General features: G+C 45.9%; 1 protein-coding gene across 3 annotated transcripts; it reads left to right on the top strand.

Moving 5' to 3' along the window:
* The first annotated feature begins 32090 nt into the window (after positions 1-32090).
* Positions 32091-59139, top strand: LOC120043430 (mRNA-decapping enzyme 1B-like). Of its 3 annotated transcripts, none has more exons than XM_038988013.1 (9): positions 32091-32478; positions 34699-34739; positions 36091-36218; positions 51929-51992; positions 52247-52403; positions 54137-54268; positions 54506-55714; positions 55850-56068; positions 57711-59139. In XM_038988013.1, the coding sequence occupies exons 1-9, from the start codon at positions 32320-32322 to the stop codon at positions 57789-57791; spliced, it is 2190 nt and encodes a 729-aa protein (XP_038843941.1). In that variant the 5' UTR covers positions 32091-32319; the 3' UTR covers positions 57792-59139. The 3 variants fall into 3 exon arrangements, with proteins under 3 accessions (XP_038843941.1, XP_038843940.1, XP_038843942.1); XM_038988012.1 differs by having other exon boundaries at positions 51926-51992; XM_038988014.1 differs by lacking the exon at positions 32091-32478 and adding an exon at positions 33074-33374 and having other exon boundaries at positions 51926-51992.
* The last annotated feature ends 8361 nt before the right edge of the window (positions 59140-67500 follow it).

The raw sequence follows: 67500 nt of genomic DNA, 5'->3' as shown, positions 1-67500 counted from the left end.
ACAGAGACACACACACACACACTGACACTCAGACACACACACACACCTGCTTTACATGCAGGGAGAATAGACCAGACCAGACAAGAACTGAGAACAAAGAACACAGGATAAACCACAAAACTATATTGACCCAGAGATGGAGACAGGCAGTTGCCTGTGGTGTGTGTGTGTGTGTGTGTGTGTGTGTGTGTGTGTGTGTGTGTGTGTGTGTGTGTGTGTGTGTGTGTGTGTGTGTGTGTGTGTGTGTGTGTGTGTGTGTGTGTGTGTGTGTGTGTGTGTGTGTGTGTGTGTGTGCGTGTGTGTGTGTGTATATGACAGCCTGTTGCAATCACAGCAGCCTCTTGTTGTTTAAACTAAGATCTGAAACAGATCTGATCTGAAGAGTTTGGGCTGCACTCCAAGAATGTGTGTTCTAGAATACCTCCAGTATTCACAGTAAGAGTGTTTTCCTCCTGTAACCAAATATTACAACATTCTAGAATACCTCCAGTATTCACAGTAAGAGTGTTTTCCTCTGTAACCAAATATTACAACATTCTAGAATACCTCCAGTATTCACAGTAAGAGTGTTTTCCTCCTGTAACCAAATATTACAACATTCTAGAATACCTCCAGTATACACAGTAAGAGTGTTTTCCTCCTGTAACCAAATATTACAACATTCTAGAATACCTCCAGTATTCACAGTAAGAGTGTTTTCCTCTGTAACCAAATATTACAGCATTCTAGAATACCTCCAGTATACACAGTATGAGTGTTTTCCTCCTGTAACCAAATATTACAACATTCTAGAATACCTCCAGTATACACAGTATGAGTGTTTTCCTCCTGTAACCAAATATTACAACATTCTAGCATACCTCCAGTATACACAGTATGAGTGTTTTCCTCTGTAACCAAATATTACAACATTCTAGAATACCTCCAGTATACACAGTATGAGTGTTTTCCTCCTGTAACCAAATATTACAACATTCTAGCATACCTCCAGTATACACAGTATGAGTGTTTTCCTCTGTAACCAAATATTACAACATTCTAGAATACCTCCAGTATTCACAGTATGAGTGTTTTCCTCTGTAACCAAATATTACAACATTCTAGAATACCTCCAGTATTCACAGTATGAGTGTTTTCCTCTGTAACCAAATATTACAACATTCTAGAATACCTCCAGTATACACAGTAAGAGTGTTTTCCCCTGTAACCAAATATTACAACATTCTAGAATACCTCCAGTATTCACAGTAAGAGTGTTTACCCCTGTAACCAAATATTACAACATTCTAGAATACCTCCAGTATACACAGTAAGAGTGTTTTCCTCCTGTAACCAAATATTACAACATTCTAGAATACCTCCAGTATACACAGTAAGAGTGTTTTCCTCCTGTAACCAAATATTACAACATTCTAGAATACCTCCAGTATACACAGTAAGAGTGTTTTCCTCCTGTAACCAAATATTACAACATTCTAGAATACCTCCAGTATACACAGTAAGAGTGTTTTCCTCCTGTAACCAAATATTACAACATTCTAGCATACCTCCAGTATACACAGTAAGAGTGTTTTCCTCCTGTAACCAAATATTACAACATTCTAGCATACCTCCAGTATACACAGTAAGAGTGTTTTCCTCCTGTAACCAAATATTACAACATTCTAGAATACCTCCAGTATACACAGTAAGAGTGTTTTCCTCCTGTAACCAAATATTACAACATTCTAGCATACCTCCAGTATACACAGTAAGAGTGTTTTCCTCCTGTAACCAAATATTACAACATTCTAGAATACCTCCAGTATACACAGTAAGAGTGTTTTCCTCCTGTAACCAAATATTACAACATTCTAGAATACCTCCAGTATTCACAGTATGAGTGTTTTCCTCCTGTAACCAAATATTACAACATTCTAGAATACCTCCAGTATTCACAGTAAGAGTGTTTTCCTCCTGTAACCAAATATTACAACATTCTAGAATACCTCCAGTATTCACAGTAAGAGTGTTTTCCTCCTGTAACCAAATATTACAGCATTCTAGAATACCTCCAGTATTCACAGTAAGAGTGTTTTTCCTCCTGTAACCAAATATTACAACATTCTAGAACACCTCCAGTATACACAGTAAGAGTGTTTTCCCCCTGTAACCAAATATTACAACATTCTAGAACACCTCCAGTATACACAGTAAGAGTGTTTACCCCTGTAACCAAATATTACAGCATTCTAGAACACCTCCAGTATACACAGTAAGAGTGTTTTCCCCTGTAACCAAATATTACAACATTCTAGAATACCTCCAGTATTCACAGTATGAGTGTTTTCCTCCTGTAACCAAATATTACAGCATTCTAGAATACCTCCAGTATTCACAGTAAGAGTGTTTTCCTCCTGTAACCAAATATTACAACATTCTAGAACACCTCCAGTATACACAGTAAGAGTGTTTTCCCCCTGTAACCAAATATTACAACATTCTAGAACACCTCCAGTATTCACAGTAAGAGTGTTTTCCTCCTGTAACCAAATATTACAACATTCTAGAACACCTCCAGTATACACAGTAAGAGTGTTTACCCCTGTAACCAAATATTACAGCATTCTAGAATACCTCCAGTATACACAGTAAGAGTGTTTTCCCCCTGTAACCAAATATTACAACATTCTAGAACACCTCCAGTATACACAGTAAGAGTGTTTTCCCCTGTAACCAAATATTACAACATTCTAGAACACCTCCAGTATTCACAGTAAGAGTGTTTTCCTCCTGTAACCAAATATCACAACATTCTAGAATACCTCCAGTATACACAGTAAGAGTGTTTCCCCCCTGTAACTAAATATTACAACATTCTAGCATACCTCCAGTATACACAGTAAGAGTGTTTTCCTCCTGTAACCAAATATTACAACATTCTAGAATACCTCCAGTATACACAGTAAGAGTGTTTTCCCCTGTAACCAAATATTACAACATTCTAGCATACCTCCAGTATACACAGTAAGAGTGTTTTCCTCCTGTAACCAAATATTACAACATTCTAGCATACCTCCAGTATACACAGTAAGAGTGTTATCCTCCTGTAACCAAATATTACAACATTCTAGAATACCTCCAGTATTCACAGTATGAGTGTTTTCCTCCTGTAACCAAATATTACAACATTCTAGAATACCTCCAGTATTCACAGTAAGAGTGTTTTCCTCCTGTAACCAAATATTACAACATTCTAGAATACCTCCAGTATTCACAGTAAGAGTGTTTTCCTCCTGTAACCAAATATTACAGCATTCTAGAATACCTCCAGTATTCACAGTAAGAGTGTTTTCCTCCTGTAACCAAATATTACAACATTCTAGAACACCTCCAGTATACACAGTAAGAGTGTTTTCCCCCTGTAACCAAATATTAAAACATTCTAGAACACCTCCAGTATACACAGTAAGAGTGTTTACCCCTGTAACCAAATATTACAGCATTCTAGAACACCTCCAGTATACACAGTAAGAGTGTTTTCCCCCTGTAACCAAATATTACAACATTCTAGAATACCTCCAGTATTCACAGTATGAGTGTTTTCCTCCTGTAACCAAATATTACAGCATTCTAGAATACCTCCAGTATTCACAGTAAGAGTGTTTTCCTCCTGTAACCAAATATTACAACATTCTAGAACACCTCCAGTATACACAGTAAGAGTGTTTTCCCCCTGTAACCAAATATTACAACATTCTAGAACACCTCCAGTATTCACAGTAAGAGTGTTTTCCTCCTGTAACCAAATATTACAACATTCTAGAACACCTCCAGTATACACAGTAAGAGTGTTTACCCCTGTAACCAAATATTACAGCATTCTAGAATACCTCCAGTATACACAGTAAGAGTGTTTTCCCCCTGTAACCAAATATTACAACATTCTAGAACACCTCCAGTATACACAGTAAGAGTGTTTTCCCCTGTAACCAAATATTACAACATTCTAGAACACCTCCAGTATACACAGTAAGAGTGTTTTCCCCTGTAACCAAATATTACAACATTCTAGAACACCTCCAGTATTCACAGTAAGAGTGTTTTCCTCCTGTAACCAAATATCACAACATTCTAGAATACCTCCAGTATACACAGTAAGAGTGTTTCCCCCCTGTAACCAAATATTACAACATTCTAGAACACCTCCAGTATACACAGTAAGAGTGTTTACCCCTGTAACCAAATATTACAGCATTCTAGAATACCTCCAGTATACACAGTATGAGTGTTTTCCTCCTGTAACCAAATATTACAACATTCTAGAATACCTCCAGTATACACAGTAAGAGTGTTTTCCTCCTGTAACCAAATATTACAACATTCTAGAATACCTCCAGTATACACAGTAAGAGTGTTTTCCTCCTGTAACCAAATATTACAACATTCTAGAATACCTCCAGTATTCACAGTAAGAGTGTTTTCCCCTGTAACCAAATATTACAACATTCTAGAACACCTCCAGTATACACAGTAAGAGTGTTTTCCTCCTGTAACCAAATATTACAACATTCTAGAATACCTCCAGTATTCACAGTAAGAGTGTTTTCCTCCTGTAACCAAATATTACAACATTCTAGAATACCTCCAGTATACACAGTAAGAGTGTTTTCCTCCTGTAACCAAATATTACAACATTCTAGAATACCTCCAGTATACACAGTAAGAGTGTTTTCCTCCTGTAACCAAATATTACAACATTCTAGAATACCTCCAGTATACACAGTAAGAGTGTTTTCCCCCTGTAACCAAATATTACAACATTCTAGAATACCTCCAGTATACACAGTAAGAGTGTTTTCCTCCTGTAACCAAATATTACAACATTCTAGAATACCTCCAGTATACACAGTAAGAGTGTTTTCCTCCTGTAACCAAATATTACAACATTCTAGAATACCTCCAGTATTCACAGTATGAGTGTTTTCCTCCTGTAACCAAATATTACAACATTCTAGAATACCTCCAGTATTCACAGTAAGAGTGTTTTCCTCCTGTAACCAAATATTACAACATTCTAGAATACCTCCAGTATTCACAGTAAGAGTGTTTTCCTCCTGTAACCAAATATTACAGCATTCTAGAATACCTCCAGTATTCACAGTAAGAGTGTTTTCCTCCTGTAACCAAATATTACAACATTCTAGAACACCTCCAGTATACACAGTAAGAGTGTTTTCCCCCTGTAACCAAATATTACAACATTCTAGAACACCTCCAGTATACACAGTAAGAGTGTTTACCCCTGTAACCAAATATTACAGCATTCTAGAACACCTCCAGTATACACAGTAAGAGTGTTTTCCCCCTGTAACCAAATATTACAACATTCTAGAATACCTCCAGTATTCACAGTATGAGTGTTTTCCTCCTGTAACCAAATATTACAGCATTCTAGAATACCTCCAGTATTCACAGTAAGAGTGTTTTCCTCCTGTAACCAAATATTACAACATTCTAGAACACCTCCAGTATACACAGTAAGAGTGTTTTCCCCCTGTAACCAAATATTACAACATTCTAGAACACCTCCAGTATTCACAGTAAGAGTGTTTTCCTCCTGTAACCAAATATTACAACATTCTAGAACACCTCCAGTATACACAGTAAGAGTGTTTACCCCTGTAACCAAATATTACAGCATTCTAGAATACCTCCAGTATACACAGTATGAGTGTTTTCCTCCTGTAACCAAATATTACAACATTCTAGAATACCTCCAGTATACACAGTAAGAGTGTTTTCCCCTGTAACCAAATATTACAACATTCTAGAATACCTCCAGTATACACAGTAAGAGTGTTTTCCTCCTGTAACCAAATATTACAACATTCTAGCATACCTCCAGTATACACAGTAAGAGTGTTTTCCTCCTGTAACCAAATATTACAACATTCTAGAATACCTCCAGTATTCACAGTATGAGTGTTTTCCTCCTGTAACCAAATATTACAACATTCTAGAATACCTCCAGTATTCACAGTAAGAGTGTTTTCCTCCTGTAACCAAATATTACAACATTCTAGAATACCTCCAGTATTCACAGTAAGAGTGTTTTCCTCTGTAACCAAATATTACAGCATTCTAGAATACCTCCAGTATTCACAGTAAGAGTGTTTTCCTCCTGTAACCAAATATTACAACATTCTAGAATACCTCCAGTATACACAGTAAGAGTGTTTTCCCCCTGTAACCAAATATTACAACATTCTAGAACACCTCCAGTATACACAGTAAGAGTGTTTACCCCTGTAACCAAATATTACAGCATTCTAGAACACCTCCAGTATACACAGTAAGAGTGTTTTCCCCCTGTAACCAAATATTACAACATTCTAGAATACCTCCAGTATTCACAGTATGAGTGTTTTCCTCCTGTAACCAAATATTACAGCATTCTAGAATACCTCCAGTATTCACAGTAAGAGTGTTTTCCTCCTGTAACCAAATATTACAACATTCTAGAACACCTCCAGTATACACAGTAAGAGTGTTTTCCCCCTGTAACCAAATATTACAACATTCTAGAACACCTCCAGTATTCACAGTAAGAGTGTTTTCCTCCTGTAACCAAATATTACAACATTCTAGAACACCTCCAGTATACACAGTAAGAGTGTTTACCCCTGTAACCAAATATTACAGCATTCTAGAATACCTCCAGTATACACAGTAAGAGTGTTTTCCCCCTGTAACCAAATATTACAACATTCTAGAACACCTCCAGTATACACAGTAAGAGTGTTTTCCCCTGTAACCAAATATTACAACATTCTAGAACACCTCCAGTATACACAGTAAGAGTGTTTTCCCCTGTAACCAAATATTACAACATTCTAGAACACCTCCAGTATTCACAGTAAGAGTGTTTTCCTCCTGTAACCAAATATCACAACATTCTAGAATACCTCCAGTATACACAGTAAGAGTGTTTTCCCCCCTGTAACCAAATATTACAACATTCTAGAACACCTCCAGTATACACAGTAAGAGTGTTTCCTCCTGTAACCAAATATTACAGCATTCTAGAATACCTCCAGTATACACAGTAAGAGTGTTTTCCTCCTGTAACCAAATATTACAACATTCTAGCATACCTCCAGTATACACAGTAAGAGTGTTTTCCTCCTGTAACCAAATATTACAACATTCTAGCATACCTCCAGTATACACAGTAAGAGTGTTTTCCTCCTGTAACCAAATATTACAACATTCTAGAATACCTCCAGTATACACAGTAAGAGTGTTTTCCCCTGTAACCAAATATTACAACATTCTAGAACACCTCCAGTATACACAGTAAGAGTGTTTTCCTCCTGTAACCAAATATTACAACATTCTAGAATACCTCCAGTATTCACAGTAAGAGTGTTTTCCTCCTGTAACCAAATATTACAACATTCTAGAATACCTCCAGTATTCACAGTAAGAGTGTTTTCCTCCTGTAACCAAATATTACAACATTCTAGAATACCTCCAGTATACACAGTAAGAGTGTTTTCCTCCTGTAACCAAATATTACAACATTCTAGAATACCTCCAGTATACACAGTAAGAGTGTTTTCCTCCTGTAACCAAATATTACAACATTCTAGAATACCTCCAGTATACACAGTAAGAGTGTTTTCCTCCTGTAACCAAATATTACAACATTCTAGCATACCTCCAGTATTCACAGTATGAGTGTTTTCCTCCTGTAACCAAATATTACAACATTCTAGAATACCTCCAGTATTCACAGTAAGAGTGTTTTCCTCCTGTAACCAAATATTACAACATTCTAGAATACCTCCAGTATACACAGTAAGAGTGTTTTCCTCCTGTAACCAAATATTACAACATTCTAGAACACCTCCAGTATACACAGTATGAGTGTTTTCCTCCTGTAACCAAATATTACAACATTCTAGAATACCTCCAGTATACACAGTAAGAGTGTTTTCCTCCTGTAACCAAATATTACAACATTCTAGAATACCTCCAGTATTCACAGTAAGAGTGTTTTCCCCTGTAACCAAATATTACAACATTCTAGAACACCTCCAGTATACACAGTAAGAGTGTTTACCCCTGTAACCAAATATTACAGCATTCTAGAATACCTCCAGTATACACAGTAAGAGTGTTTTCCTCCTGTAACCAAATATTACAACATTCTAGAATACCTCCAGTATACACAGTAAGAGTGTTTTCCTCCTGTAACCAAATATTACAACATTCTAGAATACCTCCAGTATACACAGTAAGAGTGTTTTCCTCCTGTAACCAAATATTACAACATTCTAGAATACCTCCAGTATTCACAGTAAGAGTGTTTTCCCCTGTAACCAAATATTACAACATTCTAGAACACCTCCAGTATACACAGTAAGAGTGTTTTCCTCCTGTAACCAAATATTACAACATTCTAGAATACCTCCAGTATACACAGTAAGAGTGTTTTCCTCCTGTAACCAAATATTACAACATTCTAGAACACCTCCAGTATACACAGTATGAGTGTTTTCCTCCTGTAACCAAATATTACAACATTCTAGAATACCTCCAGTATACACAGTAAGAGTGTTTTCCTCCTGTAACCAAATATTACAACATTCTAGAATACCTCCAGTATACACAGTAAGAGTGTTTTCCTCCTGTAACCAAATATTACAACATTCTAGAATACAGCACTCTGGTGTAAAATAGAGAATATGAAGTCTTATCTAATGTAAACTGGAACAACTATCATCACTAACGGTTGCTATAAATCCAACCATTTAGAGGTTGGATTAGTTTAGAAACATTTATGTTTCTTATCTTTGTGTAACATAATATCAAAAACAAATGTACATGGAAAAACACAGATATTAAAACAAACAATTTTTAAAAATGTACCTGTACCAGAGCATGCTGGGAAATATGACAATGAAGCCCCTCCCATATCTGTGGATAACTCCGCAGATTTAACTCCCTGTCTCTGGTTACTCCAAACGGAGTTAAAAGTACTCCGTCCCAATCAACTCCCGTTATCAACGCCAACTCCAGGGAACGTATCTCTCTCGAGGGTTAAGATAACTCCCAATAGAGTCAATTTAACCCCCAAAAATATAACACTGATTTCAACTGTCCTTAAATTACTATGTAGAAAGACCAAGGGTATTTTAACCCTATAATCATCCGACTCAGACCAGTGGCGGTCCCCGGACCAGAGGTTGAATCCTCCTCCTTAAACACTTTCACTCCAGCTGCAAGTGAAAAGGTGACAAACTACAAACACTGTAGGACACCTTTTTACACTCCTCCTCTCCTGCCGTTTCCCCCTCTCATCTCCTCCCAGAGAACCAACTGAGAGTCAAGGGGAGTCAAAAGGTTGAGGGGTGTGTGTGTGTGTGTGTGCGCGTGCGCGTGCGCGTGCGTGCGTGTGTGTGTGTGTGCGTGTGCGCGTGTGTGTGTGTGTACAGATTCAAACGGTTGAGGTTCAATCAGAAGTCCAGTATTGATAGTGAACGTTGTGGTCAGGTACGTACGGAGCACAGCATCATGTCCATGTACGATGCAGCAGCAGAGACCTGGCCTTCAGAGGGCTGTGTTAATCACCGCTCTGTAAGGCCCAGCTCTGTTACCAGCCTCCATCCTCGTCCCACTGACACACAACCTACCAAGGCTGCGATGACACACTATTCCATTAAGTACACTATAGTACTACAGGGCTCTGGTGAAAAATAGTGCACTATAAAGGGTTTGGCTCACCCTCCTCCTGGAGAGTTAGAGTTCTAACTTGATTTTCCTCCTGGATAGTTATGAGTCTAATCTGATTTTCCTCCTGGAGAGATATGGATCTAACCTGATTTCCCTCCTGGAGAGATATGGATCTAACCTGATTTTCCTCCTGGAGAGTTATGGGTCGAACCTGATTTTCCTCCTGGAGAGTTATGGTTCTAACCTGATTTTCCTCCTGGAGAGTCATGGGTCTAATCTGAATTTCCTCCTGGAGAGATATGGATCTAACCTGATTTTCCTCCTGGAGAGTTATGGTTCTAACCTGAAATTCCTCCTGGAGAGTTATGGTTCTAACCTGATTTTACTCCTGGAGAGTCATGGGTCTAACCTGATTTTCCTCGTGGAGAGTTATGGGTCTAACCTGCTACTCCTCTTGGAGAGTTATGGTTTTAACCTGATTCTCCTCCTAGATAGTTATGGGTCTAACCTGATTTTTCTCCTGGAGAGTTATGGATCTAACCTGATTTTCCTCCTGGAGAGTTATGGGTCTAACCTATTTTTCTCCTGGATAGTTATGGGTCTAACCTGATGTTTCTCCTGGATAGTTATGGGTCTAACCTGATTTTCCTCCTGGAGAGTTATGGGTCTAACCTGATTTTCATCCTGGAGAGTTATGGGTCTAACCTGATTTTTCTCCTGGATAGTTATGGGTCTAACCTGATTTTTCTCCTGGAGAGTTATGGTTCTAACCTGATTTTCCTCGTGGAGAGTTATGGGTCTAACCTGCTACTCCTCTTGGAGAGTTATGGTTCTAACCTGATACTCCTCCTGGATAGTTATGGTTTTAACCTGATTCTCCTCCTAGATAGTTATGGGTCTAACCTGATTTTTCTCCTGGAGAGTTATGGATCTAACCTGATTTTCCTCCTGGAGAGTTATGGGTCTAACCTATTTTTCTCCTGGATAGTTATGGGTCTAACCTGATTTTTCTCCTGGATAGTTATGGGTCTAACCTGATTTTCCTCCTGGAGAGTTATGGGTCTAACCTGATTTTCATCCTGGAGAGTTATGGGTCTAACCTGATTTTTCTCCTGGATAGTTATGGGTCTAACCTGATTTTTCTCCTGGAGAGTTATGGTTCTAATCTGATTTTCCTCCTGGAGAGTTATGGGTCTAACCTGCTACTCCTCTTGGAGAGTTATGGTTCTAACCTGATACTCCTCCTGGATAGTTATGGTTTTAACCTGATTCTCCTCCTAGATAGTTATGGGTCTAACCTGATTTTTCTCCTGGAGAGTTATGGATCTAACCTGATTTTCCTCCTGGAGAGTTATGGGTCTAACCTATTTTTCTCCTGGATAGTTATGGGTCTAACCTGATTTTTCTCCTGGGTAGTTATGGGTCTAATCTGATTTTCCTCCTGGAGAGTTATGGGTCTAACCTGATTTTTCTCCTGGATAGTTATGGGTCTAACCTGATTTTTCTCCTGGAGAGTTATGGTTCTAACCTGATTTTCCTCCTGGAGAGTTATGGGTCTAACCTGATTTTCCTCCTGGAGAGTTATGGGTCTAACCTGATTTTCCTCCTGGAGAGTTATGGGTATGCATGCATTGGCTCTAACCGGATTCTACTAATGAATCTCCAGAGGATCCGCTGAGGGTTAGCCTGGACATCCCTATCCCCCCTGGTCCACACCCATCTCCCTAACCTGAGCACCCATCTCCACCCCTCTCTTCCCACCTATCTTGCCCTGCAACCCCTAACCGCCCATCTCCGCACCCCTCACCGCCCCTCTCCTCTCCACCCCGCTCTTCACCACAAAGGGCATCAATTACCCCTGATTTAATCCCGAAAAGGACAAACAATAAATTACTAATGCATTACCAATGCTAAATTAAAATCCAAGACAGTTCACGGCCCATTAATTATGGAAATTGTGAGAGCCGTTAATTCCTCCCATGTTAACAGGATGGCTGACTGGTGCCACAGAGGTGGTCGTGCAGGGACCTAGAATGTGTGTATGTGTGTGATTGGCTGGGTAGTTTCCATGCAGCAACAACTCAGTCAGTCAGAGGAACAACACAAACAGGACTGAACACCTAGCATGTCCTTTAGACAAGTCAGGTCCCCCATACTGAGGGAACCAACGTCCACAAATATGATCTGGACAAACATAGTGATACCCAAGGATTATGGACCCTGGTCAAAAGTAGTGCACTGTGTAGGGACTAGAGTGCCATTTGGGACGGAACCCCAGGGTTATGTAAGTGCACGTGGGCACCGGGCAGCGGTGTGAGTAAGGGTTGTGAACGGGTGGCGAGAGTGTGTCTGTGAGCTGAAGGGGTCTGGCTGGCAACAAGGCACTGCTGGCCAATAATGCTTTGATCAGTCTACTGGCTGGCTGACAGTCGACTGCTTGATGAATTAAACATGATGAGAGAGAGAGGGAGAGAGAGAGAGAGAGAGAGAGAGAGAGAGAGAGAGAGAGAGAGAGAGAGAGAGAGAGAGACAGAGAGAGAGACAGAGACAGAGACAGAGACAGAGAGAGAGAGAGAGAGAGAGAGAGAGAGAGAGAGAGAGAGAGAGAGAGAGAGAGAGAGAGAGAGAGAGAGAGAGAGCAAGGGTGAGCTGTAAATTAGGGTGAGCCAGGCAGGCCAGGCAGGCCAGCCCTTGCCAAACACAGACAGAGAGAGAGAGAGGAGCACCTTGAGAGAGAGCGACTAGAGAAATAGAGGCAGTGATTGAGTTGGGGGAAAGACAGGGGAGCTTCCTCATGTCCAATACCAACCAGACAGAACAGCAGAACGGCTTTGGAAAGGTCAGGCTAGCTGATGATACCATCTCCTCTGTATTCTTCTCTAAGGGTCACCCTCTGTATTCTTCTCTAAGGGTCACCCTCTGTAGCTTCACACAGAGTTCTGGAAGGACCCACTCCACCCAATCAGAACCCTGCTGATATACTCAACATAAAACCAGACTTATTTAGCTTGTCTTTTTTAAATCAGGTTTCCCTACTCCTGGTGTACAGGCAGCACCCAGCAACGTCTCTGCAGATCTTCTGGAAAGACCACCGGTAACAGTAGAGAAAAACACTGATGTGACGGTCAGCTGTTGGTTCACACAAACCCGCCCACGCAATTGCTCCTAACCCATCCACAACCGCCTGATTACATGTGATAAAGTGACAATCTGAGGGCTGCTCCCGCCCCTGACCCGCAAACATAGAACATGTGCTGCAGGCTACAGTCAGAGACGGTGGAATGATGTTCTGACTGGGGGTGCAGGCTACAGTCAGAGACGGTGGAATGATGTTCTGACTGGGGGTGCAGGCTACAGTCAGAGACGGTGGAATTATGTTTTGACTGGGGGTGCAGGCTACAGTCAGAGACGGTGGAATGATGTTTTGACTGGGGGCGCAGGCTACAGTCAGAGACGGTGGAAGGATGTTTTGACTGGGGGTGCAGGCTACAGTCAGAGACGGTGGAATGATGTTCTGACTGGGGGTGCAGGCTACAGTCAGAGACGGTGGAATGATGTTTTGACTGGGGGGTGCAGGCTACAGTCAGAGACGGTGGAATTATGTTTTGACTGGGGGTGCAGGCTACAGTCAGAGATGGTGGAATGATGTTCTGACTGGGGGGTGCAGGCTACAGTCAGAGACGGTGGAATGATGTTTTGACTGGGGGGTGCAGGCTACAGTCAGAGACGGTGGAATGATGTTCTGACTGGGGGGTGCAGGCTACAGTCAGAGACGGTGGAATGATGTTTTGACTGGGGGGTGCAGGCTACAGTCAGAGACGGTGGAATGATGTTTTGAGCTAGGGGGGGTGCAGGCTACAGTCAGAGACGGTGGAATGATGTTTTGACTGGGGGTGCAGGCTACAGTCAGAGACGGTGGAATGATGTTTTGCGGAGGTGATTCTGTCTGTAGAGGAGATTCTGTCTGTGGAGGAGATTCTGTCTGTGGAGGAGATTCTGTCTGTAGAGATAGATTCTGTCTGTGGAGGAGATTCTGTCTGTGGAGGAGATTCTGTCTGTGGAGGTGATTCTGTCTGTGGAGGAGATTCTGTCTGTGGAGGTGATTCTGTCTGTGGAGGTGATTCTGTCTGTGGAGGAGATTCTGTCTGTGGAGGTGATTCTGTCTGTGGAGGTGATTCTGTCTGTGGAGGAGATTCTGTCTGTGGAGGAGATTCTGTCTGTGGAGGTGATTCTGTCTGTGGAGGTGATAACTGAGCATTGCATTCTCTCAACATGCTGAAAGAAAACATATTTCTCCAGTCCTGTTCCCATGTAAACCTTGTGCCTACATGTGGTGTATCATTTAACTGTGAGAAATGGTTCATTCTACAGGAGTGAATATGAAGGCTGTGTGAGAGGTTACAGACCTACAGTCCGTGTCCAGATGTCCGTTTCAACCCGTCTGTACAGCAGGCTGCAGCTCCCTTGACGTGCCATAGACCTATTTGAAGTCCCCGTCTTGTGACTGTCGAATTTCATTAGTGCCTCACAATCACACATAATCTTTCCCAAACATCTTTCCCTTCGCTTTATTTTCCAAACTCTCCATTTCACAACCTTTCTCTCATTGAATTAAACTCAGACATTGTCCTTTTTGCCTCCGTGGATCGACTTTTTATGCCCGTTCCCTAAAGCATTTGGCGATTGGCTTGTAGACCGTTTGTTGCAAGTGCAGTCACAACCTAAAGTTCAGGCTGATCCACTAACGCCACGTAGACAAAAAATAATGAAAGAAAAAACCTCAATGTAGCCTACAGATATAAATTGCACAAGAATTTTACATTTATAGATATTGTTTAAGGCATTTTTTTGTCTTTATTCAACACGTCAGACACCCTTCATCCACACTAGTTATTTCACGACCCCAAACATGCTCCGCCCAGGGGAACAGCGGGTGATGAGTCAACCCGCGCATCAGGATATCCCTGTTGCCTTCGAACTGCATTTGAATAGCTCGCTTGTTGCAAGTCAGTTTACCATTCAGTGAGTTCGGCCTGTACATCCCCTTTAAAAAGGGATTTGAATTGACCAATAAACGGATTCCCAGATCCCAGGTTGTCCCTTTAATAACACGGCCTACATGCCATTCAATTCATTCCCTGTACTATGAACCTTTAATGTCCATTCTAGTAATTATATTTCTAGGGGCCTACATGTCATCCATCGCCTTTAATATGCCAGTTGTAGATAGGCGATCTAACTGAGACTGGTCTGCTGAGAGATGGTCCTCTCTGAGCTCTTCTCTCGGAGCTCTCCTCTCTTCTCCTCTTCTCTCGGAGCTCTCCTCTCCGAGCTCAGCTCTCTTCTCCTCTCTGAGCTCAGCTCTCTTCTCCTCTCCTCTCGGAGCTCTCCTCTTGGAGCTCTCGTCTCCAAGCTCTCCTCTCCTCTCCACTCTCTGCTCAGCTCTCTACTCAGCTCTCCACTCTCTGCTCAGCTCTCTACTCAGCTCTCCACTCTCTGCTCAGCTCTCTACTCAGCTCTCCACTCTCTGCTCAGCTCTCTACTCAGCTCTCCACTCTCTGCTCAGCTCTCTACTCAGCTCTCCACTCTCTGCTCAGCTCTCTACTCTCTGCTCAGCTCTCTACTCTCTGCTCTCCTCTCAGCTCAGAGCTAACACAAACACCAAGCCTGGCCCAGATAGACATGATGCTCTCCTGTCCTCTCAGAGCTAACACACACGCCAAGCCTGGCCTACATGGACACATGATGCCTTTAGAGACACACATATACACGCACGCACACACTTCCTCTCCCGTCCTGTAGAACCAGCTTTAACCTTACAGTTATTCTCTTTCAAAAAATCCTTTTACACATTATTACCCTTTCACAATGAAAAAACGAGCTGAAAAGATATTCACTCTCCAGATCAGGATTATACAAGTGTTACACCTACTGCCGTCAATGGCATTCCTGCCTGAGTCCTTGTCCTTGCAGCCGATGTGGATTCCACACACACACCACTCAGTCACTTTGTACATTTCAGATAATGTCATCCTCTCACCTTTTCACACAAGCCATTACCTAGCCGTTCACAGCAGCTAGCTAGTTGACCCAGAGGACATGAGGTGGCCTAGTTTCTGCTACTCAAGCAGTACAACACCTCACATGTTCTACTGTTTGACTACCGGCACCTGTAGAATAGCAGCTTTAAGATAAAGAGTTAAACTAAATATTAACAGTACCAGTAGCCCACAGCGATGACCAGCACCTATTTCAGTGCCCCTCTTCAGTCCTCAGTTCACTGGGTAAAGGAGGAAAAGACCCTTTGATTTGGGAGCCTGGTGTGTTTGACATAAGGTGGATTGAGGAATGAGGTGAAAGACTAAGAGGCCATCTTGCTTTTTGGGGAAAACAACAACAAAAAGATGAACTCCATTTAACCGAACTTTACCTCACTTTACCCAGGTTGATGAGGAGAGGATATGAAAACAAAGAGAACTTTACCTCACTTTGACCAGGTTGATGAGGAGAGGATAGGAAAACAAAGAGAACTTTACCTCACTTTGACCAGGTTGATGAGGAGAGGATAGGAAAACAAAGAGAACTTTACCTCACTTTGACCAGGTTGATGAGGAGAGGATATGAAAACAAAGAGAACTTTACCTCACTTTGACCAGGTTGATGAGGAGAGGATATGACAACAAAGAGAACTTTACCTCACTTTGACCAGGTTGATGAGGAGAGGATATGAAAACAAAGAGAACTTTACCTCACTTTGACCAGGTTGATGAGGAGAGGATATGACAACAAAGAGAACTTTACCTCACTTTGACCAGGTTGATGAGGAGAGGATATGACAACAAAGGGAACTTTACCTCACTTTGACCAGGTTGATGAGGAGAGGATATGACAACAAAGAGAACTTTACCTCACTTTGACCAGGTTGATGAGGAGAGGATATGACAACAAAGAGAACTTTACCTCACTTTGACCAGGTTGATGAGGAGAGGATATGACAACAAAGAGAACTTTACCTCACTTTGACCAGGTTGATGAGGAGAGGAGATGACAACAAAGAGAACTTTACCTGACTTTGACCAGGTTGATGAGGAGAGGATATGACAACAAAGAGAACTTTACCTCACTTTGACCAGGTTGATGAGGAGAGGATATGACAACAAAGAGAAGAGGAAGGACAGAGTCCAATAAAGATCTGATCTTCATTCTCTTCACCACCTCTCTCTCTCTCTCTCTCTCTCTCTCTCTCTCTCTCTCTCTCTCTCTCTCTCGTCAGAGGACATCTCTGCCCATGACGCCACCGGCTGCAAGTGACACGGCCCTGCCACACACACACACACACACACACACACACACACACACACACACACACACACGAGGGCGACGCGGCCCTGCCAACCTGACACACACAGCTGTTTCTCCCTCCATCCCTCCCTCCCTTCCTCCATCCCTGAGCTCATTAACAAATCTACCCGTTTATTCGTCTACCCGCTGATGTGTTCATCCGGCCGGTCGGCCCTGAGTCTGACACCCAACGTGACATGTCCTGCGGGGGAGAGGGGGAGAAGAGGAGGGGAGGAGGAGAGGGAGATATGACCCCCTGGGCTAGAGAATGAGCTATCGTCTCAATGTGGCAGAGCTATCCAACCATGTAAATGCTAGCCATGGGCTAGCCTGTGATAGCATGAGCCCGCTGTCTGAATGCATTTAAACCACTGTCTCATAAAACAGGATACAGCTCGTGTTTAGATGGTGCTAAACTGTGCATGGATTGGTTGCTCTTCCCTCTGTCAATCTGTCAAGTCTATTTTACTGGTTTCCTGTAGTGAAAACACACACACACCCGCACACACACACACGCACGCAAACAAGCACACACACACACACACTTGAGCAGTATTTAATTAAAAGGTGATGCATGGAGCTCGGTCTCAGTGAGAGAGGGGGTCTAGAGCTGCTTCAGGCTGAAGGGTCTTCAAGCTGAATATTACCATCTTATCCCTAATGAAGGTGTTCAAAGGGCCTCTGGAGGGAGAGAGAGAGAGAGAGAGAGACAGAGAGAGAGAGAGAGAGAGAGAGAGAGAGAGAGAGAGAGAGAGAGAGAGAGAGACAGAGAGAGAGAGAGACAGAGAGAGAGACAGAGACAGAGAGAGAGACAGAGACAGAGACAGAGACAGAGACAGAGAGAGACAGAGACAGAGACAGAGACAGAGACAGAGACAGAGACAGAGACAGAGACAGAGACAGAGACAGAGACAGAGAGAGAGAGAGAGAGAGAGAGAGAGAGAGAGAGAGAGAGAGAACAACCTGAGTCTAGTCTCCCTCTATCTCTTCCTCCCTTCTTCTTCTACTTTCACCCCAGAAATGAACTTCATGAAATATGAATACTAATGAGCATCAGGTATATTTCATGTCTGCTCCGCTAACGAGGAATGGAATTAGATTTTAACGAGGAGCATTAACGAGGAGCTGGGTAATCATTGGTGAGGTTGTTAATGATACCTGACATACCTGTACTTATTCAGTGGTCAGGTAGAAAGGTCCTGCACGTCTCCTGTTACATATGGAAGGGGATTTAGTGGTCATCATTTCACTTAAAGGAAGAAAAACAACGGTCACTCCGCCACTTGTTTTGGTAAACAGCTGATGGGTGGAGCTGGAGAAACTGTGCTCAGGTAGAAAGGGAACTGTGCTCAGGTAGAAAGGGAACTGTGCTCAGGTAGAAAGGGAACTGTGCTCAGGTAGAAAGGGGCTGTAAAATCTCACATTAAATATGGAAGTTGATTTACGAAAAACATTGACAGGCTGATTATCAATTATGATCTCAAATATTTGTGAGAAATGTTACGGAGAGGTTTTAGTGTAGAATAAAACCATTATAATCCACCTGTTGAATAATACATTGAACAGTTGTTCTCTCTGCACAATATTATGATAAGAGATGTTTGGAGCTTCTGGACCGTCTCAACCAAAAGCCTTCATCAACCAAGCCCTGGTATTCAACTAACCTCCAAACATCACAGCTCTACCGCCTTCATCAACCAAGCCCTGGTATTCAACTAACCTACAAACATCACAGCTCTACCGCCTTCATCAACCAAGCCCTGGTATTCAACTAACTACCAAACATCACAGCTCTACCGCCTTCATCAACCAAGCCCTGGTATTCAACTAACTACCAAACATCACAGCTCTACCGCCTTCATCAACCAAGCCCTGGTATTCAACTAACTTCCAAACATCACAGCTCTACCGCCTTCATCAACCAAGCCCTGGTATTCAACTAACTACCAAACATCACAGCTCTACCGGCTTCATCAACCAAGCCCTGGTATTCAACTAACTACCAAACATCACAGCTCTACCGCTTTCATCAACCAAGCCCTGGTATTCAACTAACTACCAAACATCACAGCTCTACCGGCTTCATCAACCAAGCCCTGGTATTCAACTAACTACCAAACATCACAGCTCTACCGCTTTCATCAACCAAGCCCTGGTATTCAACTAACTACCAAACATCACAGCTCTACCGGCTTCATCAACCAAGCCCTGGTATTCAACTAACCTACAAACATCACAGCTCTACCGCTTTCATGCCATGGATGGCAAAACACACGTTGAATGCAAAAGGTGCCATACTGCAATGTAATCAGGCCTAATGTCTGTATCTATCTACTCTGCTATACGTATGGGGCAGCATTGCATGTGGAGGATGTCCTGCATTTGTTACTCAGGAGGATCCATCCTTCTCTGAATGCAGACAGTCCTAGTCTGCAACACAAATGGCGCCCTATTCTCTATAGGCCCTATGAGGCCTCGTCAAAAAGTAGTGCACTACGTAGGGAATAGGGTACGATTTGAGACGCACACCTGTTCTCCATCTAGCTAGCTCTCCCTGCATCCTTCTAGCTCTCCCTGCATCCTTCTAGCTCTCCCTGCATCCTTCTAGCTCTCCCTGCATCCTTCTAGCTCTCCCTGCATCCTTCTAGCTCTCCCTGCATCCTTCTAGCTCTCCCTGCATCCTTCTAGCTCTCCCTGCATCCTTCTAGCTCTCCCTGCATCCTTCTAGCTCTCCCTGCATCCTTCTCCCTCCATGTATATTGTTGTGTTAATGGTGTGAACCCCCTGTTCACTGCTGCCGTCTCTCGTTCTGCCTTTCTGCTGACTGCTACATGCTCTATTCTAAACAGCGATGAGTACACACACACACACACACACACACACACACACACACACACACACACACACACACACACACACACACACACACACACACACACACACACACACACACACACACACACACACACACACACACACACACACACACACACACACACACACACACACACACACACACACTTGAGAAACCAAGTGGCTACAACGTTATGTTGGCTATTGAAATGATATCTCTCTCTCCATCCTTCAGAATTGGTGTCGGCTCCGGGACGCAGAGTGAAACAAGTTGGTGTCGGCTCCGGGACGCAGAGCGAAACAAGTTGGTGTCGGCTCCGGGACGCAGAGCGAAACAAGTTGGTGTCGGCTCCGGGACGCAGAGCGAAACAAGTTGGTGTCGGCTCCGGGACGCAGAGCGAAACAAGTTGGTGTCGGCTCCGGGACGCAGAGCGAAACAAGTTGGTGTCGGCTCCGGGACGCAGAGTGAAACAACACACACAGAGATGTAATCCAACGCCACACGCAACACAACAGCAGGTCAAAGGAAGAAAAGGAAGGTGGACGTAGAGCCATCTTTCTGCTAAACGACAGACCGCTGACAGACATCATGCAGGAAGACCCCGCTGGTCCTGAGACATCAGACAGGATGTAACACAGGAGAGGATGGACTAGTAGACTGTTCAGGTTACACACTACTGACATCAACCCTGAGGAACACATCAGACAGGATGTAACACAGGAGAGGATGAACTAGTAGACTGTTCAGGTTACACACTACTGATATCAACCCTGAGGAACACATCAGACAGGATGTAACACAGGAGAGGATGGACTAGTAGACTGTTCAGGTTATTATAACACACTACTGACATCAACCCTGAGGAACACATCAGACAGGATGTAACACAGGAGAGGATGGACTAGTAGACTGTTCAGGTTACACACTACTGACATCAACCCTGAGGAACACATCAGACAGGATGTAACACAGGAGAGGATGGACTAGTAGACTGTTCAGGTTATTATAACACACTACTGACATCAACCCTGAGGAACACATCAGACAGGATGTAACACAGGAGAGGATGGACTAGTAGACTGTTCAGGTTATTATAACACACTACTGACATCAACCCTGAGGAACACATCAGACAGGATGTAACACAGGAGAGGATGGACTAGTAGACTGTTCAGGTTACACACTACTGACATCAACCTTGAGGAACACATCAGACAGGATGTAGTGGAACTATGAAGAGCGTGTGGAGTAGAACTGCATACTGACGGTAACCTATAACATGGTCATACACACTGCTATCAAAGCCGTAAGGAGCCTGAAGTGCACTCTCTGAGCTGCTGCCCTATATTCTGAGAAAAGGGGACAAGTGCAGTAGAAATATGTATATATAGAGAGAGAGAAGGAGAGAGAGAAAGAGAGGTAGAGAGAGAGAGAGGTAGAGAGAGAGGTAGAGAGAGAGAGGTAGAGAGAGAGAGAGAGAGAGAGAGAGAGAGAGAGAGAGAGAGAGAGAGAGAGAAAGAGATCTAATTGATGACTTGCTCTCCTCTCTGACACCAATCCATCCCTACTAAAGGCCTTGAAGGCTGATACACTAGATTGGCAGTAGACAGAAAACGCTACAGAGCTACAGTGAGACTCCACTAGGGCTCTCTCTCTCTCTCTCTTTCCTCCCTCTATCACCTCCTTCAATCCCTCTCTTCTCCTTGTGCCTCTCCCCCTTTCCTTTAGAGGCAGAACAATAAAATAGATATCTTCCCAGAAGAGTGCAGCCTGCTGGTGCCTTAATACCACAGCTAGCTGTTACAACAGGAATTAAGTCCAACCCAAAAACACTGTGTTGAAGAACAGGCCCCTGGATAGTTTTAAAAACCTGAATTGCAAGCTTAAGCAAGAAAACTGTTGCTAACCTCCTCCTTCTCTCACCCTCCCTCCCTCACTCCATCCCGCCCTCTCTCTCTCCCTCTCCCTCCCTCCCTCCCTCCCTCCCTCTAACCCTACCTCTCTCCCTCTCTCCCTACCTCTCTCCCTACCTCCCTACCTATCTTCCTACCTTCCCCCGCTGCTACTATTTCTACCACTCTCTTTCTCTCTGTCGGTATCTATCCCTCTCTGCTGCTTTCTCTCTCTCCTCACTGTCTGGATCTCTCTATCTGTTCGTCTCCCTCTCTATTTCTCTCCCTGCTCTCTCTTTTCTTTCTGTAATGTATCTATTTTTCTATCTATGTAGTTATTCTACTTGAAGAAAACAGATGTTAGCTGTTGTTTTGTGGTCTCCCATTCTCCTGCATCCTGCCTGCCACCCTTTGAGCACCATGTCTAGGTTTCCAGCAGAACAAAGTGAAGTGATGCATTATGGGCCCAGTTCCCAGTTCAGATGTAGTTGTGTTTTGTTCTCTGGTTCTATACTGAATGATAAGTGACTTGGTAATAGTCCCACGTAGCCCAGCCCAATGGCAATTAACAAACAGACTGCTTCTCCCCTAATAAACACCTCATCGTTGACGGAAGGATTACTTCTTTATGTACTTATACACAAACACGTTCATTTGAATTTACTTCCTGTTGTTTGGCAAGAGAGAGTGAAATATGTTGAGGCTTACATTAGACATTAGACAATATAAGACTATTACTATTATCATTATGTTGTGTATAGGGAACTGAGTAGAGTGAAATATGTTGAGGCTTACATTAGACATTAGACAATATAAGACTATTACTATTATCAGTATGTTGTGTATAGGGAACCCCCCCCCCCCCACCCCCGTGGTGGTCCAGTCACTCAGCAACCCCCGTGGTGTGTTAGAGCTGGTCCAGTCACTCAGAGACCCCCGTGGCGTGTTGGAGCTGGTCCAGTCACTCAGAGACCCCCGTGGTGTGTTGGAGCTGGTCCAGTCACTCAGAGACCCCCGTGGTGTGTTGGAGCTGGTCCAGTCACTCAGAGACCCCCATGGTGTGTTAGAGCTGGTCCAGTCACTCAGAGACCCCGTGGTGTGTTGGAGCTGGTCCAGTCACTCAGAGACCCCCATGGTGTGTTGGAGCTGGTCCAGTCACTCAGAGACCCTGTGGTGTGTTGGAGCTGGTCCAGTCACTCAGAGACCCCCATGGTGTGTTGGAGCTGGTCCAGTCACTCAGAGACCCCCGTGGTGTGTTGGAGCTGGTCCAGTCACTCAGAGATCCCCGTGGTGTGTTGGAGCTGGTCCAGTCACTCAGAGACCCCCGTGGTGTGTTGGAGCTGGTCCAGTCACTCAGAGACCCCCGTGGTGTGTTGGAGCTGGTCCAGTCACTCAGAGACCCCCGTGGTGTGTTGGAGCTGGTCCAGTCACTCAGAGACCCCCAAGGTGTGTTGGAGCTGGTCCAGTCACTCAGAGACCCCCAAGGTGTGTTGGAGCTGGTCCAGTCACTCAGAGACCCCCGTGGTGTGTTGGAGCTGGTCCAGTCACTCAGAGACCCCCGTGGTGTGTTGGAGCTGGTCCAGTCACTCAGAGACCCCCGTGGTGTGTTGGAGCTGGTCCAGTCACTCAGAGACCCCCGTGGTGTGTTGGAGCTGGTCCAGTCACTCAGAGACCCCCGTGGTGTGTTGGAGCTGGTCCAGTCACTCAGAGACCCCCGTGGTGTGTTGGAGCTGGTCCAGTCACTCAGAGACCCCCGTGGTGTGTTGGAGCTGGTCCAGTCACTCAGAGACCCCGTGGTGTGTTGGAGCTGGTCCAGTCACTCAGAGACCCCCGTGGTGTGTTGGAGCTGGTCCAGTCACTCAGAGATCCCCGTGGTGTGTTGGAGCTGGTCCAGTCACTCAGAGACCCCCGTGGTGTGTTGGAGCTGGTCCAGTCACTCAGAGACCCCCGTGGTGTGTTGGAGCTGGTCCAGTCACTCAGAGATCCCCGTGGTGTGTTGGAGCTGGTCCAGTCACTCAGAGATCCCCGTGGTGTGTTGGAGCTGGTCCAGTCACTCAGAGACCCCCGTGGTGTGTTGGAGCTGGTCCAGTCACTCAGAGACCCCCGTGGTGTGTTGGAGCTGGTCCAGTCACTCAGAGACCCCCGTGGTGTGTTGGAGCTGGTCCAGTCACTCAGAGACCCCCGTGGTGTGTTGGAGCTGGTCCAGTCACTCAGAGACCCCCGTGGTGTGTTGGAGCTGGTCCAGTCACTCAGAGACCCCCGTGGTGTGTTGGAGCTGGTCCAGTCACTCAGAGACCCCCGTGGTGTGTTGGAGCTGGTCCAGTCACTCAGAGACCCCCGTGGTGTGTTGGAGCTGGTCCAGTCACTCAGAGACCCCCGTGGTGTGTTGGAGCTGGTCCAGTCACTCAGAGACCCCCGTGGTGTGTTGGAGCTGGTCCAGTCACTCAGAGACCCCCGTGGTGTGTTGGAGCTGGTCCAGTCACTCAGAGACCCCCGTGGCGTGTTGGAGCTGGTCCAGTCACTCAGAGACCCCCGTGGTGTGTTGGAGCTGGTCCAGTCACTCAGAGACCCCCGTGGTGTGTTGGAGCTGGTCCAGTCACTCAGAGACCCCTGTGGTGTGTTGGAGCTGGTCCAGTCACTCAGAGACCCCCATGGTGTGTTGGAGCTGGTCCAGTCACTCAGAGACCCCCGTGGTGTGTTGGAGCTGGTCCAGTCACTCAGAGACCCCCATGGTGTGTTGGAGCTGGTCCAGTCACTCAGAGACCCCCATGGTGTGTTGGAGCTGGTCCAGTCACTCAGAGACCCCGTGGTGTGTTGGAGCTGGTCCAGTCACTCAGAGATCCCCGTGGTGTGTTGGAGCTGGTCCAGTCACTCAGAGACCCATCAGAAACACATTAATTACAATAACAAACGATCATGCATAGGATATGAGTCTGGCAGGTAGAGTGGCTTGCGAAAGTATTCACCCCCCTTGGCATTTTTCCTATTTTGTTGCCTTACAACCTGGAATTAAAATAGATTTTTTGGAAGTTTGTATCATTTGATTTACACAACATGCCAACCACTTTGAAAATGCAAAATATATTTTATTGTGAAACAAACAAGAAAAAAGACAAAAAAACTGAAAACTTGAGCGTGCATAACAATTCACTCCCCCAAAGTCAATACTTTGTAGAGCCACCTTTTGCAGCAATTACAGCCGCAAGTCTCTTGGGGTATGTCTCTATAAGCTTGGCACATCTAGCCACTGGGATTCTTGCCCATTCTTCAAGGCAAATCTGCTCCAGCTCCTTCAAGTTGGATGGGTTCCGCTGGTGTACAGCAATCTTTAAGTCATACCACAGATTCTCAATTGGATTGAGGTCTGAGCTTTGACTAGGCCATTCCAAGACATTTAAATGTTTCCCCTTAAACCACTCGAGTGTTGCTTTAGCAGTATGCTTAGGGTCATTGTCCTGCTGGAAGGTGAACCTCCATCCCAGTCTCAAATATCTGGAAGACTGAAACAGGTTTCCCTCAATAATTTCCCTGTATTTAGAGCCAGCCATCATTTATTCAATTCTGACCAGTTTCCCAGTCCATGCTGATGAAAAACAACCCCCATGCTCACTGTGGGGATGATGTTCTCGGGGTGATGAGAGGTGTTGGGTTTGCTCCAGACATAGCGTTTTCCTAGATGGCCAAAAAGCTCAATTTTAGTCTTAGCTGACCAGAGTACCGTCTTCCATATTTTTGGGGAGTCTTCCACATGCCTTTTGGCGAACACCAAACGTGTTTGCTTAGTTTTTTCTTTAAGCAATGGCTTTTTTTCTGTCTCTCTTTCCATAAAGCCCAGATATGTGGGGTGTACGGTTTAAAGTGGTCCTATGGACAGATACTCCAATCTCCGCTGTGGAGCTTTGCAGCTCCTTCTGGGTTATCTTTGGTCTCTTTGTTGCCTCTCTGATTAATGTCCTCCTTGCCTGGTCTGTGAGTTTTGGTGGGCGGCCCTCTCTTGGCAGGTTTGTTGTGGTGCCATATTCTTTCAATTTTTAAATAATGGATTTAATGGTGCTCCATGGGATGTTCAAAGTTTCTGATGTTTTTTTATAACCCAACCCTGATCTGTACTTCTCCACAACTTTATCCCTGACCTGTTTGGAGAGCTCCTTGGTCTTCATGGTGCCCCTTGCTTAGTGGTGTTGCAGACTCTGGGGCCTTTCAGAACAGGTGTATATATACTGAAATCATGTGACAGATCATGTGACACATAGATTGCACACAGGTGGACTTAACTTTAACTAATTGTGTGACTTCTGAAGGTAATTGGTTGCACCAGATCTTATTTAGGGGCTTCATAGCAAAGGGGGTGAATACGCACCACTTTTCCATTTTTGTTTTTTAATAATTAAAAAAAAAAGATTTAGTGGTTAGGTTTAGGGGTTCGGTTTAAGGGGTTAGTGGTTAGGTTTATAATTAGGGTTATAATTAGGGTTAGGGTAAGGGGTTAGGGTAAGGGGTTAGTGGTTAGGTTTAGGGTTATAATTAGGGTTAGGGAAAATGGGATTTTGAATGGAAATTTGAGAGTCTGTCAGGTAGCTTGTGGGGAAAATGGTGGATCTCTGATTACATAGGCTGACTGGGACCATAGTGTACTGTAATGACAGACAGCTCTCACTACTGTAGGACCATAGTGTACTGCTTCTAAAGTAATGAAGCTAAGAGGTACACGAACACACATCGATTTGATTTTTAACACATGCACACCGTACACACACACACACCGTACACAGACACACCGTACTCCCCGTACACACCCACTCCGTACATACCCACCCCGTACACTGAGGACTGAAAGGTGGAGACAGTACTTCCTATAACAACAAACCAGCTTCAGCTTCTACAAATAAGGTACATATGGTTTATATTAGGATTGACTGGTAGATACACTACTGGCCTACATCCTCCTCACCGCATCAAACACTAGTTTATTTCAGGCATAAATAAAATGAGAAAATATGTATATAGGCCTGTGATGTAATCTGTCTGACACCAACAGAACTCGAAGTCTTCCTGAGTTTGGCCTCATATATATTTTTACAACTTCCTGGTTCATACCTCTGACAACGGTTCTATTTACCTGTAATGGGTCATCTATTGATCTGCTATGCTATAGGCTAGCTATAGCTTATCGGCAAAGACATATGGCGCTGAGGTCGCACTGAATAGAACGTCAATAGGCCTACAAAGCGTGGTCCATTCATGATTACTCTGCTGACCGAAGGAAATGGTATTGTGAATGTAGTCTAATCCGTAATCAATAATAAACGAAAGGACACTGAACGGAATTAAGCGGTCACCAGCCCGAAGGCTAACCACGCCACTGGGGTTAGCAGGAGGGCAGGAGCCGCTCACACTAGTTAGAGTAGCAACAGGCAGGCCTAGATCAGACCGCGGGAACGACAGTAGCCTATTCTAAAAGCTACATCTTTTAAAACCTGATGTATGATGGTAAAATAATACAACTAGGCCGTAACCGCACTATGTAACACGGATGATGTGCTAAATGTATGGGAGAATAAAAGCTGAGCTCGTAAAATCTAGGCTACTTAAAATTTAAGTTGCGAACAGCAGAACAGCGAAAAAAAACCTAACAAACAGTTGTTCACACCGTGACCTGAAATCCCGTGAGAGCTGTTAGAGGACAGACGGCACTATATCCCATGTAAAGCGCGCTAGAAAATATGGTGTCATTTGGGACCAAATCAGAATTGAACAGCGAGGAGCCTTCTCCACATTTCCTCTGGAAAAAGGAAGAAAAAAAAACATGAGAATAGATGTGGATCTCATCTGACGGAAACCCCAAAAAACAGGATATGATCATAATAACAATAATAGGTTGGTTATTTCAACAACAGGCTATTAGAGAAGAAGTACCATTGTGATCCCAGGCATGTTCAGTGTGGCACCCAGATACGGAGGTCATGGCAGGGCGGCCTATCAGAGATAACCTGTCCATGGTGCTGAAAAGGCCACCCGAGGCTGCGCAACGCCGGGAGCACCAGATCAACAATGAATGGCGAATGAAAGAGCCTATAGGCTACTATTCAAGGAGGAAAGTTGGACTACAATTCGTTACGAGTTTGCTAAAGTTGACATAATAGTATAGGTCAACAACAACCAGCCATCGGTGCAGAAATATTATCAGAGGAATCCCCATGTGTGATGCTGCGTTATGCAATGTAGACTGCTATGACCAACACGCCACCCATGAGACAGACAACTAATATTAATAGCGAGTGTCAGGGGGTTGACACCAAGATGATATGTAGGCTATGTCATAGTTATACTCTGAGACCAAACCAATCAACTGCTGCGCCACATATGCTGAGGCACAAGCTTAGGCAGGATTCCATGTACGCGACCACCGTCTGCTGCTCGCAGCTCGAGCACTCACTCTCTCTCTCTCTGTTGCTATGGGCCCCCGCCTCTCCTCTCTCTGCTGACGCCACGGACAAGGCAGCTATAACCTACTCCGTAGTTTGTAATCACAAGTTAAAGACAATGATCTAGTAAATCATTGCATTGTAGGCTATTTCGTCATGTAGCCTAAGGACACTGTAGTGATGTAGCCACTGTTGTGACTTAGTAATGCTCAGCTCAACGTGGGAAGAGGCAGATAGCCTACTGCGCAACATGCATGCAACAAACAGACACCTGATCATAATAGGCCTATAGGCTATTGCTTGATGCATGTTCAACGTAATTATGTTCCACGTTATCCGTATCTTGTTTGAGATTTTAAACGCAAAATCCTAAAATATAGATTCTAGTCTGATGACAATTGAGGCCCTGCGCATAGCCTGTGACTTTAATTAGATGATAAACCCCTAAACTAACCTGTTCATGTACCATGTCTTGTCCATGAATGCAAATGACATGTAATCTACTTTAGCCCTATACGTTTCACACGCGAGTATCGATCCATGATAAATGAATCGATACTGTGATCGAAAATATCGATGCGCATCAGTGGGCTATCATTTTGTGCACGCACTCAGGCCGTGCGTTTCCTCCATTGCATCCTGGAAACGGGCTTGATTAGAACGCTCCAAGCATTAAACTGAATCGATCCACAAGTTTGTAAACGATTACAACATTGGCATTAGGGCAAAATGCATGTGTGAAACCATATTTATCCAATAGGGGTGCGATCATGTGTTAGTCCGTCGGTTACCTGTCGGCTAATAATAATGATGATCTGTTGCTGCTAGGCTAACCTAACTAGGGCTGCATGAATGCAGGCAGATACAACTCGGACAGTGAAAAGTCATTGACACTTCCAATAAGTCGTTATGGTTTGTGTCATATGTTCATCTGTTTAAAGGAGAAGGTAACAAGCCATTCCGTCTCCAAACCAGAAGAAGAAATATCATGCATCTCCCCCAACAACACAGACACACACACAGCTTGAAAACAACTGAAAATATCAAATAAAGACATTACCTTGATGGTTCTCAAGGGGGTCCTCTGGTATGTACATGTTTTTGCTTTCATTTACCATAAATGTGATCCAGCTTTATCCGTAGGTGAATGGAGAAAAAGGTTGTAAAAAGGAGTAGAGAAAAATAGAAGAAACCAAACAGGAGGAAAATAAAATAAAAAATAGCGCCCGAACAGCTTTCGATATTCCTTTTTGTCTTGTTGCGTTTCAGTAAATATTACCTGATCCCCATTCTGGAGTTAGAACACATAAATAGATATTCGCTTGAACCACCTAAGACGAACCAGTGCATCCTCGGAACATCCGGGCCCTACCTAAGAAACATGGCACTAGCACCATTTGCTGCTAGCCTACTTATTAATCAAAATCCTATCAATTTGCCCGCAAATGTTTTAAATAGGGTGCATCAAAAAAGCCGGACCAATGACACCAAAACCCGCGCGCTGCCACTGATGCCGTAAAAGGAATAGAAGCAAAGATTCAAGCTCTCAGCGCAACAACAAAAAATATATATTCCAGAACTGCTGCTCACACAGGGTTAAATCTTCCAATAGAATCGATTCCACCAAATGCTGTCCAAAAAACAGGCAAATACACGTGGCGTGCCTCATTCACAGATACTTTCTGTCATCAATTCCAGGCCAAAATCGTACGAAACGGGAGTTGTTCAATAGCCCTGTGGAGAGCGGCCGCTTGTACCTTTCTGCAGTGATATTGTCTGGCGAGAGGAAAGAGAGGGAGAGCGCACAAGAGAGAGGGGGGTGACGACCAAGCCCCCTCCCCTGTAGACGATCTGACTGGTTCCAGATGTTAGCCTGTTACAACGTTAGAAAATAGAGTAAACCGTACATGATTTTCCAGACTTGCTATCTCTGGAGAGGGAGCTAAATAATCACAGTGAAGTCAGATAGGGCTTGTGCTTTGATTTCTGGAGGATGTAGGAAGGAAGGAGGAAATCTGTTAAACCTGACTTGAATTATATCTGGATGGATTCAATCGCAAGCGTGAGACCTGTATCACTGACAATAGCAGGCGAACCAGTTTGTAAACATGCCGTTTTTAAATGCCTTCGTTGCTTAATAAACACATTTATGGGAAGCCTATGGAAGATAATTAAGTTTACACCTTAGTCGGCTACAGTTTGAGTTCCAAGACCTCGATTTTACGCGCGTCAAACGTGGCCAAAATATGCGTAATGTTTACACCCAGATGGAACCACAAAACATGTTCAATTTGATTCGGCACGAACGTGTTACACAGATACAACCACTATTTCAAGTGAATCCCTGTAGTCCAGAAACAAATAGGTTATGTCGATATTCAAATAGAAAATAAGACAGGCTATAGCCTACAGTATATACAACCCCATCTCATTCACATCAAGAACGACTTTCAGGGCGCTACCCTGATAATGACCACAGCAGGACACTGTAATGAAAAATGCTTGAGTCTTCAAAAGATTGTTCCGTTTAGAGAAACTATTACATAATCGACCTCAGTCTATAAATGTCCCAGGTTAACTTGGCGTTGTGTTTAAAACGAGCCAGATAGAGGGACTGGCATTTTAGTGCATGTCGTGGGAACCGAGGATGGAGGACTGGCTTTGTCCAAAATAGACCTCTATTCCCTATGTAGTTTGTCATCTGGGAGGCAGACTGGATGCTGCTGTGCTGTGTTTGCCATATTAGTTATTGTCCCTTCTGTGACACAGGGCCCTACTGGTTCTGAGAACCACTTCCCCATCCCTCCTCTTCTCTCCCTTCGTCTCCCACCAACCATCAGTCACAGACACATGGCCCTGCTGGTCCTGAGAACCACCTCCCCATCCCATCCCTCCTCTCCTCTCCCACCAACCATCAGTCACAGACACCGGGCCATACTCACTCATAATGTATCTCTGACTGTGTCTGAAGCATTGTTAGATGAGATGAAGGAAATATAAGTTCTCAGGTCAACCTAAATTCTGTTTGGGGGGATGAGTATGATTAGACCATATAGCTTTCTAGCACCAAAGGTGTCCAAAAACAGTCATTGTGCTTATGAATTTTGGACAAATACTAGATATATAGGCTACTAGGTAAAACATATTTCAGAATAATGAAGATAAGCAGAGGGCTGCCTGCTAGGACACTGTTGATGGTGCTATGGCTGTTCACATGCTGCTCACTGCGCTTGCCTATAGCAGGTGAAAGCTTTGGCTATCAATAACTCTGGCACTGCCAGAATCACAATCTATCCATGGAAACATATAGAACTAAGTGTTGAATCGCTTGTCATTGATATTACACACTAAATATAGCCTAGCTCAGTGCCCAAGCAAAAGGCAGCATTGAGGTAAATTAAAAATTAAAAAGATAGACGTTTTTCAAAGGAAGTAGCGCCCTCTAGAGCCACCATTGCAGACTGCATAGGTTTTTTCCATCAATTTGGGCAGCAGACATTTTCAGGCTTATGATATGCGCCAAATTGTATCTGCTAAACAACGTAGTAACTCGACCAATTAATTAACAAAATAACGAATTTGAATTATCAGACCGATATAAAAGTGACGTTGAAGTAAGCCTTCAATAACATTTCAGGACAAAATGGAATTCAATGGATTCAACGATGGATTCTAACAAGATGACATTGTCAAAGTCAAAAGTAATTTTGGTGTAACATGCCTGGCCAGTAAACATAATTTTTTCTTCATCATCATCTGCTTCGGCCTGATGAAGCGGTCAATCTATTTTTCGAGATTGATTAACGTTCCTTATAGCCATCTACGCTCAACTCATCATGCCTAATTGTTTACAATCTGTTCGACGAAACATGGCTGCTGTCAAGTGAGCTGTTGATGGTGTACCGAACAGTTACAATTCACTTATATGTTCTCTTAAATGATTTATTTTAAATATTTTAATTCATAACAGTGTATTGTGACGGGGATAGTTTCAATAGTCTGCGTTTTACTTTGGAACAGTCAAAAATTCCTTCACCCGCGATAACGTGCCAGTTAGCATCACTAGCTAGCTAGCTCAAGGAGAACAATGACGGCAAGCTCATCGGGTGGAAACACCTGTCTCACTGCTAAAGGTTTGGACATTAGTCTCGCAGCCCTGCAAAGACAAGATCCTTACATCAACAACATTGTAGATGTGGCGAGTCAAGTGGCGTTGTATACTTTCAACAACCGATCAAATGAATGGGTGAGTTAAGGGATGCTACCGCTGCTCTGTTCGCGCTCCCTTCTCTTCTCAACAAAGTTGTATGCTATCTAACGTTAAGTAACATCTTAGCGGACTGATATGGATGCCACATTATTAACTAGTTTGCCAGTTTGAATTCACGTGGTTTTGGGAGATGTGGCCATAGTTAGCATTCCAAGAAGCTAGAAAGCTAGCTAGCTAACATCACCCTATATCGCTTTCACGTCCTAGTCGGAACTAGGAAACTCAAATGTCCGACTTGCTAACTGGTTGGACGAGGCACGTGTATAACTAACCTATTAACGAGTCGGACATCATCTAATTCCGACTAGCACGTTAACTTGGCAATAATGCCAGCCCCACTATCTGCATTCGAGATGTCGCCGATGAATATGACGCGTCGCCTAATGCCGCATTTCAAACTGGGGACTCTGAAAAATACAAGGTCAAATCATGACGTCAGTGATTTTTAGGCCAGAGTTCCCGAGTTGGTATGCCGAGTTGGATGACCGTTCAAATCGATTTTTCCCAGTCCGAAAGTTTATATTTATTTTCCGAGTTCCCAGTTGTTTTGAAGGCGGCATATCGCCCACGAAGCTCCGATTTCAAACTCACATTAGACAGCTCAGCAAGTGTTTTGTCAGAATCGGTTTGTGACTCACACATAATGGAGGTTCCCAGAGCAACTATCGTAATTTACGGCCTATAGCGATGGAGTTTAGGATGAAGTGTTTTCAAGCGGCATCTTTCCTAAAACACCATGCAGAGAGGAGGAGGATAAAAGGCTCTGCATTGTCAATCCGACGTCTGCAGTGGCCATACAGCATTTACTGTTATGCGGCCTCTACAGAAGTCAAAGCAAACATACATTTTGCGCTTTGTAGAGCTGTTGTCAAGTAAGTGAGTTTGTGTTTTATACAGGAACTCCCTACGTCAACCAATCATGTTCATGTTGAGATGTATGCAGCCATCCACGTTATTACAACATTTGAGAGGCGCACAGCGACGTGGTATGGAGCTTGATATGTCTGGACGCTACACAATTGCATCACACCATCCATTCGAAACCTGCATGTTTGAGCATCTGTCTATACTGATAGGATGGAAAGGGAGCTCAGCTTTCTCCATTCAATCATTTCCTTAACATTTATAATTATTTCACAATACTGACGATGGATCAGCTCCTAGAGAGATATTACCACCTATCGTTTCAAATATTGAGGGAACTTATTCTAATGTTTACCCTAAAAAAAAGAGCTAAATCACAGATTTGGCACGTTATTGTGCATGTTAAAGCCAATTTATGCTTGATCCAAAATGGAGTCATATGGAGACGCGTCATATTCATCGTCAACAACTCGAACCCACAGATACCGGGGTACATAGTACCCATTGCCCTCCAGCTAGTTATTATTGTTAGATGTGGTGGACAAGAGTATTTATCACATTGCTACTAGTTTGTAAACAGCTGACAGTTTTCAGACTGAATGTTGACATAGTAGCTAACTAGGTCAATGAATATCAGCCACCCAGAACCAAATCTGGTGTGAATACTTGCTTCTGGATTTGGTCAATTCCAAGGTAACACAATGATGCTGAGACTCTGATTTTTATCACTTATAAATTGTGCGCCAAACAAAAACTAATGATTGCAAAGTTAAACCGTACAACTCTATGGATAAGGATGATTTTGAAGAATATTTGACAAAAACACATTTACTTGATGCAAGGTACAAAGTTTGGTGACATTAACAGAATGACGGCGGTGCTGTTTGTGCAGTCGTTCTGTTACCCAACTTTGCATCTGTTCCTTTAAGTAAGTGTGTTTTTGTGTGCTTGTGTGTAGAGTTGTGTGGTTTAACTTTGCAGTCATTGTTTGGCGTACATTTTAAAGGGAAGAATCTGTCTCGGAATCATTCTGTTATCGTGGAATTGCCCACTTGGTTCTGTGGGTGGGGGTGATGGTGGTGAACCCCTCCCCTTTCACAAATAAATAACATGCAGGTGTAGGTGCACCCCAAAATCATGATTGGTCCAAATAGTCAGTGACTCAAAAACCATCGCACCGGAATAGGTTTTCTTCATAACCCTCATATCCCACAGCCTACGTAACATTTTGCTGTGACTGTTAAGGAGAGATCGATGAAGACTCTGTTCAAGCAAATCAACGTCCCTTTTTTAACGAACTCAACCCTAATCAGTTCCTGTGTTGTTTTGCAGGAGAAGACTGACGTGGAAGGGACCCTGTTTGTCTACACACGGTATGATGGCTCTTTCTCTATGTACTTTCTCTATGTACTTCCCCGTGAGCTTTGCCTCTTGGTGGGGGGTGCATCCCAAGTGGCACCCTATTCCCTTTATGGTGCGTCACGTTTGACCAGGGCCCATAGTCAAAAGTGTAGTGCACTATATAGGGAATAGGGTGCCATTTGGGACCAGTCTCTGTGTGTACTTCAGCTGAGAAGCCTGCCTCCATCAGGTTAAATATAATGGGCTTAGTGGGTTAGCTACGTCAGCCCCCCCCCCTCTCCTCCCTCTGAACAGATTGGTTATCACTGAGTAGACTATTATGGCCTGTAGCCTTGAAGAGCCATGACTACTTCCACACACCCTATCCCACCCAGGAAGTAGGTCGTAAACATGTAACACCTTTCTGTTTCCTTGTAGGCCTACTTGAACATGTAGCACCTTTCTGTTTCCTTGTAGGCCTACTTGAACATGTAACACCTTTCTGTTTCCTTGTAGACCTACTTGAACATGTAACACCTTTCTGTTTCCTTGTAGGCCTACTTGAACATGTAACACCTTTCTGTTTCCTTGTAGGACTACTTGAACATGTAACACCTTTCTGTTTCCTTGTAGATCTACTTGAACATGTAACACCTTTCTGTTTCCTTGTAGACCTACTTGAACATGTAACACCTTTCTGTTTCCTTGTAGACCTACTTGTACATACATTACCACTGTCGTTCTTGTTCTCCTAAGGAAATACACCAACTCAGATGCATGCATGTACTCACCAGTTAGTTTCCAGTCTGTTAGCACCGTACACTGGTTATTCAACTTGTATGTAATGTAAAGTACCTCCCTCCTTTTTTTTTACCGATGCCCTCCTGTGTACTTTGCTATTATCTCTGGTATAAGGCCTGTGTAATGTAAAGTCCCTTAATTAAGGATCGGACCCCTTTTTAAAAAATTTCGCCCAAAATGACATACCCAAATCTAACTGCCTGTAGCTCAGGACCTGAAGCAAGGATATGCATATTCTTGATACCATTTGAAAGGAAACACTTTGAAGTTTGTGGAAATGTGAGATGAATGTAGGAGAATATAACACATTAGATCTGGTAAAAGATAATACAAAGAAACATGTGTTTTCTATTAAATTTTTTGGTTTCATCTTTGAAATGCGAGAGAAAGAATGCGAGAGAAAGGCCAGACATTAACATAGGAGCCTAGGTGTAATTTAGACTGATCCAGTGAAGAAGACATGTCTATGTCCCGGAAAGTCTAGTCACATTATCGCATATTGAGCAACAACCGTCCCGGTTTATGGTCACCGATCCTGTAGAGGTTAACTCTTTCTATTCATGCCCTCCTGTTTGTCCTCAGGCTAGCATCTCCCAGACATGGCTTCACCATAATGAACAGGCTGAGTATGGAGAACCTGACTGAACCCATCACTAAAGACCTGGACTTCCAGCTGCAGGATCCATTCCTACTCTACAGGAATGCACGCTGTAAGTCCCCTGTACTGTTAACCCTACCTACATAGTACCAGGGCTATTAACCCTACCTACATAGTACCAGGGCTATTAACCCTACCTACATAGTACCAGGGCTCGCTGTAAGTCCCCTGCACTGTTAACCCTACCTACATAGTACCAGGGCTCGCTGTAAGTCCCCTGCACTGTTAACCCTACCTACATAGTACCAGGGCTATTCAGCCTACCTGCTCAGAACCTGGGCTCGCTGTAAGTCCCCTGCACTGTTAACCCTTCCTACATAGTACCAGGGCTATTAACCCTACCTACATAGTACCAGGGCTCGCTGTAAGTCCCCTGTACTATTCAGCCTACCTACATAGTACCTGGGCTATTAACCCTACCTACATAGTACCAGGGCTCGCTGTAAGTCCCCTGCACTATTCAGCCTACCTACATAGTACCAGGGCTCGCTGTAAGTCCCCTGCACTATTCAGCCTACCTACATAGTACCAGGGCTATTAACCCTACCTACATAGTACCAGGGCTATTAACCCTACCTACATAGTACCAGGAATCGCTGTAAGTCCCCTACACTATTCAGCCTACCTACATAGTACCTGGGCTATTAACCCTACCTACATAGTACCAGGGCTCGCTGTAAGTCCCCTGCACTGTTAACCCTACCTACATAGTACCAGGGCTCGCTGTAAGTCCCCTGCACTGTTAACCCTACCTACATAGTACCAGGGCTATTCAGCCTACCTGCTCAGAACCTGGGCTCGCTGTAAGTCCCCTGCACTGTTAACCCTTCCTACATAGTACCAGGGCTATTAACCCTACCTACATAGTACCAGGGCTCGCTGTAAGTCCCCTGTACTATTCAGCCTACCTACATAGTACCTGGGCTATTAACCCTACCTACATAGTACCAGGGCTCGCTGTAAGTCCCCTGCACTATTCAGCCTACCTACATAGTACCAGGGCTCGCTGTAAGTCCCCTGCACTATTCAGCCTACCTACATAGTACCAGGGCTATTAACCCTACCTACATAGTACCAGGGCTATTAACCCTACCTACATAGTACCAGGAATCGCTGTAAGTCCCCTACACTATTCAGCCTACCTACATAGTACCTGGGCTATTAACCCTACCTACATAGTACCAGGGCTCGCTGTAAGTCCCCTGCACTATTAACCCTACCTACATAGTACCAGGGCTATTAACCCTACCTACTCAGAACCTGGGCTCGCTGTAAGTCCCCTGCACTCTTCAGCCTACCTACATAGTACCAGGGCTATTAACCCTACCTACATAGTACCAGGGCTATTAACCCTACCTACATAGTACCAGGGCTCGCTGTAAGTCCCCTGCACTATTCAGCCTACCTACATAGTACCAGGGCTATTAACCCTACCTACATAGTACCAGGGCTATTAACCCTACCTACATAGTACCAGGGCTCGCTGTAAGTCCCCTGCACTATTAACCCTACCTACATAGTACCAGGGCTATTAACCCTACCTACTCAGAACCTGGGCTCGCTGTAAGTCCCCTGCACTATTAACCCTACCTACATAGTACCAGGGCTATTAACCCTACCTACATAGTACCAGGGCTATTAACCCTACCTACATAGTACCAGGGCTCGCTGTAAGTCCCCTGCACTATTCAGCCTACCTACATAGTACCTGGGCTATTAACCCTACCTACATAGTACCAGGGCTCGCTGTAAGTCCCCTGCACTATTAACCCTACCTACATAGTACCAGGGCTATTAACCCTACCTACTCAGAACCTGGGCTCGCTGTAAGTCCCCTGCACTATTCAGCCTACCTACATAGTACCAGGGCTATTAACCCTACCTACATAGTACCAGGGCTATTAACCCTACCTACATAGTACCAGGGCTCGCTGTAAGTCCCCTGCACTATTCAGCCTACCTACATAGTACCAGGGCTATTAACCCTACCTACATAGTACCAGGGCTATTAACCCTACCTACATAGTACCAGGGCTCGCTGTAAGTCCCCTGCACTATTAACCCTACCTACATAGTACCAGGGCTATTAACCCTACCTACATAGTACCAGGGCTATTAACCCTACCTACATAGTACCAGGGCTATTAACCCTACCTACATAGTACCAGGGCTATTAACCCTACCTACATAGTACCAGGGCTATTAACCCTACCTACATAGTACCAGGGCTATTAACCCTACCTACATAGTACCAGGGCTATTAACCCTACCTACATAGTACCAGGGCTATTAACCCTACCTACATAGTACCAGGGCTATTAACCCTACCTACATAGTACCAGGGCTATTCAGCCTACCTACTCAGAACCTGGGCTCGCTGTAAGTCCCCTGCACTATTCAGCCTACCTACATAGTACCTGGGCTATTAACCCTATCTACATAGTACCAGGGCTATTAACCCTACCTACATAGTACCAGGGCTATTAACCCTACCTACATAGTACCAGGGCTATTAACCCTACCTACATAGTACCAGGGCTATTCAGCCTACCTACATAGTACCAGGGCTATTCAGCCTACCTACATAGTACCAGGGCTATTAACCCTACCTACATAGTACCAGGGCTATTAACCCTACCTACATAGTACCAGGGCTATTAACCCTACCTACATAGTACCAGGGCTATTAACCCTACCTACATAGTACCAGGGCTATTAACCCTACCTACATAGTACCAGGGCTATTAACCCTACCAGATAGTACCAGGGCTATTAACCCTACCTACATAGTACCAGGGCTATTAACCCTACCTACATAGTACCAGGGCTATTAACCCTACCTACATAGTACCAGGGCTATTCAGCCTACCTACTCAGAACCTGGGCTCGCTGTAAGTCCCCTGCACTATTCAGCCTACCTACATAGTACCTGGGCTATTAACCCTACCTACATAGTACCAGGGCTATTAACCCTACCTACATAGTACCAGGGCTATTAACCCTACCTACATAGTACCAGGGCTATTAACCCTACCTACATAGTACCAGGGCTATTAACCCTACCTACATAGTACCAGGGCTATTAACCCTACCTACATAGTACCAGGGCTATTAACCCTACCTACATAGTACCAGGGCTATTAACCCTACCTACATAGTACCAGGGCTATTCAGCCTACCTACATAGTACCAGGGCTATTAACCCTACCTACATAGTACCAGGGCTATTAACCCTACCTACATAGTACCAGGGCTATTAACCCTACCTACATAGTACCAGGGCTATTAACCCTACCTACATAGTACCAGGGCTATTAACCCTACCTACATAGTACCAGGGCTATTAACCCTACCTACATAGTACCAGGGCTATTAACCCTACCTACATAGTACCAGGGCTATTAACCCTACCTACATAGTACCAGGGCTATTAACCCTACCTACATAGTACCAGGGCTATTAACCCTACCTACATAGTACCAGGGCTATTCAGCCTACCTACTCAGAACCTGGGCTCGCTGTAAGTCCCCTGCACTATTCAGCCTACCTACATAGTACCTGGGCTATTAACCCTACCTACATAGTACCAGGGCTATTAACCCTACCTACATAGTACCAGGGCTATTAACCCTACCTACATAGTACCAGGGCTATTAACCCTACCTACATAGTACCAGGGCTATTAACCCTACCTACATAGTACCAGGGCTATTAACCCTACCTACATAGTACCAGGGCTATTAACCCTACCTACATAGTACCAGGGCTATTAACCCTACCTACATAGTACCAGGGCTATTAACCCTACCTACATAGTACCAGGGCTATTCAGCCTACCTACATAGTACCAGGGCTATTCAGCCTACCTACATAGTACCAGGGCTATTAACCCTACCTACATAGTACCAGGGCTATTAACCCTACCTACATAGTACCAGGGCTATTAACCCTACCTACATAGTACCAGGGCTATTAACCCTACCTACATAGTACCAGGGCTATTAACCCTACCTACATAGTACCAGGGCTATTAACCCTACCTACATAGTACCAGGGCTATTAACCCTACTTACATAGTACCAGGGCTATTAACCCTACCTACATAGTACCAGGGCTATTAACCCTACCTACATAGTACCAGGGCTATTAACCCTACCTACATAGTACCAGGGCTATTAACCCTACCTACATAGTACCAGGGCTATTAACCCTACCTACATAGTACCAGGGCTATTAACCCTACCTACATAGTACCAGGGCTGTTAACCCTACCTACATAGTACCAGGGCTATTAACCCTACCTACATAGTACCAGGGCTATTAACCCTACCTACATAGTACCAGGGCTATTAACCCTACCTACATAGTACCAGGGCTATTAACCCTACCTACATAGTACCAGGGCTATTAACCCTACCTACATAGTACCAGGGCTATTCAGCCTACCTACATAGTACCAGGGCTATTCAGCCTACCTACATAGTACCAGGGCTATTCAGCCTACCTACATAGTACCAGGGCTATTAACCCTACCTACATAGTACCAGGGCTATTAACCCTACCTACATAGTACCAGGGCTATTAACCCTACCTACATAGTACCAGGGCTATTAACCCTACCTACATAGTACCAGGGCTATTCAGCCTACCTACATAGTACCAGGGCTATTCAGCCTACCTACATAGTACCAGGGCTATTAACCCTACCTACATAGTACCAGGGCTATTAACCCTACCTACATAGTACCAGGGCTATTAACCCTACCTACATAGTACCAGGGCTATTAACCCTACCTACATAGTACCAGGGCTATTAACCCTACCTACATAGTACCAGGGCTATTATCCCTACCTACATAGTACCAGGGCTATTAACCCTACCTACATAGTACCAGGGCTATTCAGCCTACCTACATAGTACCAGGGCTATTAACCCTACCTACATAGTACCAGGGCTATTAACCCTACCTACATAGTACCAGGGCTATTAACCCTACCTACACAGTACCAGGGCTATTAACCCTACCTACACAGTACCAGGGCTATTAACCCTACCTACATAGTACCAGGGCTATTAACCCTACCTACATAGTACCAGGGCTATTCAGCCTACCTACATAGTACCAGGGCTATTAACCCTACCTACATAGTACCAGGGCTATTAACCCTACCTACATAGTACCAGGGCTATTAACCCTACCTACATAGTACCAGGGCTATTAACCCTACCTACATAGTACCAGGGCTATTAACCCTACCTACATAGTACCAGGGCTATTAACCCTACCTACATAGTACCAGGGCTATTAACCCTACCTACATAGTACCAGGGCTATTAACCCTACCTACATAGTACCAGGGCTATTAACCCTACCTACATAGTACCAGGGCTGTTAACCCTACCTACATAGTACCAGGGCTATTAACCCTACCTACATAGTACCAGGGCTATTAACCCTACCTACATAGTACCAGGGCTATTAACCCTACCTACATAGTACCAGGGCTATTAACCCTACCTACATAGTACCAGGGCTATTAACCCTACCTACATAGTAGCAGGGCTATTAACCCTACCTACATAGTACCAGGGCTATTAACCCTACCTACATAGTACCAGGGCTATTAACCCTACCTACATAGTACCAGGGCTATTAACCCTACCTACATAGTACCAGGGCTATTCAGCCTACCTACATAGTACCAGGGCTATTCAGCCTACCTACATAGTACCAGGGCTATTCAGCCTACCTACATAGTACCAGGGCTATTCAGCCTACCTACATAGTACCAGGGCTATTAACCCTACCTACATAGTACCAGGGCTATTAACCCTACCTACATAGTACCAGGGCTATTAACCCTACCTACATAGTACCAGGGCTATTAACCCTACCTACATAGTACCAGGGCTATTAACCCTACCTACATAGTACCAGGGCTATTAACCCTACCTACATAGTACCAGGGCTATTCAGCCTACCTACATAGTACCAGGGCTATTCAGCCTACCTACATAGTACCAGGGCTATTCAGCCTACCTACATAGTACCAGGGCTATTAACCCTACCTACATAGTACCAGGGCTATTAACCCTACCTACATAGTACCAGGGCTATTAACCCTAACTACATAGTACCAGGGCTATTAACCCTACCTACATAGTACCAGGGCTATTAACCCTACCTACATAGTACCAGGGCTATTCAGCCTACCTACTCAGAACCTGGGCTCGCTGTAAGTCCCCTGCACTATTCAGCCTACCTACATAGTACCTGGGCTATTAACCCTACCTACATAGTACCAGGGCTATTAACCCTACCTACATAGTACCAGGGCTATTAACCCTACCTACATAGTACCAGGGCTATTAACCCTACCTACATAGTACCAGGGCTATTAACCCTACCTACATAGTACCAGGGCTATTAACCCTACCTACATAGTACCAGGGCTATTAACCCTACCTACATAGTACCAGGGCTATTAACCCTACCTACATAGTACCAGGGCTATTAACCCTACCTACATAGTACCAGGGCTATTAACCCTACCTACATAGTACCAGGGCTATTAACCCTACCTACATAGTACCAGGGCTATTAACCCTACCTACATAGTACCAGGGCTATTAACCCTACCTACATAGTACCAGGGCTATTAACCCTACCTACATAGTACCAGGGCTATTAACCCTACCTACATAGTACCAGGGCTATTCAGCCTACCTACATAGTACCAGGGCTATTAAGCCTACCTACATAGTACCAGGGCTATTAACCCTACCTACATAGTACCAGGGCTATTCAGCCTACCTACATAGTACCAGGGCTATTCAGCCTACCTACATAGTACCAGGGCTATTAACCCTACCTACATAGTACCAGGGCTATTAACCCTACCTACATAGTACCAGGGCTATTCAGCCTACCTACATAGTACCAGGGCTATTAACCCTACCTACATAGTACCAGGGCTATTCAGCCTACCTACATAGTACCAGGGCTATTCAGCCTACCTACATAGTACCAGGGCTATTCAGCCTACCTACATAGTACCAGGGCTATTAACCCTACCTACATAGTACCAGGGCTATTAACCCTACCTACATAGTACCAGGGCTATTAACCCTACCTACATAGTACCAGGGCTATTAACCCTACCTACATAGTACCAGGGCTATTAACCCTACCTACATAGTACCAGGGCTATTAACCCTACCTACATAGTACCAGGGCTATTAACCCTACCTACATAGTACCAGGGCTATTAACCCTACCTACATAGTACCAGGGCTATTCAGCCTACCTACATAGTACCAGGGCTATTAACCCTACCTACATAGTACCAGGGCTATTCAGCCTACCTACATAGTACCAGGGCTATTAACCCTACCTACATAGTACCAGGGCTATTCAGCCTACCTACATAGTACCAGGGCTATTAACCCTACCTACATAGTACCAGGGCTATTAACCCTACCTACATAGTACCAGGGCTATTAACCCTACCTACATAGTACCAGGGCTATTAACCCTACCTACATAGTACCAGGGCTATTAACCCTACCTACATAGTACCAGGGCTATTCAGCCTACCTACATAGTACCAGGGCTATTAACCCTACCTACATAGTACCAGGGCTATTAACCCTACCTACATAGTACCAGGGCTATTAACCCTACCTACATAGTACCAGGGCTATTCAGCCTACCTACATAGTACCAGGGCTATTCAGCCTACCTACATAGTACCAGGGCTATTAACCCTACCTACATAGTACCAGGGCTATTCAGCCTACCTACATAGTACCAGGGCTATTCAGCCTACCTACATAGTACCAGGGCTATTCAGCCTACCTACATAGTACCAGGGCTATTCAGCCTACCTACATAGTACCAGGGCTATTCAGCCTACCTACATAGTACCAGGGCTATTAACCCTACCTACATAGTACCAGGGCTATTAACCCTACCTACATAGTACCAGGGCTATTAACCCTACCTACATAGTACCAGGGCTATTAACCCTACCTACATAGTACCAGGGCTATTCAGCCTACCTACATAGTACCAGGGCTATTCAGCCTACCTACATAGTACCAGGGCTATTAACCCTACCTACATAGTACCAGGGCTATTCAGCCTACCTACATAGTACCAGGGCTATTCAGCCTACCTACATAGTACCAGGGCTATTCAGCCTACCTACATAGTACCAGGGCTATTCAGCCTACCTACATAGTACCTGTGCATTTGAATACCTTGTGGAACATATGAAGGCGTCAGCGAACCGCTTCCAACCCTCTCTGGTCTCTTACTGCTTATGTGTTGGAGGTGTGTTTACATCACCACGGGAACTATGTGCCGGAGGTGTGTTTACATCACCACGGGAACTATGTGCCGGAGGTGTGTTTACATCACCACGGGAACTATGTGCCGGAGGTGTGTTTACATCACCACGGGAACTATGTGCCGGAGGTGTGTTTACATCACCACGGGAACTATGTGCCGGAGGTGTGTTTACATCACCACGGGAACTATGTGCCGGAGGTGTGTTTACATCACCACGGGAACTATGTGCCGGAGGTGTGTTTACATCACCACGGGAACTATGTGCCGGAGGTGTGTTTACATCACCACGGGAACTATGTGCCGGAGGTGTGTTTACATCACCACGGGAACTATGTGCCGGAGGTGTGTTTACATCACCACGGGAACTATGTGCCGGAGGTGTGTTTACATCACCACGGGAACTATGTGCCGGAGGTGTGTTTACATCACCACGGGAACTATGTGCCGGAGGTGTGTTTACATCACCACGGGAACTATGTCCCGGAGGTGTAGGCCTGTAGATGTTGATGTTTGCGTTCCAGAACATATTTATTTCAGTCCTGCTAGGCTACACATCTCTACACATCTCAGGAGATTTACATTTGATTAGACCAGATCTTACATTTGTAAAAAGAGATTGGATGTGAATCATGGTCAATACTACTGGCGAGTTCGGCGTAGTTTAAACAGATTGAAGATGCAGCTAACTTTCTACCAAGTGGTGTAGTCCAGGAATCCTGGCCCATCATGGAGCACTTCATTTAAATGAGAACTATTTGCGGAGTGCATATCAGACCTGGGTTCAAGCACTATTTGACATCTTTCAACACATTTTGAGCGAATTCCCTATCCCGGCTGGAGTGCCTGATGGGTGGGATTTATAGTTTGGGGACTATTTAGTTAGTCTGTTAAGCCACACAAGCTCAATGAAACCCAGATAAAGTGGTTGAAATGACTTGGAATAGTATTTGAACCCAGGTCTGTTGCAGGCTGAGAAAGAGACTCAGTGCTGCAGACACCCACCCTGAGGAGAGGAGCCTGGAGCCGTCTCATCTAGTGGCTGTGGCCCCACAGGTCCATATATGGTTCAGAGGTATTTTTGTGGCAGTCGTCCCGGGTTTGAGTGCCTCTGTGCCGGTTTTCTACTGCAAGTGTCCTGCCAACAGCAGAGACCCAGCCAACCAGCCTACTACGTTAGATACAAACCAACCTGTCGTTATAAGTGGGACACACACTACACACACACACTGATGCACACATCATTCTCAGTGACAGGCAGGTGGAATGCTTTGTTTAAGATATTGCTGGAGTCCTCGTTCTAATTATTAGACATTTACACACAAACAAAACTGTCCGGTGGGGGAAAAAAATATAGCTAACCGAGTTATTTATATGTGATGATGTTAAGATCACCACACGTCCCTCAACATGAGGGACAGAATCTTATCACTAAACAAATATTTGGTTATGGGGTCATTAGCTGGTGGAAGTGCCAGCCAGGCTGATTTAGAATGTTGTCTCAACTGTGACGTCATTGTGACATTGACACCAAGGGTTTCTGTTAGCCGGTAATAGCCGTTTTTTTGGATGATGGGAAAGAATAAAAATATTTTGAAAAGCCGATTTAAATAAAATTGGTGCCGGCCAATTGTCTGGGAGGAGAAGAAAATATCCCATTGCAAGATAATACTTTTAGTTTATTCATTGATGGAAAAACCAGTTGATGGAAATACATTTGACTGGTTGTGATTTATTGGTCTATAGGTTAATTTGCATAATCGTGTGGATTTAAATTGGGGTGTGTGCACAGTATTGGTTATCTATCTTGTTCATCACACCATGCAGACACACATCTGTCAGACATCACAAGAGCTGCTACAGTATCTGACAGCCAATGCTTAGTCAACAGAAGACCGGCTTCCTCAGGACAGTATTGCATTGTCTTAACATATACTTCACTGTTTTGAAACCTGAACCATAACATATTATGAGGCGTGTCTTACCTTCAGAGTAGCCTAGCCAACATCTGTGGAGGCCATTCTTCTATATCAACTTTCATTGTCCAGTAGGCAGAAGCACAATGCTGGTTATATTAGCATCCCGTACTAGTTGTTACATGTTAGATCTCCCCTCGTTCTAACAGATATTTTCATCTCTGTCACATGGAGGCGCTCGCATGTGCAGTGCCCTTTTGACAATAGTGTTTCCCCGCTAACTGCATTATGGAAGGAACATCCGCGTGTAGCCTACTGTCTTGTGCACATTGCTGCGCCGATGATGTGAAGAAATACTCGTTTATCCACATTTTAAGCCAAACGTTCTGATCTATTTCATCAGACTCATTGCTTTTTAATGTAAACATGTTTAATGTATCCGAGGCCTACTGGTTGTATGAGTTTGGGATCTATCGTCACACAACTGTCCCAGAGTCTGTTTGGAAAAGGCAATATGTTTTTCTCGACAAGCTGACAATAGAATAGGTCAACTTTTCTACTATGGGGGATAGTAGTTTGACGTAGGCTAGTGTTTCCCTTTATAGTGCACTACGTTTGACCAGAGCCTATGCGTTCTAAATAGCACCCTATTCCCTTTATAGTGCACTACGTTTGACCAGAGCCTATGCGTTCTAAATAGCACCCTATTCCCTTTATAGTGCACTACGTTTGACCAGAGCCTATGCGTTCTAAATAGCACCCTATTCCCTTTATAGTGCACTACGTTTGACCAGAGCCCATGCGTTCTAAATAGCACCCTATTCCCTTTATAGTGCACTACGTTTGACCAGAGCCCATGCGTTCTAAATATCACCCTATTCCCTTTATAGTGCACTACGTTTGACCAGAGCCTATGCGTTCTAAATAGCACCCTATTCCCTTTATAGTGCACTACGTTTGACCAGAGCCTATGCGTTCTAAATAGCACCCTATTCCCTTTATAGTGCACTACGTTTGACCAGAGCCCATGCGTTCTAAATAGCACCCTATTCCCTTTATAGTGCACTACGTTTGACCAGAGCCTATGCGTTCTAAATAGCACCCTATTCCCTTTATAGTGCACTACGTTTGACCAGAGCCCATGCGTTCTAAATAGCACCCTATTCCCTTTATAGTGCACTACGTTTGACCAGAGCCTATGCGTTCTAAATAGCACCCTATTCCCTTTATAGTGCACTACGTTTGACCAGAGCCTATGCGTTCTAAATAGCACCCTATTCCCTTTATAGTGCACTACGTTTGACCAGGACCAGGCCACTATATAAGGAATAGTGTGCCATTTGGGACACAGACATATGACAAATCTTTGAGGCTTTCCTTACCTCCTGGTCGTACGTAGATGTAGTCCATCTCTGTCTCTGTGATGAGCATCCCCTTGGCTGGCCCAACCTCCGGCTCCTCTTGAAGACGCTCATGTTTGGGTTTACGCTGGAACAACCTCAACATAGTCCCTCTAAGATGATAGTCTAGTAGTGGTGTTGTGGAGCTGCTACTAGGTGACAACGTTTAGACAACGTTTCCTCTGGTACTGCTGAGGTACCTGTCTGTCTGTCCTCTGGTACTGCTGAGATACCAGTCTCCTGTCTGTCTGTCCTCTGGTACTGCTGAGATACCAGTCTGTCTGTCCTCTGGTACTGCTGAGATACCAGTCTCCTGTCTGTCTGTCCTCTGGTACTGCTGAGATACTAGTCTCCTGTCTGTCTGTCCTCTGGTACTGCTGAGATACCAGTCTCCTGTCTGTCTGTCCTCTGGTACTGCTGAGATACCAGTCTCCTGTCTGTCCTCTGGTACTGCTGAGATACCAGTCTCCTGTCTGTCTGTCCTCTGGTACTGCTGAGATACCAGTCTCCTGTCTGTCTGTCCTCTGGTACTGCTGAGATACCAGTCTCCTGTCTGTCTGTCCTCTGGTACTGCTGAGATACTAGTCTCCTGTCTGTCTGTCCTCTGGTACTGCTGAGATACCAGTCTCCTGTCTGTCTGTCCTCTGGTACTGCTGAGATACCTGTCTCCTGTCTGTCCTCTTCCTTTAACACGCCCCTTTTGTTCTATGAGGAAATAATGAACCAATAGAACCCTTTCTCTGGTTTCCAATACTGAGGTACCTGACCTGTCTCTCCTCCTCCTGTACCTGTCTGTCCTCTAACAGTACTGTCTTCTCAGAGAGACTGTCTGGGTAATGTCTCAGTCCTTCCCAGAGAGAGTAGTATACTAGTCTAACCAGACTAGTCCCCTGTAGCTACTAAGCTAAGAGGTCTCTCCTCAGCTCCTCCAGAGATCTCTCTCCTCGCTGGTTCTTAATTTTCCCAGGGTTTGGAGTGTCTGTCTGGTCCTTTTTCCAGGCGGTGACCTTTAGCTTGGCTCTCCACAGCCCCAGGCAGGCAGGGCAGTGCAGGGTACACAGCTCGGGGGGCAGACAGGATGGCAGCAGGCAGGCAGGGCAGGGTACACAGCTCGGGGGGCAGGCAGGATGGCAGCAGGCAGGCAGACGGACACAGTAGCAGCTCCAACCTTAAGATCCAGCTACTCAGACCTCCCAGTGCTTTACCCGCTGTCCTCACTGACTCAGTGACTCTCTCACTGTAGTCTGTCTCTGTCAGTCAGCAGCCAGCAGGCTCTGGCCTTCAGTCCCTCAATCCTTCCCTCAGTCTCCGCCTTGTCCGCCCCACTTTACTATTCTCTCCTTTCACTCTCCTCCTTTCTTATCTCACCCCGTCCTCTTTTCTTTGGCCGACCGGCGTGCCAGAGCTTTATCTTCCTACGTGGCCTATTTGAGGCTGTGTGAGTTCTTACTCTGATGGAGGTGACAGGAGAAGTGTTCCTGGTCTGCCTGTCAACAGGGCTCCTGTTTCAGTCACGCTGAGTAGAGTAGTGGCCTGGCTTCTAAACTCTCCCTGCTGCAGAGCCTCAATAACCCCTCTACCCCAGCACCTAATGAATCCGGCCCCAGCCTGCCCCCAACCCTGGGTAACTGCCACAGAGACATGTTGTGCTTTCTCATAGCACATATCTGTCTGTAATATTGACGTTGGCTCCACTGACTAGTTATTAGACTACGAAGGTCATGGTGACAGAACCCAGAACCTCCACATCATCTATAACGATGTCATGAATCATGAGGAGATTAACACAGGACTTTTAAAAAATGTATTTTATCTTTTATTTCATCTATGATAGTCCACTCGGTAAAAGTCGTCACAGTTTCCAAGAAGTTAACGTGGTCTGGCATGAGTCATGACTGATGAAGATGGTACATTTTAATATAATGGCTGTAGGTAATCCCACTGTCTCAATAGTGGAATATGTTGTGCTCTGCTGAACACAGCCCAGCCGCCACTTCCTGGAATCTAGCGCTATCTCTTCCGTTCCCGGGAATGTGAGGAATCGTCCTGGATGAACAGTGTCCCAGTAGGATAAAGGGTTCATACCTATCACCTTCTCCACTGTGGGGGGTTCATACTTAGCACCTTCTCCACTGTGGGGGGTTCATACTTAGCACCTTCTCCACTGTGGGGGGTTCATACTTAGCACCTTCTCCACTGTGGGGGGTTCATACTTAGCACCTTCTCCACTGTGGGGGGTTTGTACGTAGCACCTTCTCCACTGTGGGGGGTTTATACGTAGCACGTTCTCCACTGGGGGGGGTTTGTACGTAGCACCTTCTCCACTGTGGGGGGTTTGTACGTAGCACCTTCTCCACTGTGGGGGGTTTGTACGTAGCACCTTCTCCACCGTGGGGGGTTTATACGTATCACCTTCTCCACCGTGGGGGGGTTATACGTAAAACCTTCTCCACTGTGGGGGGGTTATACGTAAAACCTTCTCCACTGTGGGGGGTTATACGTAGCACCTTCTCCACTGTGGGGGGTTTATACGTAGCACCTTCTCCACTGTGGGGGGTTTATACGTAGCACCTTCTCCACTGTGGGGGGTTTATACGTAGCACCTTCTCCACTGTGGGGGGTTGATACGTAGCACCTTATCCACTGTGGGGGGTTGATACGTAGCACCTTCTCCACTGTGGGGGGTTGATACGTAGCACCTTCTCCACTGTGGGGGGTTGATACGTAGCACCTTCTCCACCGTGGGGGGGTTATACGTAGCACCTTCTCCACCGTGGGGGGTTTATACGTAGCACCTTCTCCACTGTGGGGGGGTTATACGTAGCACCTTCTCCACTGTGGGGGGGTTATACGTAGCACCTTCTCCACTGTGGGGGGTTATACGTAGCACCTTCTCCACCGTGGGGGGTTATACGTAGTACCTTCTCCACCGTGGGGGGTGTGTACGTAGCACCTTCTCCACTGTGGGGGGGTTATACGTAGCACCTTCTCCGTAGTGGGGGGTTTGTACTTAGCGCCTTCTCGTGGGGGGTGTCCCATAATATCACATTTCCCCTCAAGTGTTCACTCGTTCACTACTTCCCACATCTAAAAGTGTTGTATTGGTTGGAGGCATGGCATAGTGGGAGTTTACACCATATTTCTTTCACCAATTTTTGAAATCAGTTAAGGGAAGTGACCAAGTGCACTCTTCGAGAGGAAAGAGAGATGATTGGGACATAGCCCCTATTCCTCTTCTGACTGCCTGCCAGGAAGGAACGCATCAGAGAACCTGCCAAAACACACACATACCACACACACACACCACACACACACAGCAGTGAACCTAGCTCAGCAGTCGCCAACATTCATCGTTCAGTTTATTTTAGACATTGGATCACACAAACACGTGCTCTAACTTTTGGCTCCTTTCTCCCAGTATTTTGTGATGTCTGTGTAATGACTCCCGTGGCTCTAGCGCGTGTATTTAGCCGTGGCTCTGGCGCGTGTGTTTAGCCACGGCTCTGGCGCGTGTATTTAGCCGCGGCTCCGGCGCGTGCGTTTAGCCACGGCTCTAGCGCGTGTATTTAGCCGTGGCTCTGGCGCGTGTATTTAGCCGCGGCTCCGGCGCGTGCGTTTAGCCACGGCTCTAGCGCGTGTATTTAGCCGTGGCTCTGGCGCGTGCGTTTAGCCGCGGCTCTGGCGCGTGCGTTTAGCCCGTGGCTCCGGCGCGTGCGTTTAGCCCGTGGCTCCGGCGCGTGCGTTTAGCCCGTGGCTCTGTGTCTGAGGGGACTGATGTTGACGTCGCTGCTGCAATGAACTCTGTTTTATCTGGATTTAGATTGGAGCCTCAATTATGGCCGTTGACTGACCTGTGACCTGTCTCGCTCCCTGCTCTGCTCTCTCTGTCTCTCTGTCTCTCTCTCTGTCTCTCTCTCTCTCTCTCTCTCTCTCTCTCTCTCTCTCTCTCTCTGTCTCTGTCTCTGTCTCTGTCTCTGTCTCTGTCTCTGTCTCTGTCTCTCTCTCTCTCTCTCTCTGTCTCTGTCTCTGTCTCTGTCTCTGTCTCTGTCTCTGTCTCTCTCTCTCTCTCTGTCTCTCTCTCTCTCTGTCTAGTAGCTATCTATGGCATCTGGTTCTATGATAAGGCGGACTGCCAGCGCATCGCAGAGCTTATGAAGTAGTGAGTAACACACACACTCCCACCCACACACACACATACACACACACACACACACACTCCCACCCTCTCTCTCTGTCTCCCCATGACACTGTCCCTGCAAGCTATCATCACTCACTGTCTACCACCAGCTAGTTGCCACTGGTGTGTCTGAGTGACCATCTCAAATGGTACCCTGTTCCATATAGTGTGGGTGTGTGCACTACCAGTTCACAACAGCACTGACCGACTCACACCTCTAACCTCTCCTCTCTCAGTCTGACGAAACAGGAACAGGCCCTAGCCCAGCGGGGTCAGCAGGGTCAGGGGGGCTTGGTGTCTCCTCGAGCCCTGGAGGCAGCAGGGAACCCTGGGAAGGGACAAGGAGTGGACATCCTGCAGATGCTGACCAAAGCTCGCAATGAGTATGACAAGGTAGGTCCCCACTGTATGTGTTTACCACTATGACAAGGTAGGTCCCCACTGTATGTGTTTACCACTATGACAAGGTAGGTCCCCACTGTATGTGTTTACCACTATGACAAGGTACGTCCCCACTGTATGTGTTTACCACTATGACAAGGTAGGTCCCCACTGTATGTGTTTACCACTATGACAAGGTAGGTCCACATCCGCCACGCTGATGCTCAACACAGGGGTCCCTCAGGGGTGCGTGCTTACTCCCTTCGTCTACTTCCATGTTCACCTACGACTGCGTGGCCAAGCACGACTCAACACCATCAAGTTTGCTGACAACACAACGGTGGTAGGCCTGATCACCGACAACGATGAGACAGCCTATAGGGAGGAGGTCCGAGACCTGGCCGTGTGGTGCCAGGACAACAACCTCTCCATCAACGTGATCAAGACAAAGGAGCTGATCGTGGACTACAGGAAAAGGAGGACCGGACATGCCCCCATTCTCATCGACGGGGCTGTAATGGAGCAGGTTGAGAGTTTCAAGTTCCTTGGTATCCACATCACCAACAAACTATCATGGTCCAAACACACCAAGACAGTCGTGAAGAGGGCAGGACAACGCCTCTTCCCCCTCAGGAGACTGGATAGTTTTGGCATGGGTCCCCAGATCCTCAAAGTTCTACAGCTGCACCATCGAGAGCGTCCTGACCGGTTGCATCACCGCCTGGTATGGCAACTGCTCGGCATCTGACTGTAAGGCGCTACAGAGGGTAGTGAGAACAGCCCAGTACATCACTGGGGCTAAGCTGCCTGCCATCCAGGACCTGTATACTAGGTGGTGTCAGAGGAAGGCCCCAAAAATTGTCAGACTCCAGTCACCCAATTCATAGGCTATTCTCTCTGCTACCGCACGGCAAGCGGTACCAGAGCAGCAAGTCTAGGTCCAAAAGGCTCCTTAACAGCTTTTTCCCCCCAAGCCATAATACTGCTGAACAATTGTTAAAATGGCCATCCGGACTATTTACATTGACCCCCTCCCCCCCTCCCCTTTGCTTTTACACTGCTGCTACTCGCTGTTTATGATCTATGCATAGTCACTTTACTCCTACCTACTAATTACCTCGACTAACCTGTTCCCGCCGCACATTTTACTCGGTACCGAGCTGACAAGGTAAATATCTGTCGTTCTGCCCCTGAGCAAGGCAGTTAACCCACTGTTCCCCTGAACAAGGCAGTTAACCCACTGTTCCCCTGAACAAGGCAGTTAACCCACTGTTCCCTGGTGTCTGTTAAGGCACCCCCCCCCCCCAGCACCTCTCTGATTCAGAGGGTTAAATGAGGAAGACACATTTCAGTTGAATACATTCAGTTGGACAACTGACTACTGTAGGTATCCTCCTTTCCCGGTACCGCCTCTATATAGCCTCGTTATTTTGTTACTTAAAAAAAAATTGACTTAAGTTTATTTAGTAAATATTTTCTTAACCAACAATGCAGTTACGAAAATTGCTAAGGGCTTGTAAGTTAGCGTTTCACGGTAAGGTCTGCACAACATAACAAGGTACTAACACACCACTACCACTAGGGGGCACTAAAGCATATAACAAGCCTGCAGCCTGTGATCAATGTATTTCTGCTGCTGTATCATAATGTGTGCATACAAATGTATTCCTGAATGCGCCATGTATGAAAATGGGTTAAATGAACGGACATCAATGTCCTGTTATTGTCTCTCTCTCTCCTCTCAGGGTGGTCAGCCAGAGCCTAAAGAGATAGGAGGGTGTCGTGTCCTTAATGCCAACCCCAGCCTGATCAAACCTATCCCTGTCAAACCTATGGAGAGATATCCCCATCCTGGGTTACAGGAGAGGCCTGTTCAGGTACACACAGCCTTTCCCCTTATTCAACACAATGGAAATAAGTAGATTTTAAATGTAGTTTATCCACCCTGTGAATTAGTGTTTGTTTTTTTTATGGTCAAATTGCTGATTTCTAAGACAGTGTTGACCTGGTTTCACAGTTAGGCTCTACTGTTTGTTTTCCTTATGTCCTGTCTGTTTCACACCACTGATCTCTCACCCTCTCACTCTCTCTCCATCACCCTTTTCCTCTCTTAGGATAGTCAAGGAGAGCCCAGGCCCCTCTCTCTGGCAACTCTGTTCGGTGTCCAGCAGCCCAGAGCCGAGCTGGTCTCTCCCATGGCTGCGTCAGGGTCAAGAGGTCCAGGGTCCCAGCCCCAGGGGAAGCCTGGAGGTGTCCGCCCGGCGGTGGCCCGCTCCTTGTCCTACGATGACCCAGTCCAGTCCCAGCTCCAGGAAGGGGGTCTGATCTCAGGTAGCAGCCCCCCGCAGCACTGCCCTGCCTTCCAGAAGCTTATGAAGGATGCCGCCTCCTCCTCCCAGCCTCGGAACCAGCTCCAGCGAGGCGGTACTATGGAGCAGCTCCAGCGAGGGGGTACTATGGAGCAGCTCCAGCGAGGGGGTCCTATGGAGCAGCTCCAGCGAGGGGGTCCTATGGAGCAGCTCCAGCGAGGGGGTCCTATGGAGCAGCTCCAGCGAGGGGGTCCTATGGAGCAGCTCCAGCCCGTCTCCGAGTCATCCGAGAACAGACTGCATGAGAACGGAGCCCCCTCTGTCCTCCACCATCGGACCCAGGCCAGACAAGACCCCATCCAGAGACTGTTCCAGAACCAGCCCACTTCCACCACCCCTTCAATGACGACCTCCGCTCCTTGTTGTCCTCCTCCTCTCCAGCAGCCTCCTCCTCTCATCCCTGGTCTCCAGTCTGCCCATCCTCAGCCTCTCCTGGTGGATGTGTTGGGCTTCCCTGGTTCTCAACACCATCACGTCCACCTCCCCCCTCACCAGGCCCAGCCGTTTTACTTCAGCCCCACCAAGCCCCCCCAGATGCTGGTCCCCATGTTGCCCTCACACCCCTCCCAGTCTCAACCTCCCCACCAACCCCAGCCTGGTCATCCTCAACCTCAGTCACAGCCCTGTCACCCTTTCCACCCCTTCCAGCACCCCCAGCCCTTATACCTCCAACCCCTGCCAGGTCACCTCCAGCCGGGGCAGCTAACTGGTGTCGTCTCCCCTCATGAGCTGCTCCAGAGGCTGCAGCTGGTTCAACAGGAGCAGAGTCTGGTCCCGGAGCCCACTAGGCCTTCCTCTAACCTGGCTCCCCGCTTCCACGAGCCTGCCCCTCTAGCCCCCTCAGCCCCCCCAGCCATGGGGCAGCACGGCCAGCAGGCGGCTCATTCTACAGCCAGGTCTCTGGACAGTTTGGCTGACAAGACCTCTGCAGGCACCGCTGCTCAGAAGTTCCAGGTAAAAAACAAAATATATCCTATCTGACTCAAAGGACTGTAAAATAAAAAGGTGCTGGAGTGGTTTTGTACAGTGAGGGATCTGGGTTTGTGGAAGTACTGTCTCTGTCTCTAACCATGTCCTCTCCATCTCCAGGTGATCTCCCCCCAGCGTATCCCAGCCACGGTGGCACCTACCCTGCTCCTGTCCCCCAGTGTCTTCTCCCAGGCCAAGCGCCCCCAGGCCAAAGCCTCTGGGGTCACCCACTGCCCCCCTGGCCCTCATCCTCCCTCAGCCCTCCTGGCCCCTGACAACCCCCAACCCAGGGGCCTCTCTAAGAGCCAGCTCCAGGCCACCCTGCTGCACCTCATACAGGTAGGAGAGAGGACGAGCCAGGCTGGTTTTACTGTACGTCGTTACAGTTCATATAAGGCAGTGGTCACCAAACGGTCCATCCAGATCAACTGGTTGATCTTCAAGGCATTACTAGTCGAGTCATTCCTAACGTTTCTGGAAAAAAGACAACGATGAAGGCTTGCGCTTATTTTTATTTTTTTTAATTGCGCTGTTGGCGGTGGGTGCACTTGATTCAGGAGCCCTGTTGGCGGTGGGTGCACTTGATTCAGGAGCCCTGTCGGCGGTGGGTGCACTTGATTCAGGAGCCCTGTCGGCGGTGGGTGCGCTCGATTCAGGAGCCCTGTCGGCGGTGGGTGCGCTCGATTCAGGAGCCCTGTCGGCGGTGGGTGCGCTCGATTCAGGAGCCCTGTCGGCGGTGGGTGCGCTCGATTCAGGAGCCCTGTCGGCGGTGGGTGCGCTCGATTCAGGAGCCCTGTCGGCGGTGGGTGCGCTCGATTCAGGAGCCCTGTCGGCGGTGGGTGCGCTCGATTCAGGAGCCCTGTCGGCGGTGGGTGCGCTCGATTCAGGAGCCCTGTCGGCGGTGGGTGCGCTCGATTCAGGAGCCCTGTCGGCGGTGGGTGCGCTCGATTCAGGAGCCCTGTCGGCGGTGGGTGCGCTCGATTCAGGAGCCCTGTCGGCGGTGGGTGCGCTCGATTCAGGAGCCCTGTCGGCGGTGGGTGCGCTCGATTCAGGAGCCCTGTCGGCGGTGGGTGCGCTTGTAAAGAAGTTTGTGCCCAACATTTTTGAGAAATAAGCTTTTTGTTCCGTTTTATTTCAGCTCATGAAACATGGGACCAAGACTTTACATGTTCCGTTTCTATTTCTCTTCAATGTATTTACATAACACGACTAACAATTCTGCAGGCATCAAACTCTCCCCTCCTTGAAGAAGCAGCTGGTCTCACACAGCCAAATGGGTTGTCCTGAGTTCCTGCCGTTATGTTCACTGTCTTTCTGCTCAGGACACCGTCAGAGACACACTGTTTATGTTCCGTCTTTGTACAGCCAGACAGTCTTGCCAAAGGACCTTGAGGTTATTCATCGAAGTGCAGACACACACTGTCCTGCTAGAGAGAGCTGTTTCAGACCAGAGCAGACAGACACTGTCCTGTTAAAGAGAGCTGTTTCAGACCAGAGCAGACAGACACTGTCCTGCTAAAGAGAGCTGTTTCAGACCAGAGCAGACAGACACTGTCCTGTTAAAGAGAGCTGTTTCAGACCAGAGCAGACAGACACTGTCCTGCTAAAGAGAGCTGTTTCAGAGCAGACAGACACTGTCCTGTTAAAGAGAGCTGTTTCAGACCAGAGCAGACAGACACTGTCCTGCTAGAGAGAGCTGTTTCAGACCAGCACAGACACAATGTCCCGTTAGAGAGAGCTGTTTCAGACCAGAGCAGACAGACACTGTCCTGCTAAAGAGAGCTGTTTCAGACCAGAGCAGACAGACAGACACTCAACCTGTCCAAATACTAATGTTTTGTTTGTATTCCACACTCCTGATCAGAGTATTCTATCGCTCGCTCGCTTATCTCTCTCTCCTCTACTCCTCTCTCTAGCTCTCTCTCCTTCTCTCATCTCTCTCTCTCCTTCTCTCTCTAATTCGCTGTTCTCTCTCTTTCAGAACGACACTTCCTTCCTGGATACCATCTATGAGTCCTACGTCCACCGCTTCTCCACGGAAGCCACCGCCAGCCAGTTCTGAGGCCAGGGCCCTGTTTAATGAGGCCAGGGCCCTGTTTAATGAGGCCAGGGCCCTGTTTAATGAGGCCAGGGCCCTGTTTAATGAGGCCAGGGCCCTGTTTAATGAGGCCAGGGCCCTGTTTAATGAGGCCAGGGCCCTGTTTAATGAGGCCAGGGCCCTGTTTAATGAGGCCAGGGCCCTGTTTAATGAGGCCAGGGCCCTGTTTAATGAGGCCAGGGCCCTGTTTAATGAGGCCAGGGCCCTGTTTGAGGCACCCAATAGACAAATGTTTCAAAACACTTTGCAACGGGAAGTGAATATAATCATTTCTTCTGGGCCAAGTCCAGGGAGCCCCTCTCCCTGTTTGTCTGTTTTCTTCCATTAGGTGCCTAATGAGTAAGTCCCTGGGGTCATGCCCAAACCGGCACAATCATTTTATAATCGAAACCATTTGCTGATCTAGCTAAATTAGTCTTCCTAATGTGAGCACTGTGGATGTAACCTGTGGATTCAGATTACAAGGACATTTGATTTTTGCCATTTTTAAGATGTTTTTATCATAAGAATAAAATAATTGAAAGTTTGAATGGGATATTGTAGTAAGAGCTATCAAACAATGGTATATGTTTTGGAATGACTGTACTTGTTTTTAAAAGGTTCCTCTCTTAAACCATTTTAGTTTCCAGGCATTTGACAATGTTTAATTCACTTGAAGTTGGATGAGTTTATTTTGAACACTTTATTAAGTGGAAAGTCCTGTTTTTTTTTTTTAAATAGACAATATTTCCAGTCTTAAACTTGTGCTACCTCTCAGAAGTGACCCTCTGTTGAGGTAGAAGTTTCCCAAAGGAGGAATTACACCGTACTGTAGAACCTGCCATTTATTTTCATAATGCGACTGGCTTTATTTCCAGATGTCTGAAACTCAATGTACATCGACACGGTTCAGAGTCTTCTGTGCTCACACATTCTAGACTAGTTTGATAGACGGTTTATATGTATCAAGCAAAGGGTTTAAGAAACTATTTTATGTTACGAGAGAGAAAGATAATAGAATAGTTTGTCTATTTTTCTATGCCGTTGTCATACAAGGACATTTTAAAAACACAATGTTGCAATGACCTGTATCACTGAAACAGGAAGTGTTTTAATTTACACAATCTGCCATGTATCAAGTATTTTAAAACCTGTGGAATCTGGAGTCCCATCATTTTGTTCTTTTGGTTTTGAAAACCACTTCTTATTTTATTTTTATGAGTCAAACATTCTGAGTGACCGCAAAGCCCACTACGTGACTTGTTTCTTGTGTAATGATTGAACAGTCTCTGGACCACAACTGAATTGGAAATAAATGAATGTCTTCTTCAAACATGTGGCTCTGAGGTGAAGTTTCTCTGCAGTAGGGCTCTGGTCAAAACGTTTCTCTGCAGTAGGGCTCTCTGGTCAAAACGTTTCTCTACAGTAGGGCTCTGGTCAAAACGTTTCTCTGCAGTAGGGCTCTGGTCAAAACGTTTCTCTGCAGTAGGGCTCTGGTCAAAACGTTTCTCTGCAGTAGGGCTCTCTGGTCAAAACGTTTCTCTACAGTAGGGCTCTGGTCAAAACGTTTCTCTGCAGTAGGGCTCTGGTCAAAACGTTTCTCTGCAGTAGGGCTCTGGTCAAAACGTTTCTCTGCAGTAGGGCTCTGGTCAAAACGTTTCTCTACAGTAGGGCTCTGGTCAAAACGTTTCTCTACAGTAGGGCTCTGGTCAAAACGTTTCTCTGCAGTAGGGCTCTGGTCAAAACGTTTCTCTGCAGTAGGGCTCTGGTCAAAACGTTTCTCTGCAGTAGGGCTCTGGTCAAAACGTTTCTCTACAGTAGGGCTCTGGTCAAAACGTTTCTCTGCAGTAGGGCTCTGGTCAAAACGTTTCTCTACAGTAGGGCTCTCTGGTCAAAACGTTTCTCTGCAGTAGGGCTCTGGTCAAAACGTTTCTCTGCAGTAGGGCTCTGGTCAAAACGTTTCTCTGCAGTAGGGCTCTGGTCAAAACGTTTCTCTGCAGTAGGGCTCTGGTCAAAACGTTTCTCTACAGTAGGGCTCTGGTCAAAACGTTTCTCTGCAGTAGGGCTCTGGTCAAAACGTTTCTCTGCAGTAGGGCTCTGGTCAAAACGTTTCTCTGCAGTAGGGCTCTGGTCAAAACGTTTCTCTGCAGTAGGGCTCTCTGGTCAAAACGTTTCTCTACAGTAGGGCTCTGGTCAAAACGTTTCCACTAATGGTTAAGGTTAATATTGGGGAAGATCTGTACAGATCTAGGATCAGCTTTCCCAATATTACCCTGAACCATTAGTGGGGGGAAATGCTAAACTGACCCAAGATCAACATCTACAGGCAGCTTCACTCTACTTAATTCACTATTTTAAGAGAAAATGGTTGCCTCCAAAAATGCACCCTGTTCCCTGTATAGTACACTACCTTTTGACCAGAGCCCTACTGCACCATATAGGGAGTAGGGTGCCATTTGGGACCCTGGCCTTATTACAGAGTTGTACTTCTACCCAGTCAGTCTGTCCTTGGGATGTGGACAAAGTGACTTAGGAATTTTACAGTTTGGAAATGTGTATTCCACTCTCATTTACAGTAAGTGTCAAGTGCTTTATAGAGGGAGGGGGGGTCCACTTCTCAAGTGCTTTGTGGAGGGGGGGGGGATCCACTTCTCAAGTGCTTTGTGGAGGGGGGGGGGGTCCACTTCTCAAGTGCTTTGTGGAGGGAGGAGGGGGGGACCCACTTAAGTGCTTTGTAGAGGGGGGGTCCACTTCTCAAGTGCTTTGTAGAGGGAGGGGGGGGATCCACTTCTCAAGTGCTTTGTGGAGGGAGGGGGGATCCACTTCTCAAGTGCTTTGTGGAGGGAGGGGGGATCCACTTCTCAAGTGCTTTGTGGAGGGAGGGGGGGATCAGCTTCTCAAGTGCTTTGTGGAGGGAGGGGGGGATCCACTTCTCAAGTGCTTTATGGAGGGAGGGGGGGGGGTCCACTTCTCAAGTGCTTTGTGGAGGGGGGGGGGGGGGTCCACTTCTCAAGTGCTTTGTGGAGGGAGGGGGGGGGTCCACTTCTCAAGTGCTTTGTGGAGGGAGGGGGGGTCCACTTCTCAAGTGCTTTGTAGAGGGAGGGGGGATCCACTTCTCAAGTGCTTTGTGGAGGGAGGGGGGATCCACTTCTCAAGTGCTTTGTAGAGGGAGGGGGGGTCCACTTCTCAAGTGCTTTGTAGAGGGAGGGGGGGTCCACTTCAAGTGCTTTATGGAGGGAGGGGGGATCCACTTCTCAAGTGCTTTGTGGAGGGAGGGGGGGTCCACTTCAAGTGCTTTATGGAGGGAGGGGGGATCCACTTCTCAAGTGCTTTCCTTTTTATGTTACAAGTGAGATCATGCAGATATTGATTTGATTTTCAAACACTGTTTTCAGGAGATCTATTCACAATAAGTCTGTCTTTCTCACACCCCAGCAGTATTGATAGGCCAGGACTAATTAGCCCCCAACCTCTACTGTACACTGCAGTCCTTTTCCAATAGACCGATCCATTTCCATTTGTCAAACCCACTCATGCACACAAAGTACAACCCGATAATTAGACCTGTACCCCGGTCCCTTGCTATTCAGGGTGGTAAGAGGGAGGGTATTATATTGATTGTGTATTTGGGCGTTTAGTTATGCTACATAAAGTATTGATTGTATATACAGTACCAGTCAAAAGTTTGGACACACCTACTCATTCAAGGGTTTTTCTTTATTTGTACTATTTTCTACATTGTAGAATAATAGTGAAGACATCAAAACTATGAAATAACACATGGAATCATGTAGTAACCAAAAAAGTGTTGAACAAATCAAAATATATTTTATATTTGAGATTCTTCAAAGTAGCCACCCTTTGCCTTGATGACAGCTTTGCACACTCTTGGCATTCTTGAAAACCCTTGAATGAGTAGCTGTGTCCAAACTTTTGACTGGTACAGTATGTTTTAATTATTGATTAAAGTTGAACATCTCTTTGATATTTATCATCATGTTACATGATTGTACGCTGAATACATTTCTGTAAGGAGCTAGTTGTGTAAAATGACAAGGTGACCTGTCCTTTCTTTGCTTTTACCAAAACCTGTTAGCTTGTGTATTTCTCCTGAATCATTCTACGGCTCTCTGAATTGTCTGAAAAATCTCTCCTCTCCTCCTTCATGGTACTGATTTCAAAACTTCCCAGGTGAAATCCTGCGCTCATGATGAGATTTCACCGTACTTTTTTCACCTGTCAAGTATTTTCCAAGCGTTGCAGATAACTGGGAGGAGAGGACAGACTTCCAAGATATTGAGATAGAGCTCCAAATCGAAATAAATGGCAAGACATTCTGAGGGGAAAATCAAGAACGCTATTCAGTTACTCCCAATCCGACAGGAAGCTTATCAGGAAGAAAACCGAAGTGGTGATTGACAGATTGAATCAGTCTGGAGGAAATGGAATGGCAGCTCCTCCCCTACGGTGGCCCCGGAGGGACATTAGAAACCAACAATAATGAGCTGTCAATCAACATGTAGGTTGTTCTCGGTCTCTCTGTGTCCAGCTCTCTTTCCCTGTCTTCATTCATAAAGGCTGTATTGGCATGTAGAGTGTTACATCTCTCTGTCCCTGTCTTCATTCATAAAGGCTGTATTGGCATGTAGCGTGTCTGTCTAGGGCCCTCAAACTCAACTCTGGACCTGGAAGTCAGTACCACCATGTTATCATTGTCCCCCTCTAATCAGGGACTGATTTAAACCTGGGATCTCAGGTGTGGGCAATGAATGATCAGGTAGAACAGAAAAGCAGCAGGCTCTGGACCTCGTAGGGTCAGAGTTCAGGACCCCTGGATTAGTACTTGCCCCAAAGTAGGGGGTTGAAATGAGTTGAACCAGGCCAGTGTGAACTACAGCCAGTCAGTGGGGGGACAGACATGTTAAGTAGGGGGTTGAACCAGGCCAGTGTGAACTACAGCCAGTCAGTGGGGGGACAGACAGACATGTTAAGTAGGGGTTTGAACCAGGCCAGTGTGAACTACAGCCAGTCAGTGGGGGACAGACAGACATGTTAAGTAGGGGGTTGAACCAGGCCAGTGTGAACTACAGCCAGTCAGTGGGGGGACAGACAGACATGTTAAGTAGGGGGTTGAACCAGGCCAGTGTGAACTACAGCCAGTCAGTGGGGGGACAGACAGACATGTTAAGTAGGGGGTTGAACCAGGCCAGTGTGAACTACAGCCAGTCAGTGGGGGGACAGACAGACATGTTAAGTAGGGGGTTGAACCAGGCCAGTGTGAACTACAGCCAGTCAGTGGGGGGACAGACATGCTAAGTAGGGAGTTGAACCAGGCCAGTGTGAACTACAGCCAGTCAGTGGGTGGACAGACAGACATGTTAAGTAGGGGGTTGAACCAGGCCAGTGTGAACTACAGCCAGTCAGTGGGGGGACAGACAGACATGTTAAGTAGGGGGTTGAACCAGGCCAGTGTGAACTACAGCCAGTCAGTGGGGGGACAGACAGACATGTTAAGTAGGGGGTTGAACCAGGCCAGTGTGAACTACAGCCAGTCAGTGGACAGACATGTTAAGTAGGGGGTTGAACCAGGCCAGTGTGAACTACAGCCAGTCAGTAGGGGGACAGACAGACATGTTAAGTAGGGGGTTGAACCAGGCCAGTGTGAACTACAGCCAGTCAGTGGGGGGACAGACAGACATGTTAAGTAGGGGGTTGAACCAGGCCAGTGTGAACTACAGCCAGTCAGTGGGGGGACAGACAGACATGTTAAGTAGGGGGTTGAACCAGGCCAGTGTGAACTACAGCCAGTCAGTGGGGGGACAGACAGACATGTTAAGTAGGGGGTTGAACCAGGCCAGTGTGAACTACAGCCAGTCAGTGGGGGGACAGACAGACATGTTAAGTAGGGGGTTGAACCAGGCCAGTGTGAACTACAGCCAGTCAGTGGGGGGACAGACAGACATGTTAAGTAGGGGGTTGAACCAGGCCAGTGTGAACTACAGCCAGTCAGTGGGGGACAGACAGACATGTTAAGTAGGGGGTTGAACCAGGCCAGTGTGAACTACAGCCAGTCAGTGGGGGGACAGACAGACATGTTAAGTAGGGGGTTGAACCAGGCCAGTGTGAACTACAGCCAGTCAGTGGGGGGACAGACAGACATGTTAAGTAGGGGGTTGAACCAGGCCAGTGTGAACTACAGCCAGTCAGTGGGGGGACAGACAGACATGTTAAGTAGGGGGTTGAACCAGGCCAGTGTGAACTACAGCCAGTCAGTAGGGGGACAAGGCTCGTCCAACTCTGATCCGTCATGTTATTTCCTCAGCTGATAATAGAGGCACTTTAAATGTGTGATGAAAGGAGGTGTCGTCGTCATAGTGCCGACAGACTGATGAAGGAACTCTAAGCAGGCCTGGCTAGAGGATGGGAATGTCTGTGTACCAAATGGCACCGTATTCCCTATATAGTGCACTACTTTTGACCAGGGCCGATGGGGCTCTCTCCTCTATTCGTCCTTCTCAGTACCCCGGTCCATTACTCTCTCTCTCTCTCTCTCTCTCTCTCCCTTTGCTCCTTCCTTCCCCTCTCTCTCTTTCCTTCACTCCCTCCCTAATGTTCCTCAGTATCCTTCCCCTAATGTCTCTGCTGCATAAGCCTCACAATTACCCCCCCCCCCCCCCCCCCCCCTCCTCACCCTAGGGACGGGTCCACGGGGGTTCCACTCCAATAGGTTCAGCTGATAGGGTCAAAATTAACGGCTGACACCTACTACTGGCCTACGGGCTAATCAATGGGTGGGGGGGGGGATGGAGCTGTCAGGGGGGGTGGTGGAGGAGGAGGGGTCAGGGACTAGTAGACACGCTAAGGGTGCATCCCAAAAATGTTGTTCACTTGCTCACTTTCCTTCTGGATTTGAATAGACATGAGTGGTATATTGAGAGTCCCTCCAACCCACGTCTACACCAATCCAATGCTGTTAAATGTGGGGTGGGAGAGTAGGAAACCACTGAGGACTTCAGGAGGGAGGAGAGATTATTGGGACTCACGCTTGAGGATTGTGAGGGTGGGGTGTGTATAGGGAGGTTCTGGTGAGGGTAGTCGAAGCAGGAAGCAACATAACATTGCTAACTGTAGCCTAATGTGGAATGTACACACAGTCAGTCAGGACAGCATCAACTAGTCACAACCTTTACGCCATTTAAAACTCATTACAACTGTTCTAGTATCTAACTCCAAGGGAGTCAGGACAGTTTTCAGAGAGTTGTTTGCCGCTGGACTGTGATTCGATAGTTAACCTGAGGATTGACGGACAGGTGAGTGACTCTTTTTTTCTTCTTGCTTTCCTGGTTAGACTCCTTACCAGGACTTCAGATGAGTTGAGAAGAGAGACGAGAGAGCCACTAACCTAATGGGAAACAACATACAACAAATCAGATAGAAACAGCTGAGATGAGAACAATGACTTGTCCGTTATTTTAGTCCATTCTATCTCTCTCTGTCCTAGTCACTAGTGCTGAACCATGTTGTGTGGCAGAGGGCTGACACGGGTTATACGGGTTATCAGAGGGCTGATACGGGTTATCAGAGGGCTGACACGGGTTATCAGAGGGCTGACACGGGTTATACGGGTTATCAGAGGGCTGACACGGGTTATACGGGTTATCAGAGGGCTGACACGGGTTATACGGGTTATCAGAGGGCTGACACGGGTTATACAGGTTATCAGAGGGCTGACACGGGTTATACGGGTTATCAGAGGGCTGACACGGGTTATACGGGTTATCAGAAGGCTGACACGGGTTATACGGGTTATCAGAGGGCTGAGACGGGTTATACGGGTTATCAGAGGGCTGACACGGGTTATACGGGTTATCAGAGGGCTGAGATGGGTTATACGGGTTATCAGAGGGCTGAGACGGGTTATACGGGTTATCAGAGGGCTGAGACGGGTTATACGGGTTATCAGAGGGCTGAGACGGGTTATCAGAGGGCTGAGACGGGTTATACGGGTTATCAGAGGGCTGACACGGGTTATCAGAGGGCTGAGACGGGTTATCAGAGGGCTGAGACGGGTGATACGGGTTATCAGAGGGCTGAGACGGGTTATACGGGTTATCAGAGGCCTGAGACGGGTTATCAGAGGGCTGACACGGGTTATACGGGTTATCAGAGGGCTGACACGGGTTATACGGGTTATCAGAGGGCTGACACGGGTTATACGGGTTATCAGAGGGCTGAGACGGGTTATCAGGACGTGTGTGGGTGTCTCCGTCTTAACAGACACACGACAGGTGTCCTGCCTGTCCTGAGTCATGTTGCGTGAGTGTGAGAGGGGTTAGCAGGACTAACTATGGCTGATCCACACTACAGACCACAGGAGAGAGGGACCGAACTGGGTGAGTGAGGGGGGAAGAGGAATCCTACATCACTACCCAGCAGCTGACCCCAGCCTAGTCCACTACTAGTTACTACTACACACCACAATGTATTACACACCACAATATATTATACTACTACACACCACAACGTATTACACACCACAATGTATTACACTACTACACACCACAATGTATTACACACCACAATGTATTATACTACTACACACCACAGCGTATTACACACCACAATGTATTACACACCACTATGTATTACACTACTACACACCACAATGTATTACACACCACAATGTATTATACTACTACACAGCACAATGTATTATACACCACAGTGTATTATACTACTACACACCACAATGTATTACACTACTACACACCACAATGTATTACACTACTACACACCACAATGTATTACACTACTACACACCACAATGTATTACACACCACAATGTATTACACACCACAATGTATTACACACCACAATGTATTACACTACTACACACCACAATGTATTACACACCACAATGTATTACACTACTACACACCACAATGTATTACACTACTACACACCACAATGTATTACACACCACAATGTATTACAGTACTACACACCACAATGTATTACACACCACAATGTATTATACTACTACACACCACAATGTATTATACACCACAATGTATTACACTACTACACACCACAATGTATTACACTACTACACACCACAATGTATTATACTACTACACACCACAATGTATTACACTACTACACACCACAATGTATTACACTACTACACACCACAATGTATTATACTACTACACACTACAATGTATTATACACCACAATGTATTACACTACTACACACCACAATGTATTACACTACTACACACCACAATGTATTACACTACTACACACCACAATGTATTATACTACTACACACCACAATGTATTATACACCACAATGTATTATACTACTACACACCACAATGTATTACACTACTACACACCACAATGTATTACACTACTACACACCACAATGTATTACACACCACAATGTATTATACGTCTACACACCACAATGTATTATACTACTACACACCACAATATACTACACACCACAATGTATTACACACCACAATGTATTACAGTACTACACACCACAATGTATTGTACTACTACACAACACAATGTATTATACGTCTACACACCACAATATATTACACACCACAATGTATTATACGTCTACACACCACAATGTATTACACACCACAATGTATTACAGTACTACACACCACAATGTATT

This window comes from Salvelinus namaycush, unplaced genomic scaffold, assembly GCF_016432855.1.
Source record: "Salvelinus namaycush isolate Seneca unplaced genomic scaffold, SaNama_1.0 Scaffold912, whole genome shotgun sequence".
In the NCBI taxonomy this organism is placed as follows: domain Eukaryota; kingdom Metazoa; phylum Chordata; class Actinopteri; order Salmoniformes; family Salmonidae; genus Salvelinus; species Salvelinus namaycush.
The sequence above is the reverse complement of the archived record's forward strand: the minus strand, read 5'-3'. Positions and strand labels throughout refer to the sequence as shown.

Coding starts and splice junctions, on each gene's coding strand:
- LOC120043430 (XM_038988012.1), top strand. CDS start 32,320: ATGACGGCAAGCTCATCGGGTGGAAACACCTGTCTCACTGCTAAAGGT. Junction 51,993..52,246: donor ATCGCAGAGCTTATGAAGTA/GTGAGTAACACA, acceptor CTCCTCTCTCAG/TCTGACGAAACAGGAACAGG. Junction 52,404..54,136: donor CTCGCAATGAGTATGACAAG/GTAGGTCCCCAC, acceptor CTCTCCTCTCAG/GGTGGTCAGCCAGAGCCTAA.